Raw genomic sequence first — 72089 nt, 5'->3', positions numbered from 1 at the left:
GAGAGGAACAGGAAGGCACCTGTGAGCATAAGAATTAATATTTATCAACACGAACTCCAGGAAATGGAAACAAGAGGTTTGTTTTCTTTGTTGTGATTTCTGTTTCCTTTTCTTGTGGTCTGGCTTGTTGGTTTCTCTGTCTCTGAGAGGATGAACGGGGCACAGAAATGGGGGGACAGAGGGTGGACAAAGGCAGCTTTGGCCCTCACAATGAACTCTACAACCTGTGGGTGAGGATGGGAGTGAAAAACGTGGAGAGAGCAAGAGAAGAGGGCACATGGTAGAAATGTACTCATGACCAGCTGATGTCTATCACCCCTCTGTCCATCACTTTTAGCTTATGAACAAATAATTTATATAAAAGAAATAGCCATCCCTGTCTCTATTTAAATAGAAGGTCTGGCCAGAAAGTACAAGTTTGCCATCTGAAATAGAAACATATAAGTAACATATACAGAATTGGATACATATTGCACACAATGCACATTTGCATAGTCTATCTGAGCACATGCATGCAATATACATAATTGCATACAGATATATACAGTGTGCATATGCATCATGTGTATGTAGACAGTGTGTATTGACCTCCCATACATCTATCTGTCTGTCTGTCATCTATTTGTCTATAGCTATAGATAGATAAATATCTATGCCACTGGCGCCCAGTTTGACATCTCCTTATACAACTAACTGGCATCAATAAAATAAAAATTCCACATAATTACAGTTACAGAATGGATCTTGAGGTAAACTTTAATATTTCCTTTGTCTCCTTGATTATTCTAAGCTACATTCTAAGTCAGTGGTTCATGCCTGTTATCCCAGCTACTCAGGAGGCTGAGATCGGAGGATCGTGGATTGAGGCCAGCCTGGGCAGGAAAGTCCCTGAGACTCTTATCTCCAATGAACCACCAGCAAACTGGAAGTGGTGCTGTGGCTCAAGAGGTAGAGCACCAACCTTGAGTGAAAAAGCTCAGGGACAGTGCCCAGGCCCTGAGTTCAAGTCCCAGTCCCAGTACACACACACACACACACACACACACACACACACACACACACACACACACACACACTTAAACAAAAAAAAGGAAGCTCCTTGTACTTCTGTGGCCACTTCCTCTGTGCTTAGAGCTGTGAGCTTGTTCCATGCCCCAGCTGAATACTTCTCTCTAATGCCAACTCTGTCTCCACGTCGTTGAACCATGGACTACTCTGTGTAGTAGAGGTCTGTGTCCTAGAGGGTGGGCAAGGCGCAGGGTGGCCATCTGTCCCCCATGCAGTGGCCCAGGAAATATTCACACCACTGCCTGTGCAAGTGGATGTACAAAGGTAAGATTCACACTCAGCACTCACAGCACCAACTATGGGGTGAGAGACTTATTTATTTATTTTGGTGCCAGCCAGTGCTGGGGCTTGAACGCAGGGCCTGGGCACTATCCCTGAGCCTCTTTGGCTCCAGGCTAATGCTTTACCACTTGAGCCACCGCGCCACTTTTTGCTGGTTCATTGGAGCTCAGAGTCTCATGGATTTCCCTGCTCTGGCTCACTTTGAACCATGATCCTCACATCTCAGCCTCCTGAGGAGCTGGGATGACAGGCGGGAGCCATCAGTGCCTGCAGAAACTTTAATTGTATGTTTTCAACGAAAGTATTTAAGAAGTGGATATAGAGTCCACCGTTAAGCAATATCTGATTTTAACTTGAAATCATGTATTTATATCCGAGTTTCCCAACTAAATTTTATTGTTGCCTGTCTTCGATCTTTCTATAAGCCCTGTAGGGGGCCTATGAAACGGTGTTTATGAAAAATTGTTAAATTGAATGGATTTTAGCCTGCTTGGACACAAGAAAAATGTAATAATTTTTTTAATTACATTTTTTATTGTGAAAATATTGTACAGAGGGGTTACAATTACATGGGCAAGATAATGAGTATATTTCTTATCAAGCATTGTAGCCTCCTCCTTTGTTTCCCCTTCCCATCCCTTCCCATCCTCCCCCCCCACACGCCCTCCCTCCCCCCCCCTCCCCCCCCCCAAAGTTGTAAAGTTCGTTTTCAACGTAACGACTTGTACATTTCATTGTTGCAATGGGTCCACCTCTATCCCTAGTTAAAAGATTTGTTTTTCCTCTTTCCCTCCACAAATTATACCGACATCAAATACAATGAAAGCAGGGGTTATACTGAGGGGGAGGGACATAAAAAGCAACAAAGAAATAATCTTATAAATGTGTTAGAAACAATCGCAAGAAAGAAAAAAACATTTGAATACATATCTTAGGGTTCATTTCCCTAACATCAACTTATCTGACCTTTTCTGCTTGACTCAGACATATACTAGTTATTGCAAATAAAGGAAACCATGGGACCTATGTTTTTTTGGGCCTGGCTTACTTCATTTAATATAATTTTTTCCAAGTCTTTCCATTTCCTACCAAATGGGGTAATGTCATTCTTTCTGATGGAGGCATAGAATTCCATTGTATATATATACCACATTTTCTTGATCCATTCATCTACTGAGGGGCATCTGGGTTGGTTCCATATCTTAGCTATAGTAAATAATGCTGCAATAAACACAGTCATGCTGGTAGCTTTAGTGTGGTCTTGTTTGTAAACATTTGGATAAATGCCCAAAAGTGGGATTGCTGGGTCATAGGGGAGCTCTATGTGGAGTCTTTTGAGGAACCGCCATACTGCTTTCCAAAGTGGTTGAACAAGTTTACACTCCCACCAACAATGCAGTAAGGTTCCCTTCTGCCCACATCTCCTCCAGAATCTGTTGTTATTAGAGTTCTGATTATTGATTTTAGCCATTCTAACTGGGGTGAGGTGGTATCTCAATGCTGTTTTGATTTGCATTTCTTTTATGGCTAGGGAGGTTGAGCATTTCTTCATGTTTCTATTGGCCATCCTTCTTTCCTCTTCAGAAAAGTTTCTCTTTAAGTCTTTAGCCCATTTATTTATTGGGCAGTTGTTTCTTTGAAGATTTGTTGTTGGGGCATTTAATTTTGTGAGTTCCAGTATATTTTAGATATGACACCCTTGTCTGTTTTAAGGCTAGTGAAGATCTTCTCCTAATCTGTGGGTTTTCTTGTGGATTGAGACAGAAGGGAAAACATTGGAGGGAGCGAGGGAAGGGGAAACATGGTTCAAAAAGAATTATTCTCATTACCTGGTTATGTAACTGTAACCTCTCTGTATACCAACTCTATAACACCAATAATAAGAAGAGTTGAGGGAACTGTATCCCCAGCACCTAATTAGATTCTTATCATCATCACTCAGTAGTGTTGGGAATCTGAGAAAGTGTTTAAAAATCTCTAAATTTTAATTCTTGCCCTGCCCTTCCCTCAGGGCCAGGTTGAGATCACAAGACACACCAGATATTATCCATGATCTGCAAATTACTTTAACACATAAATGAAGCAAAGTTAAGGCTAAGCTGTATTTACCTATTCATAGTCGATTGTAATTACATAGGCAGAGGTAACATTTCCTCATCTCCAAACATGGAACTTCGTCACAGAATAATCTATATACTGTATATAATCCACATTCAATTTGAATCCAGACATGAGTCTGCAACGCTGTTATTCCTGTCACTATGCTCTCTGATTGTCTTTCTATCTGATCTTCTCTCACAGAAGGCATTTGCCCACATAATGACTCTGTGATGTTTAAGCACATGTCACACTGCAAAATCTTCAAAAGCACAATCTGTCTCAGGACAATTTGGCCACCCAAAAGAATACAAAGACCAAAATCTTGAACAGAGAATCCTTCAGATTACTCTTTTCTATTGGAAACACATTATTTGATTAAACAAAGTTCACTCAGTATACAACAAAACAATAGAAATTAATGCTAATTGCCTATTAACACTGAACACATGAATCAATCTCTCTCTAGTAAGAATATTCTGCTCTGAACTTTTGTGAGAAGTTCATTCTACTTTTCTTACCTTCCATTTTTGTGTGAGATATCTTAGTATCTTTCTGTACCTGAGTGTAATATCTTCCATGGCCCAACATGATTGCAAATGACAGCCTTTCTCAGCATAAAAAATACATGCTTCTGAGTGTTGGCTATGCAAGCACTTCACCATGAAAACATCACATTGTACTTCAAGGTAAGTGCAACATAATTTGTAATCCAATAAAAAGTTTGATTTGTAAAGAATCTATTACTAATTGTCACATGGTCTTCTGCCAGCAAGATGTAAAATGCTCTCTCTGCTGTAACATCTATTCTAGATTCTTGCAGTACCAATGTACAAAGAGAGCCTCAGAGGTCAAGATGATCTAGGTCTGGCCACAGGAAGAGCATCACTGAACTCCACATCTGTTCAGACAACACTGCCTACCCTGCAGATGAGGCAAAGAAAGTTACTGTGGAAAAACCATCATTCACTTTTTCAGGAATAATGGTAGTAGTTTGCCCAGATTTCTAAAGTTAAGGGAATTATGGGAGGGAGCACTCTGATATATTAATTTTGTATGTCAGAAAATCTATATTAATAGGTAGTGTTACATATAAAATCGATTCATTTAACTTAAACACGATTCACTTTTAAATGTGAAAAGTATCATGAACTAATATTTAGGCAGTTAACCAATTGCTGAACATTAGCTGTGTCAGTCTCTTTCTGAATAGTGTTATCAGCACTTCCAAAGAGAATTTAAAATAGGTGCATAGACACAGGAAATTCTTAGTTCCAGACGAGTTCGGTCAAAGAAGTTAGGGAGTGTCTATCGCAAAGAACAAGCCGGGTGTGATGGTGGCACCTGAGTGCCAGGGGTGGCTTGCAAGGTTCATCATTTGAGACATTCTGCTGTCAGTATCACTTTTTAAGTAATTATCAGCATATTTAACACAATATCTGTATATTTATATTGCTTATTTGGTACAATTTTAATCTGCTTTGACTGCTTCCTGGAGTTGTGATTCCATTCCTTTTCTGTTCCACTGCTTGCTTGCTTTCATGCGCTAATGACCATGTTTCAGCAGCCTCAGTCTATGTTTGTGAATCAAACTCCCCCATTCACTCAAGCACCATTTTTTCCTTTTTATTTTATTTATTTTTTTAAATTTAATTTTTTTGTGAAAGTGATGTACAGAAGGGTGACACTTACATATGTCAGATAATGAGTACATTTCTTGTCGAACATTGTTACTCCCCTCTTGTACGCTCTTACATTTCCACCCCCACAATCGCCCACCACAAAGTTGTAAAGTTCATTTCCAACATATTATCTTGTGAGTATCACTGCTGTATTGGTTTGTCCTTTGTCCTTTTTCTCACCATTTTGTGGTCCCCTTTCTTGCCCCAATTCAGATAAAACTATATACGTCAGTGGGTACCAAAATCAAATACAGTCACAACAGGGGATAAACTAAAGTAGGAAAAAAACTGAAACAAAAAAAAAAATAACTTCACACAGTACCTTAAAAACAACAACTAAGCAAAAGCTCTTTTTTCCATATGTTGGAGTTCATTTCTCTCAGCGTCATCTTATATGGTCATATGTACCTCTTTAGCACCATTTTCAAATGAAGAAAGTACCTTGGGTAAATGTGCAGCCACACAAATGTACTTACTGAAAGCGATACTATGTTCTCCTATGCACATATGAAGGTCTGGTAGTGGATCTGCCCGCAATCAAGTCAGAAGACAAGGCCAAACCTGTTGATAAGGTAAGGTCCCATTTATCATCTGAGGTGGAAATGGATTTTCTTGGTTTATCCTTCTTTTCTATGAAGTTCAAATATGAAAGGTGAAACATACATTATACAGGATTACATACTTCTTTATAAGGAATGTCAAGGGCAAATCTGTTATCAATTGAAACTTGATTGTGAAAGGCCTTCATAGAAAGAAATACTAGGGGCTGGGAAGGTGGCTCAGTGGTAGAGAGCTTGTCTTGCATGTATGAGGCCTGGGTTTAATTCCTCAGCACCACATAAGCAAAAAGAAAAAAGCTGGAAGTGGCGCTTTGTCTCAAGTGATAGAGCATTAGCCTTGAGCTAAAGAGCTGAGGGACAGCGCCCAGAGTTCAAGCCCCACGACTGGACTCCCCCCCAAAAAAAGAAATACTAAAAGAGGGAGTGACCATTATCAAATTGTATGAAACATTCAACATTCACTAGTTTCTTCAATTAATTAAAATACCCACTGAGTCAAGGTGATCCCATTATACTATATGCATATGTGGGAGTAAAACAATGAAAGGTTTTTATCTTATCCCATTAATGCTGATAAAAATTTTAAATGAGGACAATTGGACGATAGTCAAACATAACATCTATGTAGGACAGGATACAGAAGTATGGTAATGAGCATTTCATCCTGTTTGAAAGGAATGTTGTATGTACCAAACACCATGGACTTGAGAAAAATTCCAGGCACAGCTCTTAACTCTTCTACAATGCTGAATTTTGCAGTCATTCTCTGGAACACTGCATGCCACCTATGTTTTAATGTCACTATAGTGAACAAATTACACGTAGAAACGTCATGATTTGACTCTCATAGTATACTACTTTTCTTTATTTCTGGATGGATCAAGAGGAAAATGAAAACTGTATTTATGCTCAACTCACTAACTTGTTAAGGAACAATCTAAGATTTGAGAATGGTTGGATTTTTTTGCTTCCTGGTTTTCCAGAAAGGCAGCAGGCTGCCTTTCCTAACAGGAAAAAGCACCAAAGTTGTAATGGAAGACTAATAATGAAATGAAAATTAAGACCATCACTACCTCAGGAAACTGTGATGTCATTTCAGTGGTTTGGATTTGTGATTCTGAGGTTCAGAGATAGAGGTGTGTGAGTCCATCTGTACTGAATTTGAATGTGTAGTGTGGAGGGGTGTTTGTGGTGTATTTTTCTGAAATCATCCTTCGACATAAATAGCCCAGTACGTGTATTTTTAAATACAAGATAATGCTCTCTTTATTCACATTCATATTTGAGTCTTAAGCCCAATCTGAAGTTTAATTTCATCTCACTACTTCTTAACTGAGATGGTCAGTGATGAGTGATGATACAGGAACCTGACATGGACTAGTACAGGAAACAGCAATGAAGACTTGGGGCCTGATATTGACAACAAAGTTGTGTTTATAACTCAGCCATGAGACAACTGCTTACCATGACAGGGAATTACAACATATGTATGTATATCCTGAAGGACTCTAATCTGTAACATCTCAGAATACATCTGGTTGTTGGCATTGTGCACACCACCTTTATTGCAAATCTACAGTACAACAGAATGGAGATTTCTATCCTCAGCCACCTGAGCTCCTGAATGAGTTGTTGCACTGTGTATGTGTCTGTGTGAGGACAGGGAGCCGTGATTCTACAAGTATGCTCATATTGCTAATAAAATGAAATCAGGAGGGAAAACTATCACATGATTATTTCTGGTTATTTTTAAATGGTAAGATTTTAGTTTTTTCAGATATTTATAATTAAGCAGATAATTATGAATCCATTTTCCCCCTAGAACTCAATGCAATCTCCCAAGAAAAGTTTCTATTTCTTTTAAGTACTAACTTCTGTAGAAGACATAATACGTATAATAGCATCCATTGGATTCTGGAAGAAGACAGAAACTTAGATCAAGACACAAAGGAGATGATGACAGTTTAACTTGCCATGTGAATAGGCAGAAGGAAGCATGAGACTCCTTTATTGAAACAGCCTGTGTTGGAATGTTTGTCCCTTTTTAGATTGAACATTTCACGCAATTGTGTTGCATTTAACTGGGAAAGCATTTGTTGATTATCAACTCTATCCTGCTCCTCCCCTTTTCCTTTCCATCTGACTCTGTTGTTAATGCATTAACACTGGGTTGTTGTTAATGCATTAACACATTCACTGGGTTTCTATCACTATGTGGCTTATAGTTCCCTTTGCAGGTTTGCTGGCTGGCATTGCCTGATGAGGAATATGCAGTGAGTACCCAGGAAAGTTCACGATTTCTGAAACACAGCTGCTAGTATACCTGACTGTTGAAATTAAATAAAATATGTACATGTGAACCTGAATATGATCAATGTTAATACACCAATTGAGTTTTGTAATTTCATAAAGATTATGTTGCCCATTGTGATCTGATTCAAACATTAAAAACAATCTCTTTGTACCATTACAAATGATAAGGTAGGAATCTTTTACCTCATCTAATTTTTCCTCCTTAAAAAATATTTTGAAATTGACATCAGATAGCCTTGATACTTGTATCTGCCTTTAAAAGCTTTGGGCAGGAGTAGCTGCTCTTTTATTTTCTATTTTCTGCTGAGTTGACTTCTGCTTCCACCCAATTTGTTTGTTCTAACTCCTTATTTTTCATTACAGGTGGGGAATGAATAAATGAAAAATGGTAGGTACTATGAGCTGTCTTACTGTTTAACCATCAAAGATGGAATAATGTTCATGCCTAGTGTGCAAAGCCACCCTCATTCCAGCTTGAAGGCATGAATAATGGTTGTGAGTGTGGTGGTATAAATTGATTTTCCTTTAAAAAGTCCTGAACATTCTCTATAATATCTGGATATAGCTATGGATAATGTAGATAATGTAGCATGTTATACATAGAGTAGGGTTCCTGACTAAATTGTAAGTTTATATCTATATGAGGTTTTGTATATTTATGTGTTTGACAGGATGTATGTTTCTCCAATTGCAGTGCCAATGCTTTTAGTAAAATATCCAATCATCATTGAACCTTGATTAGAGAGACATGTAAGTTAATCCAATTATATTGGAGGAAGCATATTCTACAAGCAATGTTAGCCAAATGTATGTAAATTTTGTGTATGGCGTTCCAAAGTGACTTCAGATTGATATGACTTAAATGATAAATATGGTTTTCATGTTGAGAATTTTTCTCCTATCACATAACTTCGTTGTGGTTTTTGTATATTTTCCAAAAGTCATTGTACACACGCTGATAAGCAGAGCAGCAAATACTTGCTTGGGGGATTAAGACTACTGATAGGCAAGAAATTTCATCATAAAATAAAGTAGGCTATGCAGTGCCAGTTTTGCAGTGCCAAATGTACCCAAGTAAAGAACACAGTGCTAGGCTAGAATTGCCCTCAAGTGGCATGAGGTTCTATACTGAATTTGTTCATTTTTTGTGCTCTACACGGAGTCAGGCTGTTTCCCTGCCTATGGTTCAAGATCAGGAAGAGGCCAGTGGTTTCCTGACAACAGACTGCCATTTCTTCCATTTCATTCCCGCTGTGCTCATCACTTTGTACTAAATATGTTGGGCCCAGCAGAAACCCAAAACATATTCTCATCATTGTTTTCGCGTCTCCACAGCCTCATTCAGTGTCTTACTCATATTCATGTGATCAAGGATTGGTGAAAAGTGAGTGATCAGGTTAACCATGCAAACAGTCCTCAAAGTTTTACACCCATGAAAAAGAAGTCATATCTTCTTTCTATGTGTAATAGAGGTCTTTACTAATATGCAAGTCACTAGGGACATTTCACTCTATTTGAAAATTAACTTAAGTAAATAGAAGTTAACATTCAGAACCTATTTGTCTAACATATGCAGTGCCTAAACTTGCTTACAACATGATTCTCATCCTCTTATGGTAGCTGTTCTAAGTTTTGTTTAGACCCTGTCATTGTTATCAGATGCTTACATTTGCAACACAATTGCAATTTCAAATTTACACATAGGTCAGAGTCATGATGTACCAGTAGAAGTATGATGTGGAAAGCTGAATGCTCTTTCCTCTCTTAAAAATTCCAAGTGAGTAGAATTTTTGCTGAAAACCTTGGTGTCTACAGGCTTCAAGGAAGTGTTGAGAGTCTGGGGACAGAGTAGGAAAATGTTGCTTTAGCCAGAGTAAGCTCAACTGGCATAAGAAGGAAGGGCAGGTCATTGTATAATGGATTTTTCTATATTATCTGTCAAGATTTTGGGGGGGGGGAATTCTTGAAATTCTTCAAAGGAACACAACAGGTTTGACACTGGCAACCAGTTTTGGAAACTGGTGAATAAAACTTGCTGCTTTGGAGCTTATTGCATGTACAATGAAAAAAATAGAGTAGGAAAAAGTAAAGGGAAGGGAGGGAACAGATGAGAAAATTATTTATTTTCAGCTTAATGACACTATTGAGGGTCTCTATGTACATGGGCATTAAGTATAGTGATAACCCTTGCACTTTTCTTATTGAGAATTGTAAGCATGTACTTTTCCAGAAAAGAAAGTATTTCTGAAATTTTTCCCAGCCAACTTCTACTTCTTGGGTTTAGACTGCTAACGACTATTAAGTAATGACTCCGTTTTACACTGACTACTGTCCTTGAATATTTAGTTGTCCTTGCTTTAGTTGAATTCCTTTAGTATAATTCAAGTACCTTGAGAAATAGCTATGATAAAACTTGTTCTCTTTGCAGAGATGTTAATATTTGGGAGGGTCAGGATTTACTTCCAGCAAAATGCACTGTTAGAAATGATTACACTTGCTAAGTAATATGTGAGTTGTAGCACAACAATTTTTCCTAGTTAATAGATGAAACAATCACTAGCAGCAAATGTAGACCCAGGAAAAGCAAATGATTGTACACCATGCAAGAAAAATGAAGATCTAACTGTGCTTTTAAAAAGGCAGAAGGTGAAGCCGGGCTCATGCCTGTAATTCTAGCTACACAGGGGTTTAGAGCTGAGGATTGCAGTTCAAAGCCAGCCTGGGCAGGAATGTCCATGAGACTCTTACCTCCAATAAACCACCAGAAAACTAGAAGTGGGGCTGTGGTTCAAGTGATAGAGTGCCTGACTTGAGATGAAGAGGTCAAGGAAAGTGCCCAGGCCCAGAGTTCAAGCCCCATGACTGAAAATAATAATAATAAAGAGGCAGAAGGAGAGATAAAACATTAGCATTGGCTTGAATAGAGTGTGTGATCCTCACTTAAGCTGCTCAAGTTGCTTTTAATTAGAAAGACTCTGCTGTATTTTCATTCCTTTCCTGTTCTCCTCTTATCCTCCTTTCCTTGGCTGAACAGCAAAGTTCAGCAGCAACTCCATTTGATTGTTAATCAATTGCCTCTGTTAACTAGAACCCTATAGCCAAACCAAGAAGTGGACAAAAATTATCCTCTTTTTTCTTAGATCCCCCTAAGGTCCTGGTGAATGATCTTTCAGGAGGAGGCTCAACCTATTGGAGAGGTAGGTATAATTGCTTTCTTTTTCTGTAATAGAGTGCTCTCTATGTATTTTATCCTACTAAATCAAGTTCACATATGAAAATCTGATAACATGATATAGATTAAGAGGATTTATATAATATCCTTATGGAGGAATGTCAGCTGCAAGTCTGTTACCACTGATACCTGATTGACAATGGCATTCATAATAAGAAAAAATAATAGCATGCCAATAGAGTGGCTCATGTCTCTAATCCTAGGAACTTAGTGATTGAAACATGGGATCACGGTCCTACGAGTAACTTTTAGATAACACATCAGCCAATAGTTGGGGTGGGGTGGTGGTAAGGGCTATGACAGCAAGCATAAAACATGTTTATCATGATGTAAGCCTGCCTGGACAATGAGTGAGAGGCTCTCTAATAACTGGAGGCTTGGCTCAAATAGTAGGACCCCTGCTTACAAGCACAAAGTTCTGAGTTGAGTCCAGTACTGCCAAAAACAAAGAAAAGAAGAACAAAGAAATCGTAAATCGTAATAGAATGTTTTGGTTCAAAATCACACACACACACACACACACACACACACACACACACACACACAAACACACACACACACGTGTAGCACTATTACAATGAAACTGTACTTTTTTCAATTAAAATATGATGATGAAAACTATTTTGAAAAGGGTAACATTAAGTTCACTGGATTGATAGGGAAAACATGCCTCTCACCTATGACTGCATTAGATAATGAATATTATCTACTGAATATTTTCCTCCCTTGCATATTTTTACTGTTCAAGGGGATTTTTTAAATCTATGAACCACAGAGGAATTGACTAGCTTTCTTTGTAAAAGTCAAGAGCCATTTGCAAACCTGCATTTATAGTCCTTCCTTGGAGCAGTATTTATCATCTATTTTTCCAACAACACCTTGGTGAACACTAACTGCAAAGGAAAGACATGGCATGATGGAACCCTCATAGTGTCCTTCTTGGTTTCATTGCAGATGGACTCAGGAGCAATGGCAAATTTTATGTGTTCTCATCTCACTTGCTGCGGATCAAAGTAGGGAGAAAGGTTGGGTTTTCTTGCCAGGTTTTTCATTTGTTGTTGTTTAGAAAACCAGCCTGACTCCAGGTCCTGATAAAAAAGAGAATTGGGAGTATAGAACAAATATTGATAACCAAACGAAAATTGATGCCATCTAGTACAATCCCAGAGAGCAGAATATTATTTTGGGGAGGTGGATTTTTGTTTATAAAATGTGGAGCCGGAAAATTGGTTAGCTCTTTGTAGAAAACTAAAGATAGATCCATGTATAACACCCTGCACCAGAATCAACTCCAAATGGATCAAAGACCTCAGAGTCAAAGCAGACATTCTGAAAACATTACAGGATGGAATAGGAGAAACCCTAGATCTCCTTTGCACAGGCCGAAATTTTCTTAATAGGGACCCAGAAACACAACAAATCAAAGAAAGGTTGGAAAAATGGGATTACATGAAATTGCAGAGCTTCTGCATGGCAAAAGACATAGCTAGCAAGATCAATAGAAAACCCACGGATTGGGAGAAGATCTTCACTAGCCATACAACGGACAAGGGTCTCATATCTAAAATATACCTGGAACTCAAAAAATTAAATCCCCCAACAACAAATCTTCAAAGAAGCAACTGCCCAATAAATAAGTGGGCTAATGACTTAAAGAGAAACTTCTCTGAAAAGGAAAGGAGGATGGCCAATAGACACATGAAGAAATGCTCAATCTCCCTAGCCATAAAATAAATGCAAATCAAAACAACATTGAGATACCACCTCACCCCAGTTAGAATGGCTAAAATCAAGAAATCTAATAACAACAGATGCTGGAGGGGATGTGGACAGAAGGGAACCTTACTGCATTGTTGGTGGGTGTGTAACCTTGTTCATCCACTTTGGAAAGCAGTATGGGGGTTCCTCAATAGACTCCACATATCTTAGCAACGGTAAATAATGCTGCAATAAACATAGTTGTGCTGGTAGCTTTAGTGTGGTCTTGTTTGTAAGCATTTGGGTAAATGCCCAAAAGTGGGATTGCTGGGTCATAGGGGAGTTCTATGTGGAGTCTTTTGAGGAACCTCCATACTACTTTCCAAAGTGGTTGAACAAGTTTACACTCCCACCAACAATGAAGTAAGGTTCCCTTCGGTCCACATCCTCTCCAGGATCTGTTGTTATTAGAGTTCTTGATTTTTGCCGTTCTAACTGGGGTGAGGTGGTATCTCAATGTTGTTTTGATTTGCATTTCTTTTATGGCTAGGGAGGTTGAGCATTTCTTCATGTGTCTATTGGCCATCCTTCTTTCTTCTTCAGAGAAGAAGCCCCTCAGTAGATGAATGGATCAAGAAAATGTGGTATATATACACAATGGAATTCTATGCCTCCATCAGAAAGAATGACATTGCCCCATTTGTGAGGAAATGGAAAGTCTTGGAAAAAATTATATTAAGTGAAGTAAGCCAAGCCCAAAGAAACATAGGTCCCATGGTTTCCCTTATTTGCAATATCTAGTATATGAATCAAGCAGAAAAGATCAGATAAGGTGATGTTAGGAAAATGAACCCTAAGATATGTATTTAAATGTTTTTTTCTTTCATGCATTTGTTTCTAAAGCATTTATAAAATTATTTCTTTGTGCTTTGTATGTCCTTCCCCCACAGTATAACCCCTGCTTTCACTGTATTTGATGTCGGTATAATTTGTGGAGGGGAAGGGGAAAAACAAGTCGTTTAAATAAGGATACAGGTGGACCCATTGCAACAATGAGAAGTACAAGTTGTCACGTTGAAAATTTTACAACTTTGGTGGGGGGGTGGGGAGGATTGGGTGGGGGGCGGGGGAAGGCTGGGAAGGGATGGGAAGGGTAAACAAAGGAGGAGGCTACAATGCTTGATAAGAAATGTACTCACTATCTTGCCCATGTAATTGTAACCCCTGTGTACAGTATTTTCACAAAAAAAAGACTCCACATAGAGCTCCCCTATGACCCAGCAATCCCACTTTTGGGCATTTACCCAAATGTTTACAAACAAGACCACACTAAAGCTACCAGCACAACTATGTTTATTGCAGCATTATTTACTATAGCTAAGATATGGAACCAACCCAGATGCCCCTCAGCAGATGAATGGATCAAGAAAGTGTGGTATATATACACAATGGCATTCTATGCCTCCATCAGAAAGAATGACATTGCCCTATTTGTTAGGAAATGGACAGACTTGGAAAAAATTATATTAAGTGAAGTAAGCCAGGCCCAAAGAAACATAAGTACCATGGTTTCCCTTATTTGCAATATCTAGTATATGTCTGAGTCAAGCAGAAAAGGTCAGACAAGGTGATTTTAGGGAAATGAACTCTAAGATATGTGTTCAAATGTTTTTATTTTCTTTCATGCGATTGTTTCTAACACATGTATGAGATTATTTCTTTGTTGCTTTGTATGTCCCTCCTCCACAGTATAACCCCTGCTTTCACAGTATTTGATGTTGGTATAATTTGTGGGAAAGGAGAAAAACAAATCGTTTAAACAGGGATACAGGTGGACCCATTGCAACAATGAGATGTACAAGTCGTTATGTTAAAAACAAACTTTACAACTTTGGTGGGTGGGGATTTAGTGGGGGGGTTGGGGGGAGGATGGGAACGGATGGGAAGGGGAAACAAAGGAGGAGGCTACAATGCTTGATAAGAAATGTACTCATTATCTTGTCCATGTAATTGTAACCCCTCTGCACAGTATTTTCACAACAAAAAAATAAAAATCAGTTTGTGTCCTTGCAGCAGCCCAATTTGGAGATTAGTTTAATATAATTATTCCTTTAGTGGAGGTGATCAAAGATGAAAGACTCAGGATTTGACCTTGCACATGGAAATATGAAAATCAAATCTAGGTTTGGGCCCTAATGTTCATAATCTGAGGTGTGGATTCCTATTTATTAATGAGCAATGGGAAAACTGGTGATTATGCTGCACCTTCCAGCATGTAGGTGGACTCCTGAGATTTTTTGTTTTTGGGTCCGGTTGTGGGGCCTGAATTCTGGGCCTAGGTGCTGTCCCTCAGCTCTTCAGCTCAAGGCTAGCGCTCTACCACTTGAGCCACAGCACCACTTCTGGCTTTTTCCTTTTTGCTTATGTGGTGCTGAGGAATTGAACCCAGGGCCTCAGGCATGCAAGGCAAGCACTCTACCACTGAGCCACCTTCCCAGCCCTGACTCCTGAGATTTTTAAGGCCTACACAAATTCCAAAAATTCTCCAGTATTATAAGGCGATGACAGGGTCACACAATTTGAGGTGGCAATAAACACATTTGAATTCTGTGTTCAATACAGTCAAGAAAACAAATCACAAATAGCCTATATGGTACTAGGCAGATCATAGATTTACAAAGGTATGAGTCATATGGCTAGAAGAGCGTAGGGCAACATGTACAAGGGCTATAACTCTTCCTCCGCCCTTCAATCTCAGTCTTTCAGAATCCAGAAGTTATTTAATCATATTTAATGATGTGCTCCGGATCACCCTAACATTTCATGAATTTCTAAGCACTCATGTCCAAAATAGAGTGACAGTAGCACTGGAAGTGATTGTCTATTAACCTTTTTCCTACTATGGTGTTACACATCTACAGTACAGCTGGGTTAGAAAATATGTGCATGCACCCCTAGATCTCCCAGATGATGTGCCACTCTCATAGAGATAATGTGAGCATGAAACACCATGACTACACAGATACAAGCATATAATCTAGAAATATAACAGGATATAAGGCTGTCACAGGATGAGCAGACCATTTTTTAAGTCGTAGGATTTCTGTATATTCATATTTTCTGTCCAAAGAAATTACTAACTTGAAAAGGATGAGAAAATAAAGATAATAGAATATTTTGTCAAGAATGGAATCCAGACTCTCAACAAAGATTTTTTTTAATCAGTGTCCAAGTTCATGGACAGAGACAGTATGAATGGCTAGGGGATCTTGTGAGAAGATAGGTTCCTGGAGTGAGATTAGTGACAATTTGGGTGGATTGTGAATAAGAAGAAAGAATCATGGGATTCTGGTATTAAAACATAGCAAGCATTTCAGGATTTATCCTCCTCTTAGACTGGTCATTTCACACATCTTGGGGTGCCTTTATTTAAAAACCAGTGTACTTTACTTAAAACTCTCCATTTCCCATCTCATCTCTATCCTGCTCTTCTCATTTGCGTTAACCTCTTTCCATATGTCTCCATCAGATAATAATCCTGATTGAGTCATGAGCAGCCTTATGATCTTGCAGACTGTCATTCTGTGTCTTTGTAGTTCTCTTCATGGATTTACTAGAGATTCTGCCTCGAGATGAGGATGAAGAAGACCAGGTAAGCTCACTTAACTTCTGAAACACTACACTTGTTACATTTAAGTCAATTGACTTAAAGGACAAAAGTCTAAATGTGCATTGTGTGTATAATTTTATGGTTAGAGAAACTTTCTTCAAATGAGACATGCTCGAAGGCAACATAAATGAATTGGTGCATCCTTACTGATGATAGCAGGTATTTCTTTACCCGTGTCTCTCTGTCCTCAAGAAGGGCATGTAAAAGCTCATTATATCTTGGGGTTCATTTCACTTAGCATCCTTTGAGCTGTTCAGCTCATCTGATAAGAATATCCTATATGTATACTAATTATTGCAAATAAGGGAAACCATGGGACCTAAATTTCTTTGGGACTGGGTTACTTCACTTAATATGATTTTTTTCCAAGATATGGACACAAGAAGTCTGTCTTTATAGTTATTGCTTTAAATGTACCATGTGATTTTATTTGTTGCTCTTGTTTTTTCCTTTGTATGTTCTTCCCCCTATGGTTTATCCCTATTGTCACGGTACTTGATTTTGGTACCCTGCATCTTGTATATATATTTGTCTAATCTGGTGTGAGGAAGGAGAATAACAAAACGCTGAACAAGGACGCAGGATGACCCATTGCAACAAGGAAACCCACAGGATAGTATATTGGAATCAAACTTTACAACTTTGGGAGGGTTGGGGGGTTGGGGGAAGAGTGTGGGAGGCAGAGGAGGGAAGGGATAGTGGGACAACAAGGGAAGGGGTAAGAATGATCAACAAGTAATGTATTCATTGCCTTACTCATGTAACTTTAACCTCTCTGTATAGCATCTTTACAATACAATAAAAAGAATTACAAATGTCTAAAGAGAAAAATAAAAATAAAAAGAGCTCATTGTAAATTTTTTTATTATTGCCAATGTAATTTTAGGACATCCAGTCCCCTTTGACACCTTGTGTGTTTTATCAGGAGTAAGTTGCTCTCTTCTAATTTTTCTCTTCTATAGAGTTGACTGCAGTTTCCCATCTACTTCCCATTTTTACCAAGTGACAATAAGCCCTATGCTCCTGAACATGGCACAATCAGATTCTCAGATGGATTCCTTCTCTGTAATTAGAGGTAGAAAATGAAGATGAAGAATTTGGTATGTAATGTGGAATCTCTCAAATAATGAATCTTCTAGATGTTGGAAAAGGTGGGAGAGTCTTGATTTTTATAGTGTAGAACTCTATTTTCAGGTTTTTGCTTTCTATATGGGATAGGGGTATGGTTCTAGAAATTGATAATCCAGGTAATGAAAATTAGACATTCTCTGTAGCATCTGGAATCAGGAATTTCCATTTTGATGATGTGGTATTGTACATGTTGGGTGCCTGGCCTATGTGTGCATTCAAGTGGTTTGAATGTGATTGTGCTTTGTGCTTTTGTGTGTTAGTGTTTTATTAGCCATCTGTAAAACTAGTTGTCAAGGTCAATATTTTCAATAATCAATCATGCTTATTACTAAACTATTATAAATGTGGGTGAATTAATGAAATTATAATTGATACAGGAGGCAATAATGGGGGGGTAGGTCTTGGAACTTCAGATAATGTAACTAGAGAAAGGAAGCACCATGACCAGGTAGAAAATTTGTCTTCCTTCTTGAGCCTGGTCATGCTCTTTGTGTTCTGGGGAGAAACACAGTAATGTGAAGAGAAGCAATAGATCTCTCTAAGGGATAAAGTGATCATGTGACTTGTGTCTAGGACAAAGGTAAAATTTTACACTACAATTTCCAGAGAAGCAAATGGAGTCTTATGATAGCAGAAAATCCATAAGGTCACTATACCTGCATCTGCCACTTAAAATAGTTGTGATTATTTGGATATGTCTATGCATCAATGAATATTATGGTAGCTCAGTTCCATCAAGATAAAGAAAACATGAAGTGATGGCTTTAGTAACTTATCCAATAAGATATTTGTGTAAAGAGACTATTATTTTCTGAAATTCTATTTTGCTATAGCTATGATCAATTTTACTACAAAACATGACAAAGAGTTATATTTAAATGTCAGTTATTTCATAAATGCTACACTTGAAACATCAGTATCCTAGACATGTTGCATCTGTAGGTCTTAGTTTCCCAGTAGTTCTGATGGAGATATGCTGTGATAGCCACCCTCTATCTTCTAGGGAGATAGCAGGAGCACAAAGAGGAAAAGTATTTCTATTGATAGTAGAAAACATAGTCCCACCTATGCCATGGTAGGTCATGGTGGATATCATGGTTGTGGTCAGGAGAATCAGCTTCCCCACTTCACCTGAGTGACCCAATTCATGTAGCACCATACTGACTAGAAATGAGTAGGATATAGGGTCCTCATTGCTGCCAGAAGTTCTGTCTGGGTCTCTTTCTAAAATCTTAAAGGGAACAAGTACCTTTTATTTTATGATTTCATTTTCCTGTGTAATTACAACTGAAGTTATTGACAGAAAGCAGGAGTCTGCTACCAAGCCTCTGGTAGACTGGCAGGACATATATCTGTAAAGACAGAAGGTATCATTAGATCCATTGTAGAGGATATACAGGCCTGGGAAAGTAACCATTTTCCACTTTTCATTTGCTTCTGGAAAGTTCCTGATAGCCAGTGATAGGGACTGATATGGGTAGTCTTTGATTGCCCTTTGAATGACCCAGATGCCATCAGTTTCAATGAGTGTCTCCTGTATCTCACTCAGGCCAGTCCTAAACACTACATCATTCCAGTGACACAGGGTGGGATCCTGGCCCTGGCTGGGCACTGCAGTGGCAAGCCTGTGTTATCCCCATTGCTTGTCATCCATGCTAGAGCTCAAACCTATGTTACTTGAGATTACCAACTGATGCCTAAGCATTAGGCAAGAATCTCTCTCAGCTGTCAAGGCTTTCTGTACTCAATTTATTCTCCCTGTTTTGCCCAACACTTGTTAGGTCCTGATCTTATCTTGGAGAATAGTGTTTTTCATGCCTTTTGGTTCTACTGTTATTGCTCATTCTGCATGGAGTGAGTTGGACGAGGCAGGTCTCCATCTGGGCCTGAATAGACCTCCTTGTATTGATTTCTTGATGGCATCACAGATGACCTGGTCCCTGTGCATGAATTTCAGAACTGTTTCAATATGAATGATCAGATCATTGTAGTAAACACTCTGCCTAGGAACACCCACACACCAACAGGGTAAGACTCTCATCTTCAGACTGTAGGACTTTGCCTTCCAGAATGCAAGTCACTACAAAGAAATATTATTTTTCTTTTTTTTTTTTTACAGTGAAAGCAGGGGTTATACTGTGGGGAAGTACATACAAAGCAACAAAGAAATAATCTTATAAATGTGTTAGAAACAATCGCATGAAAGAAAAAAAAAACATTTGAGTACATGTCTTAGGGTTCATTTCCCTAACATCACCTTATCTGATCTTTTCTGCTTGACTCAGACATATACTAGATATTGCAAATAAGGAATGCTTATCTTTAAAGATTCAGAACTTTATCCCAACAGCCACACTCCTTTTAGCCAGCACATGTGTTTATAACACATACAGAACATCCCCATCTTCTTATGGGCAGTAGCTCTAAGCCTCTATGCCTCAGCTGCCTCTCTGTGTTCACATCAAACTTGCAAACTCAGATTACCAGTTGGAGATTGGAGCCACGATGCAGTAGTGGAAATGATGTGCTGAAAGATAATTTCTTCCTCAACTCTCTTTCATTTAAGGGTTTCAAGTGACTGCAATGTTTTTACTGAAAGCTTTGGATTATACTGAGCTTCCAGAGAGGGGTTGGAGAGTGAGAAAAGATCAGGAAAAAGCATGAGCCAGCTTGATCTCAACTCCCATAGTTAGAAAGAGAGTGCCACTTTGTGATATTTCACTATTTATGTTTTGTCAAGCCAATTTAATGAAGTAATTCAACTTCTCAGGTTCAGAGGATAACCTTTCAGGTGGTAGCAACACACCAGCGTCATCCAATTGAAGCCATTTGGGAAATGTTTGGATTATATGTGCTGCTTTGGAGTCATTGTTTAAACAACGGGCATGAATAAGTACTGGAAAGGGGAAAAGGAAAAGAAAGGGAAAGAGAGTAAATGGAGCAGAAGAAATGAAAACAGAGGAAAGGACAACAAAAGAAAAAGGGAAGTCAAAAGGTAGGTAGAGAATAAAACACGGACTTCTTCCTCTGATTTAATGACAGTAGCAAGAGGCTTTGTATTTTGGACTCTGTTGATGCTGTGGTGTAAGTCCTATTCTCAACGTGATATTTGCACAGGAACTCTAGAAGAGCACCTATTTTCTCCCTTTGTCACAGTCAGTATGAAAGAGTTAGCTTTTGCTATTTCAAAGCTTTTGTGAAAGAAGACCAAAGGATTCTTCTGTTCTGAACTAGCTACTGTCCTAGGACATTAATTTTGTTGACATGAAATATGAAAATGTGATCTACATACAAAGAAGGAATATTTCTTTCTCAGCCCTCTAAAGGCTAGGCAGGGGGAAGTTCAAGGTGGCAGCCTTGGGTTCAGTGAAGATGTTCTTGCTGAGACTTCTGGTGGGACAGAATTTTCTCTCAAAAACTGGACCTGGAAACAGAGCAGCTCTGGCAGGACAAAGAGGCAGGCAATGTGAGGGTGGGTAGAGAGAGAAGTCACTGTCATGAACAGAATATCATGGAGACATTGATGACCCCTTGTAAGAAGAGAATGTCACAATCATGGGTCCCTGATCAATCTTGAGAAAGAGATGATAAGGGTAGGCAAGTGTGGGTGCTGATGTGAGGTGACACAGTTCTAGGAGCATCAGGGTTCTGAATTCCCATTTCAGAACCAACTCTCTCTCTTTTCCTTTTTGAAATCTATCACTGCTGGTCGTTCTGGTCACTCAGCAGATGACTTCAGCAGCAGCGAAGAAGGAAACAACATTATGAGTTTAATTCATTTCCCCTTTCACTTCATTTTATTTCTTACTACTGGGGATTGAAGTCAGGATATCCTACTTGCTAGGAAAGTTCTCTCCTAATTGAGTCAGGAAACTAATCCTTGTGTTTCAGATCCTCTTGCTTTTGTCTAGTACAGACTTTCAATAAGATTTTTGACTCCAGAGTAGCTGTGACCATGGGTGGCATCCCCACTCTGGCTCAATTATGTGCTGGGCTCCCTGACTTTACATTCCAACTGTGATTATCCTCTCAGCCTCATTAGAAGCTAAGATTATTCCTGTGAACCATCCTGCCTTGGCATTTTCATTTCCTACTCATACCCTTTAATTCTGGTTAGTGCTTCCATTCCCTTTTCCCTTCCCCAGTTTTGATAACTCCCCTCTCAGAAGACCTGGTCTATGCAGGCAAGTTGTCACACCATCTCATCATAGAGAAGGATGGGACAAATCCTGACAAATGGGTCCTCAGATGATTTTTCTTTCTGTGCAAATCGCATGCAATGTCTTTTAGCAGATAGAGTTATTCAAGACTTCACTGGGACACACAGACTTATCTATTATGGTCCTTATCCAATATTGCACAAACATCGTTTGTGATACTTCAAGGTAATTATGTCTACAATAACCATAAAATTTTCCCTGCCCACCTATTATTTAGAATTGGTCTGTTTTCTGTTCCCAGGATGCACTAATGAATAGAACTGAGCAAACTCATTCTTGACAGGCAGGGGTGAGATGGGCAGTCTCATCTGCTAAGGGGGCCTCAAGGAGGTCAGGTTTTGTGGAGGGCAGCTCACTCAGAAATATTCAGGAATATCTAGACATGGAAAGTGTTTCTGTATTTTCCAGGTGTCAGCATGTTCTTACTTTTCTGGATTCCTTTGGAAGGTTGACATTTTCAGTGATGAGGAACAGGAATAAAATGGTGAATTTAGTGGACCATAGTATACAGAAAGTAAGGACATAAGATGGTTTGAATAATTTTCTTTGTGTATTTTCTTGGTACATCAAGAACTATAGCAGCTGCTGGGTGCTGGTGACTCATCTGTGTTCCCAGCTACTCAGGAGGCCGAGATACAAGGACTGTGCTCTGAAGCCAGCTGGGTCGAGAAAATTCAGGAGAATTAACTACCAAAAATAAAAAAAATCCAGTGACTCAACAGGTAGAGCACTAGTCTTGAGGAAAAAGGTTCAGTGTCAATACCCAGGTGCTGAGTTTAAGCTTCAGGACAGGCACATAATCTCCCACTCCTACCATTTCACACACAGAAGGAATACAACAAAACTAAGTAACACTCAGACTGGCAGCTGGTGTGTGTGAGCACACATAGAAATAGAAGTAACAATCTCCAGGCAGTCAAGAATGCCCAGGTGAGAAGATCATTCTCTGCCTGCTACTTTCCTGCCCTGCTGAGTGCCTGCCTATTCAGCCAGTGGAAATATAAGGAGACCTTGTGGGAGTTGCCAAGAGTGTGGTTCAGCTCTCACTCAGGAAGAACTTCCCTGCCTTCCCACTCACCAAAGTCAACAGTGGCATGACCAGAGATTCCCTAGATGTGTAAGACATTAGAAAGTAGTGCTGCCATTTTCATTTAGGGCCCCCAGGGAACCACATCATTGAGAGAAGCAGCCCAGGCACCTTTATGTGCAGACAAGAATGGGCTCCTTCTCCCAGCCCATCCAGTCAACCTCTGCCTCCCTTTGAACATTCAGCAGGTTCTGGCATTCAGTGAGGATATTACAGGATCCAAGACTAGCTTATAATTGCCCAACGTCTTGTTTCAGCAGCTTTGTAGCCTTCTGGGAATGTGAAGTCACCGGAGGACCCAATTTCCCTACCTGAGATTTGCAAGTATCATGTCTCTACCTGAGTGTGTGTGTGTGTGTGTGTGTGTGTGTGTGTGTGTGTGTGTGTGTGTGTTGTCAGTCGTGGGGCTTAACTCTGGGCCTGGGCTCTGTCCCTCAGCTTTTCAGCTCAAGGCTAGTGTTTTATCACTTGAGCCACGGTGCCACTCCTGGTTTTCTGAGTGGACCCAATCCTGCCCAAGGTCACCCTTCAGGATTTAAGGAGCCTTTTTGCTCTGCCCCCAATGAGTTCTCTTCCCTAATGTCTTCATCTCCCCAGTGACCCTGAATCTGTCTGTGTTGCAGATTCCTGCTCTCTTCATATCTGCAACAGCAAACTGAATTATGGGGCTTCAGTGTAAATGAAGATTCCAGAGCAACTGGAAGCACATATAGAGACCTCTAATTTGACCTTGTACATCTCTGCACATCCTGAAATTTTGTTAATTTTGTGCTTGCTTTAGCTAATTCGCTTATGTATTGCACCAATATTGTAGATTATATGAAGCAATACGATGTATTTTGTTTAGTATGGTATTGAACATAGCCCCCTGTGCCCTATTCACACATAGATTAGTGTTGTATTATAAAAGATAAGCATTCGTTTAAATCATTTCCATTAAATGTTATTAATTAGGTCCTTTGCAATTAGTTGCTTGATTTTTTTTCCATTTTAATGGAAAATCCCGTTAGGAAAACACCCTAAACTGAAGAGGAACCACATGAAGTATAAAATTCACTCTAGTGATTGTCCCCATCTTAACTCTTTTCCTATTTCCTCATTTAATCTCAAGATAACCAGAATCCTCTTTGTTCCTCCCATTGGTGACCATGAGAACAGTATTACCTGAGGTCTTCCAGAATGGCTTAGATGTCAGGGCTTTTACCTAACATCTCCATCCTCTGCTACTAGCAAATGCATGTTTCCCATGCCTCTTTCTCAAAATCTTCAAAATGCAACTCTATTTCCCTCAAGCAAAGAACATCTCATCCTTAAAAGTTGGAGATTTTCTACTTTTGTGATTCCAGAAAGACTTGTTATTTATCTTCAAGATTTTTTTCTACATTCAAATCCATTTTTTAGTCCAGAACATTCTGGTATGTGCGTTCTCTGTCTCTGTCTCTCTGTCTATCTCTGTCTGTCTGTCTGTCTCTCTCCATCTCTCTGTCTCTCATTTTCTTCCTCTCTGTCTCTCCCTATTCATTTGATTGTTAGTGATCAAATCTATGAACTCTATAGGCTTAGGAAGGTATGCTTCTAATCTCTGATTTCAGGCCATTTGTATGTTCTTACTTCTGTTGGTATATGTCCCCTCTCCCATCTTCCTACTTGTCTTCCTGTCTCTGCATTTTTATGTGTCTTGTCTGTCTCTCGCTCACACATTGTCCATTTGATTGTCAGGGACCAAATCTAGGCGCTTTGACATGCTTAGCCTCTAATCTGAATCGAGCAAATTTGTACTTTCCTATTTCTAAAAATAAATTAGAAACATAAGATTTTGATGGAAACATTATTTGAATTTTTGTGGGGAGTATAACAGAGGGTGTTTCATTGAAGTGTAGGCCTTGGCTAGGGATCTTCCTCCCTCAATCTTCTAAGTGCTGGAGTTTTTAACAGTTCTTTTGTGCCTTTGCTTAGCTATTTGTTTTTCAAGCTCATTTGTTTTTTAATCTAGAGTTGTATAGTTACTATCATTGCTGTACCTTCCTCTCAGATCTTTATAACCTTTTTTTAATTTTCAAGGCTGTATACAGAAGGGTTACAGTTACATAAGTAAGGTAATAAGCACATTTCTTGTCAAAGTTGTTGCCCCTTCCCTTTTCCTTGCCCCACACCTCACTTTACCACCTCTTACTAAATGTCTTTTCCTTCTGCCTTTTAATTGTTGTTCTGGTAGTGAGATTGAGTCTCTTCATCAGGTCCTACAACATATTCACTTGACATTTTCTCTCCCAGTTTGACTGCTTGAACTACACTTCCAGTACACTTTTGCTTGCCAGTTATTTGGAGAATTGGTTTCTCAAGCTTTTGTGTTTGGCCTAATAACAAAGTGTGATCCACATAGCTTAGCCCCTAAAATGACTAAGATAATGAGCCATGGGCCCTTGGCTCTCAGTTCCAAATGCCTTTAAAATTTTTTTTTTCCCTTTTCTCTTCTTTTCATTGTCAGAGTTTTTCACTGTATTTCATTTCTTTTCGTTTCCTGGCTGAAATGATTTGTCAGTGATGTTTATCATCTCCTGATTAGAGTCTCCTCATTCTCTATTTCTTTCCTTCACATTTTTGGGATTATACATGCTTGGTAACTTTTTTTTAATTTTAATTTTTTTTATTGTGAAAATACTGTACAGAGGGGTTACAATTACATGGGCAAAATAATGAATACATTTCTTATCAAGCATTGTAGCCTCCTCCTTTGATTCCCCTTCCCACCCATTCCCATCCTTCCCCCGTACCCCCACTCAATCTTCCCCGCCCCCCACCCCCGCACCAAAGTTGTAAAGTTCGTTTTCAACATAATGACTTGTATATCTCATTGTTGCAATGGGTCCAGCTGTATCCCTATTTAAACGATTTGCTTTTCCCCCTCCCCTCCACAAATTATACCGACATGAAATATAGTGAAAGCAGAGGTTATACTGTAGGGGAGGGACATACAAAGCTACAAAGACATAATCTTATAAATGTGTTAGAAACAATCACATGAGAGAAAAAAACATTTGAATACATATCTTAGGGTTCATTTCCCTAACATCACCTTATCTGATCTTTTCTGCTTGACTCATACATATACTAGATATTGCAAATAAGGGAAACCATGGGACCTATGTTTCTTTGGGCTTAGCTTACTTCACTTAATTTAATTTTTTCCAAGCCTTTCCATTTCCTAACAAATGGGGCAATGTCATTCTTTCTGAGGGAGGCATAGAATTCCATTGTGTATGTATACCACATTTTCTTGATCCATTCATCTACTGAGGGGCATCTGGGTTGCTTCCATATCTTAGCTATAGTAAATAATGCTGCAATAAACATAGTAGTGCTGGTAGCTTTAGTGTGGTTTTGTTTGTAAACATTTGTGTAAATGCCCAAAAGTGGGATTGCTGGGTCATAGGGGAGCTCTATGTGAAGTCTTTTCAGGAACCTCCATACTGCTTTCCAAAGTGGTTGAACAAGTTTAACCTCCCACCAACAATGCAGTAAGGTTCCCTTCTGTCCACATCCCTCCAGCGTCTGTTGTTTTTAGAGTTCTTGATTTTAGTCATTCTAACTGGGGTGAGGTGGTATCTCAATGTTGTTTTGATTTGCATTTCTTTTATGGCTAGGGAGGTTGAGCATTTCTTCATGTGTCTCTTGGCCATCTTTCTTTCCTCTTCAGAGAAGTTTCTCTTTAAGTGTTTAGCCCACTTAGTTATTGGGCAGTTGTTTCTTTGAGGATTTGTTGTTGGGGGATTTAATTTTTTGAGTTCCAAGTATATTTTAGATATGAGACCCTTCTCCATTGTATGGCTAGTCAAGATCTTCTCCCAATCCGTGGGCTTTCTATTGATCTTGCTAGCTATGTCCTTTGCCATGCAGAAGCTCTGCAACTTCATGCAATCCCATTTGTCCAACCTTTCTTTGATTTGTTGTATTTCTGGGTCTCTATTAAGAAAATTTCAGCCTGTGACAAGGAGACCTAGGGTTTCTCTATTCCATCCTGTAATGTTTTCAGATTGTCTGCTTTGACTCCAAGGTCTTTGATCCATTTGGAGTTGATTCTGGCAGTGTGATATATAAGGATCTAGCTTTAGTTTTCTACAAGTAGTTAACCAATTTTGCCAGCTCCATTTACTGAAGAGGCTGTCTTTGTTCCATTCTATTGTTTTAGCTCCCTTATTGAAGATTAGATGGCTATAGGTCTGTAGGTTCATTTCTGGGTTTTCAATTCTATTCCATTGGTCCTCCGGTCTGTTCTTGTGCCAGTAACAAGCTGTTTTGATTACTATGGCCTTATAGTAGAGTTTGAAATTTGGTATTGATATTCCTCCAGCAGTGTTCTTTCTGTTGACGATCGTTTTTGCTATTCGGATTCTTTTATTGATCCATATGAATTTTTGGATTTCCTCTTCTATTTCCTTGAAGAATGAGGTTGGAATATTGATAGGTATCACATTGAATTTGTAGATAGCCTTGGGAAGTATTGCTATTTTCACAATGTTGATCTTTCCAATCCAGGAGCATGAGAGTTTTTGCCATTTTCTAAGTTCTGTTTTGATTTCCTTTTTCCTGTTTTTAAAGTTTTCATCATAGAGATCCTTCACGTCTTTGGTTAAGTTAATTCCTAGTTATTTTATTTTTTGTGGTGCTATTACCAATGGAGTAGCTTTCCTAATTGCAGGCACACTTTTCTCATTGTTGGCATACAAGAAAGCCATTGATTTTTGAGAGTTAATTTTATACCCTGCTACTTTGCCAAAGTTTTGAATCACATTCTTGGTAACTTTTTATTTATTTTTTCTCATTTTCAAGAATGTACTTTGTCCTGGCCAGGTGCCGCTGGCTCACAACTGTAATCTTAGCTACTCAGGAGGCTGAGATCTGAGGATGAAGGTTCAGGAGTCCAGTAGGACAGGAAAGTCTGGGAGACACTTATCTCCGATAAACCACTCAGAAAACTGATGTGGTGCTGTGGCATAAGAGGTAGAGCCTTAGCCTTCAGCTGAAGAGCTGAGGGACAGTGCCCAGGCACAGAGTTCAAGCCCCATGACCGACAAAAAAAAAAGAATGTATCTTGTCCTGTAGATAATTATCAAGACTGACAACTTTCATGTCATCAGAGATATCATTTTGTCCTTATTCTGTTTTCTATCACAGTACCTTTGTATAGAAATGGTAGCAATGTTCCCTTGTGGTCTGAGAGACTGCAAGGTATAATTTCAATATTTCTGAATGTGGACAAGTTTGTTTTGTGACCTAAAATGTGGTCTATTTTGGAAAATGTTCCATGTGCTGCTGAGGAAAACGTGTATTCTGATGCTGCTGGGTGAAATATTTGGTAGATGTCTGTTAAATCTAGTTGATCTATGCAGTTGTTTAGATCTGCGGTTTTTCTGTTGAGTTTTTGCCGAGTTGATCTGTCTAGTGGGAATAGTGGTGTGTTAAAGATCCCAAGTATTAATGTCTTTGATCTATGTGAGATTTGAGGAAAAGTAGTATTTCTTGGATAAATTTGGATGCTCCATTGTTTGGAGAATAGATATTTAAAATTGTAATATCCTCCTGAGAGATTCCTTAATTGTTATGTAGCAAACGTCTTTATCTCTTCTCACTAATTTTAATTTGAAGTGTATTTTAACTGATATTAAGATTGCAACTCCTGCCAGTTTATGGGGGCCGTTTGCTTGGTAGATTTTATTTCAACTTTTCACTTTCAAAATGTTTTTGTTTTTATGGGCCAGGTGTGACTCTTGAAGGCAGCAGATAGAAGGATATTTTTAATCCAACAAGACAGTCTATGTGGCTTAATTGGAGAGTTAAGTCCATTAATATTGAGAGTTGGGACTGAGAGGTGTTTGGTAGTTCCTGCCATGTTATCCTCCTTGGAGGTTGGGATAACTAGGTTCTTCCTATGGTTCTTGTATTCTCAGTTTGGGTGTGGTTTCTTGGACTTTATTGTGGTCTTGTTGGTTTTCTATGTGTAGGACATCTTTAAGTGTCTTTTATGGGGCTGGTTTGGTGGAGATATATTGTTTGTTTTTCTTTGCTATGGAAGGTTTTCATTTGACCTTTGGTTATGAAGGAGAGTTTAGCTGGGTACAGTATTCTTGGTTGATAATTGTTCATCTTCAGGACATGGCATACATCATTCCTGGTTCTTCTTGCTTTAATTGTCTCTGCTGAGAAATCTGAGGTGATTCTAATTGGTTTTGCTTTATAGGTGATTGATCTTTTCTCCTTGACAACTTCAAGGATCCTTTCCTTGCTCTGAATTTATCCTGTGTGGATTATAATGTAACAGTGGGATGTCCTGTTTTGGTCTGGTCTATTTGGGGTTCTAAAAGCTTCTTATATCTGAATAGGCCTATCTTTTTGCGTGTTTGGGAAGTTCTCTGCTAGGATCCTGTTAAATAAATTTCCTAGAATAATAACTTCTCTCTCTAGGTGCTCCTCTACACCCATTATCCTCAGATTAGGCCTTCTGATGGTGTCTTCTAAATGTGGATTAGATCTGTCATATTTCTTGGATTTGTCTTGGATAGTTGTATGTTCTTTCTCAATATTATCTAGCCTGTCTTCAATCCCTGAGATTCGATCTTCTATATGGTCTAACCTACTGTCAAGACTTTCAACTTTGTTTTTTATTTCCCTTCCTTCTAATTGGTGAGCTTTGATGGCTTCATATCTTTTCTTGGAATTTTGTTTTAGCTCTTGTATGAATTTCTTTACTTCCTTAATTTGGGCCTTTGCCAGTATCAAAGATGGAAATCTCCAGTGGTGGGGGAGGGGCGGCCTTCCCATCGCTGCTCCATGAGGAGTGAGGATGTCAGGGTTCTAATCACACCAGACTCTTGGTTCTTGGGCCATCTGTAGTATATAATCCACAGGATAAAGATTTCTGCTCCTTGTCAGTTCTTCCTAGTGGTGAGTAGAATCTGCTTGCACACCTTTGTTCTGGACTCTTTCTGTTGGTATGGTGTCCATGGCCACCCCTGCCACCACTGCAGCTGCAGCTACCTGCAAGTGATCAGATCTGTCTCCTTGCCTAGATTTTCCCTCTCTGGCCAAACTCTCTGTACTGTGATGGCACACTTGCCTAGAACTGTTCACTGGAACACTAAAACTACTTTCTATGGGAGAGCTTGTTCAGCCTCCAGTGATGGAACACTTGCCTAGGACTATTCACTGGAACATTAAAACTACTTTCTATGCAAGAGCTTGTTTAGCCTCCAGTTTCTCCTCCGTCATCTTCCTCAGGTCTCAATCTAGAGATTTTTATTGAATTTAACTGGCTTTCATAAGATACTATTTCTTTTAAATTGTGAAGATTTACCACCTAAACTAGGCTGTTGAAAATCCATTATCCATATTGCAGGCTTAAAGCCAGAGCCTGCTGGCATTGAAAGGGAATCCTGAATTAGGGGGTGAGGATGTGGAAAAATATAAACATAAGACAAAGGATGGGGTCGGGAGGTCTGCAGCTCAAGACTGCAGCACCATTTGTTTTTAACTTTCCCTAATATATACTATTAGAAGTCCAGAGGTAACATAAGGTTACAATAGTCCAGAAAAACAAGGAAAATTTCAGTAAAAACAGGTGCAGTAAAAACAAGACAAAGTCAACTGGTAGAAAGTAAAACAAACTCTGCAGACATAGCAAAGCAATCCCGGGCACCTGGTGTTTTTTAAGTAAGCCAGTTCCTTGTACGTCCCCCACGTTGAGCACCAGGGTCAAGATGACGTTTAAACTTTACTGTTGGCTCCCAACATCTCCCCTATCTTTGTTTAAAGAAGTGAACCCGCCAGTCTTAGGTTGGGTGGAAGTCTTGTCTGTCTTACCTATCATCGGGAACTTCTTCAGAGCAAATCTGAAGGCCCTGTCTTAGGTTGGTCAGACTGGCACCCCCTCTTACCCATCTCTGGCTGCAGTTCCTCTCGGGGGCAATTCATTTATATGGAGCTTGATCTTATGTAGCTGGCTGGCTAAACTCATAAGAGAGTTTTGCAGTGCACGTATAATACAAGGAAGGCATAGAAAAACCATCAGAAAAAGCATTCCCAAGCCAATTAATGACATTAGCAATCCTGTAACATAAGTCAGGGAAGGGATATAGCATTGAAATTGTTTAAACAGTTTTTTTTAGCAGTTTTTGCCACTTTAGAGTCTAGAAGTAGGACTTGTGTAGTATTATGAGCAAGCTGATTAAGATAATGGGCAGTTTGTACATTTTGTGCTAGTGCCACAGCAGCTGCCGCTGCAGAGGCAGCTAACGAAATAAAGGCCAAAACATCAACTACAAGTAGCCCAACAAATTGACGAGGGTGCATTAGTTCTTTCAATTGTCTTAACACCTGAATCCCAGAATCTTCATACCAAGTTTCAGAAATATTTACAGGAAGCATAACAAAAGATAGTTGTCTAACAATAAGTATGGATTCAGTTATGCCACTATACAAGCAATTAGTAAAAGAACAATTAGAACAGGTGACATTAAAATAATTAGCTCCTACAGAGATATTAAATGGTCCATACATAATGACATGGGTTGGTGATACACAGCTCATAATATTTTTTAAAAGGGATGAATTGGAACAGGTTATGTTGTTGAGTGCAGCCACCAGCATCTAAACATGATGTTGAAAATGCTCATTCATCCACCACAGTCCAAGATTGTACTTATTCATAAGATTAGCTCCAGACCAGTCCATTAACTGAGAGTTAGTTCCAGAAATATTGGTAACAAATGGCTGTATATGCCTGCACTTTATTGGATGAGGCTCTCCTGTAGATACTACTATTTGTGAAGAATTAATGCAACAGGGTATCATATAGGGTGGAGTATAATTTGCATGAACTGGGTGCCCAGTTGGTAAATTTGTCATCTGTATATTGTACATTTGATTTTTGTCGGGGATCCAAATTTTATGAGTCATGGATAGCATTATAATACAGCCTGGAATGGAGGCTTTAGAGCTGGTGGTAAAGCAAAAAGGAGTTCCAATGTCTGAAGCTGAGATATCTCCCATCTTGGTGTGCTGGATGAAGGGATCGGGGGCTGTACTGTTTTGATCTATTGACGTGAATGAGTACTTCAACTTCCTCCCAAGTTATAAGGTTTACAATCGGTGGATCCAGCACGTAAGCCCAATGTGTCAGCGTTTGTGTCATCTGAATGAGACTCCATAATCCTAATGCAATGCTCAGGCAACCAGTGGGATTTATTTTCTTCCTGCGAAAAAAACACAACCATTTCCTCAACCCCAAGTTAAAACAGGATTGGCCCGTGCCAATCACCTGTTAAAGGATTCTTCCACTTAACTTGGGCAAAAGCTCTTTGCTCTCTTTTTTTCCCTCCAAAACTGCTGTGCTGAGGAAAGGCCATTATAATCTAAACTTAAAAAATTTAGTACAAATAAAGCATGAGAAGAATATTAACAGGAGAGAAGAGGTATAATTCCCCCCTTTTAATTTAAAAATTTGGTGTTTTAACAGCCTGTTGGTTTGTTTAACAATTTCTTTTCCTTGAGGAATATAGGGAATACCTGTAGAGTGAAAAATCTGGTAAGATTTACAAAAAATTTGAAAAGCTTGTCCAACATATCCTGGACCATTATCAGTTTTACTATGTTTAGGAAGTCCCATAGTGGCAAAGCAGTGTAGGGAATGAGCAACACAATGTTTGCTAGTCTCCCCGGCAAGAGGAGTAGCCAAAATAAAATTACAGTAGGTATTTGGTAACATGGACAAAGCGAAGCCATCCAAAAGATGGAATCAGGCAGGACTTTAGTCTACTTTTTCCACGGTGGAGGTGGTCAGGGTAACGATGTAGATTTCCTCCAGGTGACTGTCAGGCTGAAGCAGCAGTAGCAGCAAGGTCTCTCAGTGGCTCCAAGGTACTGTCACACCTCGTGCTGGGCTGTAAATTTCTACACAGACTGGTTAAGGATACAAGTAATACATAGGCTTGGTAGGCTGTGGCCCTACTAAGTTTTAAGACTATTTAGACAATAGCCCAGGACAAATTACCAAGATGACAACCTTTTTAACTAGATAGTTCTTTTAATAAGGCTGATTTTCTAGATAGATATAGAGGGCTCAGGCCTGTACCACTATTTTCCATGCCTTTTTCTTCTGTCTATTTTGCCACTTTTTTTTATGACTCTGGTCCCTTGTTCTAAAAAGGGGGATGATGGGCGAAGATTCATCTTCTGTAACTTCTTCAGGCTGACTCAGGGGTGTTGATCCTACATAGCCAGGAACCTATAACCTTAGTCTATTTTACAAAGAGGTTACCAGGGTTAGATGTCATTAAGAACAATATTTTAAGTTTTGACAAATGCCCAGACTTTTTCTCCGGCTACAGCAATATAGCTTGTTTAGCACTCTGGTTTGTAAAAGCATCTTTAGGAATGTGACCTCTAGTGACCCTAACAATGCCTAAGTCACCTGTGCAGGCCTTTAGACAGATGTTAATAGAAATACACTCCCAGGTTTACAAACTTTTTTCTTCAACAGATAAATTTCATGTAGCTGGTGTAAGCTCAAAAGTTACTGTCAAATAGGGCTTTTGGCACATACAGGGGTTGGGATAAATCAACCTCCACATTTTATAACTTTAGCTTTTTAGTACTACCACAGATTACTAACAGGTTTCTGTCCCTACAAGGTAGATAGTCATGGACATTAGGCTTGCTTACAAACTATCTTCCCATGACCTCCTGGCTCTGACCAATTTTTGAAGGGCCACACACAAATGACTCTAGGATCTGACATTTTTGTCATCCAAGCAATGGCTTACTGCCTCTGGATGCTCCTCCATTGCTCTTGTCCCAGGAATGTCTTCTCTACACTGGGTTAAATGCTTCATTGGCATTTCCCTTAGCTGGTCACTGGACTTGAACTTGGGGCCTGAGTGCTGTCCCTCAGCTTTACAGCTCAAGGCTAGCACTCTGTCACTTTGAATCTCAAAACAACTCTGCTGAGTAGTGGTAACAGTCTCGCAGGGACTTTTTTTCTGCCCAGGCTGGCTTTGAACCAGTTTGTAGATCAATGAGTCTTATAAAAGGCCACTTCACTCCAATTGAAAGCAACAAGGTGGTCAACATAGAAATAGCTGTTAAGCATGCTCTTACCTGAAACTTATTACGAGCCAAAGTTACATCTGACAAACTTATAAGAATCCTCTGTGCTTTGCTCTTGGCTTGCTGGAAACTTAAAAAACTTATAAGAGCAAACTGGAATAGCAATTAAGCAATTATTTTGGTAATCCTAATTTTTCCACTTTGAGGCAAATGTTAAAAACAGTTTTACTTTTAAACTTTAGATCCAGAAATCCATTCCTAACTTTTAAAGCCTCCTATTAATCTCTTTTATTATTTTATATTTTAGTTTTTAGTTACATTTAAAAAAATCCCTTAAAATCTTGAGGCCAAGTGTCACTCATTGTCTCTTGGCTGCTTGTTTTAAAACAGATACACATTAAAACTTTTGAACTCAAATGACAATTTTTCCCTAATGCAAAAATTACAATCACCATCACTGTACCAAGAAGCTAAACTTAACACCTTTATGACTTTTAAAAACACATTCTAATTGTAGAACATCATTGAAAGCAAGTCACATTATACAAATACATTGTAACCCTCTTTTTAAGTCCAAGGGGCAGTTTTAGCAATACTAATCATATCATCACATCACTAATTTTTACCATCATGTTTCTAGTATTTATCTGTAGAGAAAAAGGACAGAACAAAGATGGGCCACTTGGCCCCTCCTGTAGAATGGGCACGCACCTAATCTCACTCTTTAGGGTAAGATGAACTACATTTGTGCCAGCTTGTCCTCTTTCACCATGCGTGGACTCCTCCCATGGCCCATCCCTCCATGTATGACCAGCTGAACTGCACTTTTGCCCGTTTAACCCTTGTCCCTAAAGATAAGTCTTTTGTTGGCTTTTAAATTTTTTCCTTTTCTTATCTCTTGGTTTTTTAATGAAAATACATAGTTTTAGACAGACAGAACAGGTAATGTCTTTGACAGTGTTAAAGAAACTTTTATCCTCAGGACCAATGGAATAGAATTGAAAACCCAGAAATGAACCTACAGACCTATAGCCATCTAATCTTCGATAAGGGAGCTAAAACAATAGAATGGAAGACAGACAGCCTCTTCAGTAAATGGTGCTGGCAAAACTGGTTAACTACATGTAGAAAACTAAAGCTAGATCCTTATATATCACCCTGCACCAGAATCAACTCCAAATGGATCAAAGACCTTGAACTCAAAGCAGACACTCTGAAAACATTACAGGACGGAATAGGAGAAACCCTGGGTCTCCTCGGCTCAGGCCGAAATTTTCTGAATAGAGACCCGGAAACACAACAAATCAAAGAAAGGTTGGACAAATGGGATTGTATAAGGTTGCAGAGCTTCTGCAGGGCAAATGACATAGCTAGCAAGATCAATAGAAAGCCCACGGATTGGGAGAAGATCTTTACTAGCCATACAACGGACAAGGGTCTCATATCTAAAATATACTTGGAACTCAAAAAATTAAACCACCCAACAACAAATCCTCAAAGAAACAACTGCCCAATAAATAAGTGGGCGAAAGACCTAAAGAGAAGCTTCTCTGAAGAAGAAAGAAGGATGGCCAATAGACACATGAAGAAATGTTCAACATCCCTAGCCATAAAAGAAATGCAAATCAAAACAACATTGAGATATCACCTCACTCCAGTTAGAACAGCAAAAATCAAGAACTCTAACAACAACAGATGCTGGAGGGGATGTGGACAGAAAGGAACCTTACTTCATTGTTGGTGGGAATGTAAACTTGTTCAACCACTTTTGAAAGCAGTATGGAGGTTCCTCAAAAGACTCCATATAGAGCTCCCCAATGACCCAGCAATCCCACTTTTGGGCATTTACCCAAATGACCACAAACAAGGCCACAGTAAAGCTACCAGCACAACTATGTTTATTGCAGCATTATTTACCATAGCTAAGATATGGAACCAACCCAGATGCCCCTCAGTAGATGAATGGATCAAGAAGATGTGGTATATATACACAATGGAATTCTATGCCTCCATCAGAAAGAATGACATTGCCCCATTTGTTAGGAAATGGAAAGGCTTGGAAAAAATTATATTAAGTGAAGTAAGCCAGGCCCAAAGAAACATAGGTCCCATGGTTTCCCTTATTTGCAATATCTAGTATAGGTATGAGTCAAGCGGAAAAAGTCAGAGAATGTGATGTTAGGAAAACGAACCCTCAAATATGTATTTTAATGTTTTTGTTTCTTTCATGCATGTGTTTCTAATGCATTTATAATATTATTTCTTTGTTGCTTTGTATGTCCCTCCCCCACAGTGTAACCCCCGCTTTCACTATATTTGAAGTCAGTATAACATGTGGAGGAGACGGGGACAAACAAGTCGTTTAAGGATTCAGGTGGACCTGTTGCAACAATGAGAAGTACAAAATGTCATGTCAAAACCAGCTTTACAATGTCGGTGGGGGGGGGGAGGGGGGGTATGATTGGGTGGGGGGGAGGGGGGAGGCTGGGAAGGGAGGTGAAGGGTAAACAAAGGAGGAGGCTGCAATGCTTGGTAAGAAATGTATGCATTTTCCTGCCCATGTAATTGTAACCCCTCTGTACAGTATGTTCTCAATTAAAATAAAATAAAATAAAATAAAAAAAAAAGAAACTTTTTTATTTAAACTTTCAATATTTATCCCCAAATTTTAGCCAAGAGGACTAAATTCCAAACAGCCAATTCATTTTTGTTAAGCCAGATAACTTGATTACAGTGTAAACAGCCTTATGCATTTTAAAATACCAGATTTTTTTTTTTTTTAGTTTTTTAAGTTAAAGAATCCTTAAAAAGTCATTTTAAAAATGTGAAAATTCTTTAAAATTTTTGGTAATGTCCAAACCTCATAACCTTTTAAATTTTAAACTTAAACTCACCCAATTGTTACAGCATGCTGATAATTCTTATCTTAAACATGTTCACAAACACATACAAAACGCACACAGATCTTAAAGCGCACAAAAATCAAAATCAGCTGCACGTACATTTAAAATTGGTACCAATTCTAAAACAGAACTAGACAAGACAACAACCAAAGGCTGAGTTGGGGGCTAATGGGCCCCCAGTTTATCCTTACCTCAGAAAACATAACAGAAAACACACTGAAGTAAACAAGACAGACAAGTGGCCACAAAGACAAAATCAGGTCTCAGTGAATGGGGCAACATCTCACCACCATTCACAAGTGGGATTCAAATCCTCTTACCAGGGGACTCGAACCCCCTCTATTCACCTCTGGAGGATTTTTCTTTGAAATTCCTGCAAACGTTGACCAAGGGGCCTTCCAAGGTGGAAGGGGCAAGGGAAAGAAGTCCCTAGCGACCGTCCCCTTAGACTGACAGGTTCTCCACCCATACTCAGACCCCCTGGGCCAAGGCCCAAGGCTAAGATCTTGTTGGTGTCACTTGCAGGTGGTCAGTGGCAGTTTCATCTGGCTGCGAGTTCTCCCTGCCGGCCCTTTTATGTTGTTGTTAGAACCTCCAGGTTTTTCACACCCACCACTCCCCTACTTCTGGATCCAGAGAGGGTGGAGGAGGTGGCAGTGAAGGATAGAAAGGGGGGGTCAGTTTAAAGTTAAGTAACAAAGAAGGAGCTAGAGAGAAACAAATATGAAGGGGGTGTTAGCCAGTCTCCTCCGGGTTCTCGCATCAGGATGAATCTGAGAGAAGAAACATTCCAAGAATTACAGAATACATACACACAAACATTGAGACAAAACACATTTACGCATGCACGTTGTAGACTGTCAGACAGAAAGTGCCGGACTACAGACGGGCCCAAATGTCTGCACTAGTGGATAGTTAACCCTGATGGGGATCCAGGGGACATCTCCCACCGGCCCAGTTGGCTGTCTTATAGAGTGTCCTTCAAGACTCTTGCCAACCCCAATACAGAACCTGCAGGCTACACAGATACCAGACAATTACAAAGCAGCAATGTTTTAACTTATAGGCCATTTGCATCATAGTGTCCCTGAATCCTTTTTTCCATTTTTTGCTAAGTTTCTAAACTAATGGTTCCTTCCTCTGGGAACCAGGAGCATACTTCCTCGACAAAGCGAAAGAAACTCTCTAACTGACTCTGTCCAACTTTCACTTCTTGAGCTTGAAGCATGCCCTTAAGAGCCTGCACATATAACGTGCGGCTCTTACCTTGCCCCATAATTTCTTACTCCCGACTATACTCTCTCCTGCTCTCTATTTCTGGATGTCCTCTTACCTTAGTGGGGTCCTCTGCCGTGATACCAGGTTTTCAGGTCCCTGTTTGGGTGCCACTTGCCAGATTCTGTTGGCAGCGAAAGAGAATCCTGAATTAGGGGGTGAAGACAGAAAAATAAAGACATAAGACAAAGGATGGGGTTGGGAGGTCTGCAGCTCAAGACTGCAGCACCGTTTATTTTTAACTTTCCCCAATATATACTATTACAAGTCAAGAGGTAACATAAGGTAACAATAGTCCAGAAAAACAAGGAAAATTTCAGTAAAAACAGAGTGTAATAAAAACAGGACAAGGTCAACTGGTAGAAAGTAAAACAAACTCTGCAGACATAGCCAAGCAATCCCGGGCACCTGGTGTTTTTTAAGTAAGCCAGTTCCTTGTACGTGCCTTCAAGTGAGCACCATGGATAGACTCAATTCTAGAATGAAATCAACCAAATGCAACCTACTCAATTAAAATAACCTCTACAAGAACTGTGACATTTAAAAAATAATCACAAACATAAAATAAGCATATTCAGCAAAGATGTCTATAAACCACCAATCATCAGACTGAGGAAGAAGGGAGGGAATTCTTCAAATTCCTAATAGTATCTTAAACAAAATATTTTAAATACTCAGGGAAGAATTTAAAAAAAGGAAGTAAAAGAGATCTACCAAGTAATCCATTAATTATCGAAGAAAATAGAACACACACACACACACACACACACACATTCCATTGATTAAAAGATGGTAATGTGAATATTGTGAAAATATTTGTATCACCAAAAATGATATACAGAGTCAAAGCAATCCTTATAGGAATCACAAAGTCACTCTTCACATAAACAGAAAATTCAATATCAAAATTCATACAGAAGCTCAGAAGACCTCTAAAAGCAAAAGCACTCAAGCAAAAAAGGTTATGGAGTTATTTCCAAAACAGATTTCAATCTATTCTACAGAGCCTTAGTACCTAGACATGAAGACCAACTAAAAAGCTCATAGGACCTGAAATTAAATTTGACAAAGGAGCCTGCTGCTAAATGCAAACTATGACATCACAAGTAGATGCTAGAGCTAAAGAAATGAGAAAAGACATTGAGAGAGAGAGACAGAGACAGAGAGAGAGCTAAGCCAAAGCAGACCAACTGTTCAAAGCTGTCTCTTCAATCCAGAGTTCCAGTAAGCAAGCCTATTCATTCAGTTCAGTACAGGGAAGCTTACTATAGGTATGTATAGAAAACAAGTTATCAGATCTCTCTTGTGGTTATAATCATAACCATAACATAGCTTGTATACCTAGTATAAACTAACTCCCTATAGTTACGAAGCAGTGAGAAGTGGTGAACATTTTCTAACTTAACCATAACATAAGCACTCAACGGATTCCCATTGCCTCAAGCTTCATAGGATCCAGTCAACTGTAACTTGCACATTATAGGGTCCAGTTATTTGTAAGTTATGCATTTATCTTGCCTTGCCTGATTTGACCTTTCCAGGGTCCAGTTCTCAGTCTTCAGCGAATCAATGTGGCAACAATTCCAACCTCTTAACCCTTTCTTTCTCTCACAGCTTGGCTCCAGAGTTCCTTACATTTCACTCTTTTTGATTATTTGAGAAAGCAGGATTTCAATTTCTGCTTTACCTGACATACACTGCTAGAGAATAAACACTGCAAAGAGGCAGGGAGCCAGTAGGGCAACACCTAAAATAGAAGCTATGGGACCAAAAAGGTCCATATCCAAGATAGTCATCTTGGGGGTTCCTATTTATCACTAAATTTCAACTTGTTCAGTTCCTTTTTGAGTTGTTCCAAGTAGTTCTGAACTTTTTGAGAATTGTGTCATATTAAAACAATGCAATCTTTCTAAATGTTCACATCCTGAATGAATTTTTATCAGAAAATAATCTATGGCATCTCAATTTTGTAAAATCCCTCCTCTTAACTCCTTCATCTCCTGTTTTATTTGTTTGAAAATTATAGATGCAATATTTGTGACTTTGTAGAAAAGACAAAACTAGTTGATGAAGTTCTTTGTTCACCTACTATAAATGCAGGGATGGGTAGAATAAAAGCAGAGCTACCGCTGCATGTGCAATATTTAACAGTATATGGTTGTTGTTACATTTGTGGAGAGATCATATTTTATTTGTGAATTGTTCTGATGAGAAAAATTGCTAAGCAGCCGAGGCATAATTGTTCCAAATGTAACAGACTTCTGAATGATTTTTTCCTCTATCATTCTTTTTTTTTTCTTTCTTTTTTTTTGCTTATGTGGTGCTGAGGAATCGAACCCAGGGCCTCATGCATGCAAGGCAAGCGCTCTACCACTGAGCCACCTTCCCAGCCCCTGAATGATTTTTCTTTAGAGTATGATATGCCTTTTTTCCACAAAAGAAATTCCAGCTAATACCAAGTTTTTTTTCCTTTGGTCAATGCGAGTCTTCTTACAGAAGAACAGTTACTGAGATCATCTACACAACTGAAACATAAGGTTTCATGATGCACTATATAGTCAAGGTTCATAGGTAATTCATTCTCTAAGATTTCATCTTCTTTTTGACAAATATCATCATGAGTTACATTTTGATAATCTTTTTTACTGACAGCACGTCTGAGTACAGGAAAATTTTGTGATAGGGTATTTGTACACCGGGGCTTCCGTCGATAAAAAAAAAGTAAGTGGTATTCATGGTATTTATGGAGAATTGAGGCCATATGTTTGGATTACTGGTAAATTAGGTCTTAGGGGACAAACATAAAAGGACATTTTTTCCCTGTGAAACACTGTATTGCAGGTAGTCTTTCTGTATTTGAAGCAATTATATTTTCCTTTATCCCTGGGTCCCACCAAATCCACTATACCAAAGTCTGTATTATCGCACACTGATTACATAGAATAACCTCAAGCTTTTTCTGACTAAATATTTAAACTCCATCTTCATACCAATGGATATGTCCTTCTGAATTTTTACATATCATAGTACAATTTAAGTGCAGTGGTCTAACCATATAGGAAACCTCCATGCACAAGGCACCACTAATAAAAATAAGTGCCATCATCATTACAAACAAATGTATTGCTTTAATTTCAATGTCCCAGAAACATCTTTTGGCTTCATAAAAATGCTCCTTCAATTATCTCTATGTAGAAATGGTCTCTGTCCTGGTTCACACTATTCCTAAAGTGCCTTCAGTAATCCTTATCCTGTTAAAAGATTCCTCCAGAGGTCCTTGATGCCAGATAAACTTTTCTTCATTTCTGGGTTTTATTTTCCAGGCTGGTAGCCAAATGTCTGTAGAACATGTAGAGACATAACATAACCACGGCCCCACACTTTGACAGCTCCAGTTTCCAGTCATTATCAGTATCATCCTTCCACCTTATAAGTTGACATCAAGATTGTAATTCTTTCAGATCCTTCCAAAGTTTATCTGCTGCTGAAGAGTTCAATGGACAAGTGTAATTTTCTAAATTATGGGTGTATAATGCCCATGCTATCTGCTCTTTGGAGGTTCAGTGGCCTAAACCTAGTCCCACTTTTTGATTATGTAACTAAGACTTAAGGGTATAGTTTCTGAGTTCCATGGTGCTTTGTTCTTGATAATTATATAGGATTCCTGTAATGTGTTTAATGTGCTATTTACTTAGAAATATTTGTGATTTAGTAGAGAATAAGGGATGGGTGAGTGGAGAACAAGTAGGAAAGCCTAATAATAGATTGAGCCTGAGTGTGAGTTAAATAAAATTTTGCCTGCAAAGCACAACCATTAAATTATCACAGTCTATAATTTGAATGAGCAGAGGAGAAACTAAGTGATTAAAAAAAATCATTGCTCTAGGAAAACATAAAAAAGATTGGATTAGCTGTATTGTGAGTTACAAAGAAAAGCGAGTTCTTCTTTGAAGCTCCTTTTATTCTTTAGTAAAGAGAGGATTAATGTGAGTTTTCTCTCAGGACAGTTTTACTGTCTACTAAAGTTAACACCTGATAACGGGTTGGCAATCTGTAATGAGATTAAAAGCAGCACATTGCCAGGCACCAATGGCTCACACCTGTAATCCTAGCTACTCAGGAGGCTGAAAATCTGAGAATCACAATTCAAAGCCAGCAAATACAAGAACATCTGTGAGACTCTTATCTCCAATTAACTACCAGAAAACTGGAAGTGGTGCTGTGGCTCAAAGGCAGAGCACTTACCTTGAGCTGAAGAGCTCATAGACAGTGCCCAGGCCCAGAGTCCACAACCCATCACCACCACCACCACCACCAACAAAAAAAGAGGCAGGTCCATCTTTGAGTATTTGTATGACTATGCGGGGTTCTTTTTTTTCTGTGCACTGTTGAAGGGAGTTAAATATTTTCATTTTTGGACCAGAATAACTCATTTCCCCTCTTTTTCCATCCATAAAATAAAGAGTCACTTTTGGAATAGGATAGCTTTGAACAACTTTTGGCAAAATCCATTGTGCATTTTGTTTTTGAAATGAGAAGAGCTTATCTTTTAGATAATGACATAGAAATAGTATTGAGGTCTAGATCTTTACCTAATGTAAGATTAATTTGCCTACATCCATGTAAAATTACATGACATATTTAACTAAATAAGTTTCTAATTCTTACCAATGTTATTAGAAAGAAAAATCCAGTATATCCAAACTTTGCGTTGAATTAATAATCCTGATGGTGAATGTAGGGTAGGAAAAAAATAATATTGTACTGAAGATGCATTAGCCAATGTTCCTAACGGGATATTTTGAATATGTTGCTGTAGACATTGCAGTTCTTCTTGAGTCTGTGGGGTTAATGTCCAAGGTTTATTTAGATCACTATCTCCCTGCAAAATGTTAAAGAGGTACTACAATTTAGAAGTTCACATTCCTACGGGAGGAATAACCAGTTAACATAACCAGGTAACATCACCCAATTATTTTTGAAAGTCATTAAGAGTCTTTAACATAACTGCTCTTATTTGAATGTTCTGTTATGTAATGAAATTACTGGTTATTTTGGTTCACAGATAAGAGGATGGGAAGGCTTTTTGGACTTTTCCTACTACTCTCAACAGACCCAAAGTTGACAACTTTTCTTGTAACAGTGAGAAGAGTTTGTCTAGTGATCTTATCAGGAAAAGACAACAATATGTCATTTGTATAATGCTACTGGTCTGGCACAGCCTCAGTGCCAAGTGAGTGATCGAGCTTGGTCTGGTGGCTCTCATCAGCAGAGCACCAGGCCTTTTCCCAACCTCCCACTGCTCCTACTACAGGAGAGTACTCCTCAACATTACATATATATCATGCTAGGTTACCTCATGGGACTGAAATTCGTGCTACAATTCTCTGATGTAGGTGGTGGGACTGAAAAAGAAAGACACCAGGCATGTCTCAATCTAGGATAGATCAAGGAATGAAAAAGGTATATAGATATGTACTATGCCCTCCACCCCCCCTCACACCACCTTGCATAAAGGGAGTCAGTGCTGAAACCTCAACCAAAGCAAACCCCTAAGCCTGGATCTGGGTAAGGGTGGCACCCAACATTTCCATAAGATGCTTCAAAACAACCTCCAGGTCACCGATGACTCTATTGTTTTGTTCCAGATTTATTATGGCTGGTTCAGATGCATCTTCAGCCTGTAAAAGAGCTAGGAGGGCCTGAAGTGGAGAGCAGTTGCTGGTGGAGGAGGGTCCTGACCTTAGAGAAGATGAGAAAGTGTGACTAGCAGGCTGAAAGGGGCCACCTAAGCTGAAGAAGGAGGATGAAGCACCTATTCCATCAGAGGAAGGTCTACCCCTACCAGAGTGGGAGCAGGAGAAAGGGCCAGCCCAGCTGGCAGTTGATTGTGGCTTGGAGGGGCTGGGTGATTAAACATGAGGACTGAAGTGATGGCTTAGAATGGAGAAAGGAGAAAGCCTAGTTATCCAAGCCCCGGACTTTCTCAGTATGCTTGGTGTCCATGGGGCCTGTGTACACATCATCAGGAAGCTGGAGTGGACTCTGCCTGGAAAGAACTGGAACATGATCTTGTTTTCTATCTGGTTGTAAGCAAACTTAAAAGACCTGTGCAATCCCACACCATCTATCATTTACTCTACCATTCACTTAAATAAATAAAAATAAAAAAAGGAAAACCATGAGTGGATTGATGTCATTTCTCAGCACCAAAAATGGAGGCATTTTTCTTGTGGAGAATTCTACGTAGTCGACTGCTCAGAGAACTGAGCATCACAGTTCAAAGCTGGCCTGGGGAAGAAAGTCCCTAAGACTCTCTTCTCTAGGGAACCACCAAAAACGGCCAAACCTGGACCTATAGTTCAAGTAGTAGAGAGCTGACCCTGAGCACAAAAGCTCAGGGAAAACTCCCAGGCCCTCAGTTCAAGTCCAGAATTGGCACAAGCAAACCAATAATTGCATGACCGAGGCCAAACTGATAACAATCCAATTTGGGAGGGAAAGGAGGGGAATAGGGAAATTCAACACCAAATATCAAATGACATCCCATGAACTCAAGAGAACTCCTGGCAGAGATCCTTCATATTTAGGGATGAGAATGATTCATACTGCTGTACTGCTTCAAATTTGATCAAATCTGCCTTGAAAATACAAAGCACACTTCATTTGCACTTTGGGGAGTGATATTGACTTCAAGCCCAAACACACACACACACACACACACACAAACACACACACACACACACACACACACACACACACACACACTCAAAAAGAAGAAGTATTCAGACAAGTCTCTGGTGTAAATTCCCTTTTTGAAAAACCCCAGATTCACTGGGATACTTTCTCAATTGGAGGGCACCCCAGAAACCAAGACTCCAAACCAGCAGATGCAACAAGCAAGAGGAGTTTACTTGACTTTTGCGTAAACGGACTCTCTGCCCCAGTCAGTCAGAGAGCCCCAAGCAGAGGTTACAGACATTTTAAAATGCAAAACCCACAAAATTAGCATAGAACACTCTTTGTGAAACAATTGGCTCATGGTTGGTCTAAGGGGGGATTTACATGGTTACAGGCCTATGATTGGTTGACATTTGGCTTAGCTTGTGGTCTTGCCAGGTGGTCGTTGTCAATTTCCGTCCCGGGGATTGTTGAACTGAACTGGAACTGAAAAATATAAACTAAAACGGAAAAACATGTACTATCTATAACCATTGTCCTTGTCCTGGGGCGGGCTGACATCCGGACATCTGGGCCGGCCGATATCCGGATATATGGGCCTTGAGACTCTGCCCAGTTTTATTTCCCAGTGAAGTGGGGGATCTGAATGCAAGCACATTTACCGAAGCAAAATCAGCGGTTAGCAAGTTAGTAATGGTAATGGTAAAGTGAGGTTTTTAATTTTTAATCTTTCATTCCCCACTTCTTCTCTGGACTAATTTTAATCTTAAAATTGAGGTTGTCTCTATCCTTGTGGGGTGTCAGTTGTCTTTAATACTTGGTATTGTTGGGTTAACACCATGGTCTGTATACTGGATAGCCTTTGGCGAATGAACTGTAACAGCCTGTTGAGGATGCAGGGGCCAAAGGTAAGGAGCAAAAGTAAAATGATGATGGGCCCTGCTACCACAGACAATAGGGTAGTGAGCCAAGGGATCTGGTCCACCAATTTTTAAACCAACTGGCTTCTGCAGTTTTATCCCATTTACGTTATTCTAGTCGCTCACGAAGTTTGGCCATTGAATCCCGTGCCACCCCGGTGTGGTCAGCATAGAAACAACGTTCCTCCTTGAGGGCTGCACATAGTCCCCCATCTTTAATAAAAGCCAAGTCCAGGCCTCTCCGATTTTGAAGCACAACCTCTGACAGGGAGGTGAGGGACGTTGTTAGTGCAGAGATGGATTTTTCTATTCCCTTTAAATCTTCTGTTATGGCAGCCTTTAGCTGTTGCATGTGCTGATATCCTTCCACGTAAGTAGCACTCCCTACTCCCGTCCCGGCTATGCCTGCCGCTGTTCCTATTCCCATGAGGACAGCCAGAGTTATGGTGATGGGTTCTCTCTTGTACCAGCGGGTTAGGCCCTCCACTCGTTCCTCAAAGGATGGGGAGTTATGATATATAACTCGAGGATACAAATGTACTAGAACACAGAAACTAGTCTGCTTTATCAGCATTGGTGAAACACAAGGGGTTAAACCGGTGTTACAGGCCCACCACCCTCCATCTGCGGGCACTAAGTATTTGCCTGTAATAGCCGTAACCTTTTCAGTGTGAGTGCAAAGCCGGCTCTTTTTAGGGGGTGGTGTCCCAAGACATAGTCCCTGACCTGACACTTCAGATAAAGTTAGCTTGCTAGTACTTTGCTGTCCCCAGGGGCATGAAGAAGTTATGTTGTAGGTGCCATTGTAGGCTGTTCCTTCATAATAAGGGGGTGCCTCGGAAAGGCAAAGCCAACAGGACTGAGTGAGGTCGCTCTTGGTGGAGTTGAGGGCAGCATAGGCTCCCTTAATCAGGTTATATAAGGGGAGCATCAGGGGCAGCTCTGGGTCGGCAGTAGCTCTAGGGAGGGTATGGTTGGGTGGCTGGCTTGGGAAGAGGGGTCTCCTTTTTAGAGTGGGGTTGGGTCCCAATGGGAGGGGGTTCATGCTCTGTACCCGAAGGCGGATAGTTATTCGCCCGCCGTCATCAGCACCCCACGTGCGCAGCCTAACCCCCCAGGTGAGTCCAGTCCCCCAGTCCAGGTTAGGCACTTTTCCCTTATCAGTGAATTTTACAGTAAGCTTTATGCACCACCTTTGGCAGCTTTCGTCGACACAGTTTCCTTTTCCCCCTTGCCCACTGAACCTCTTAACCGTGATATAGTCCCAGGAGGATGAGGGGTTCCAGTAGGTATCGCCTGTGGTCTCACAGCCCCAGGCCTTACAAAAATAATCTTCTTTCTTCCCACATTTAGATTTGAGTCTAGGGTCCTGATGACTTGGGCAGACATAGATTGGGAAACCTCCCTGGGCCCCATCTCCCCAACGTGCTGCAGCCTGGCTGCCATGAACCCCAGTAGCGAGCGGTATGCAAAAGATCGGTTCTAGGTCAGGCCACCATGTCCAGAGAGGGGCTACGTTGGAGGTGGACCAGATTATACTTCCATGTTCATTTACTACCTGCCATGTCTGGTTTTGGGGAAAGTGTGGGTTTGAATTTATGCCTGCCAGGGGGTGCACCCTTTGTCCCTCAGCTACTGTTAAGGTTACAACAGCAAGGAATATTAAACAGTTTTTAAGAGTCTTATCTTGAGAGGATTTTGAGTGCGCTGCAGCTTTCATTTGGGTGGCTCTGCGGGGTCTTTCTCGTCCTCAGGCAGCGCACGCTTGACATGGGAGGCGTGGATCCAGGCAGCAATCCTGTCTATCTTTAGCGCAGTAGGTGTGGTCAGCAGCACAGTGTACGGGCCTTTCCACCGCGGCTCAAGAGTTTTGGATTGGTGTCTCCTCACGTACACCTCATCGCTGATCTGGAAGGGGTGTGGGATAGTGGAACTTCCCGTCGTGTAGACAGCGGCCAAAGGTTTCCACACCTGTCTCTGGATGAGTTGCAGAGCTCGCAGTCGCGCCTGTAAACTGTGGGTATTTGCAAAAGAATCAATGGCAGGGTCAAGGAAGTCTGCTATGGGAGGGGTCCCCCATATAAGATTTCATAGGTGGTTAGTCCATGGCTTGTCGGGGTGTTACGAGCTCTAAACAAGGACATGGGAAGGAGTTGGACCCAGTCTTTAGTGCCAGTTTCTAGGGCTAATTTGGTTAGGGTCTCTTTAATTGTCCTATTCATTCATTCTACCTGTCCTGAACTTTGGGGGTGATAAGTACAATGTAATTTCCAATCTATCCCCAAAAGCTTGGCCACCATCTGACTTACCTGGGAGACGAAAGCAGGGCCGTTATCTGACCCTATGACCTTAGGGAGCCCGAATCGAGGAAAAATTTCTTCCAAAATCTTCTTGACTACCACTTGCTCAGTCTCTTGTTTAGTGGGGAAGGCTTCTGTCCAGCCGGAGAAGGTATCTACAAAAACTAGGAGATATTTTGCCCCATACCTGCCAGGCTTAATTTCGGTGAAATCGACCTCCCAGTTGGTGCCGGGGTGTTCTCCTCTCATTCTGACTCCAGCAGGCGCTTGGAATCGGCCTGCATTAACCTTGGCACAGGGAACACAAGAGTCTATGACCTGTTTAATTATGCCCGGTAGATCTGGAATGTAATGAAACTGCTCCTCCCTCTGTAAAAGAGTCTCCAACTTTTTGTAACCCAAGTGGGTCCACCTGTGTAAGTAGGTAACCAGCCTCCTCGCATCCTTTTGGGGCAATATAGTCCTGTTTTTATATTCCCACGTCCCAGTCGAGTCATTAAAGATTGCCTTTAGCTTTTTGGCCATTTCCACATCCTGATCTGACTACTGGAAGAGAGGCTGTTTGTTTGGCTGTCGTTCTCGTGATGTGACCAAAACAAAGGTTTGGTTCTGTAAGGCCACCGCCTTCGCAGTTTCATCTGCCATCCTGTTCCCTACTGCTACAGGGTCCCTCCCTACCTGGTGGCCTGGACAATGGATGATGCTCACCTTTTTAGGTAGGATGAGGGCCTGCAGGAGGTCTAGGATTTCCTTTTTGTTTTTAATGTCTTTTCCCCCCGAGGTTAACAGGACTCACCTTCAATAAATTTCTCCATGAACATGTGCAGTAGCAAAAGCATGCCGGCTGTCTGTATAAATGTTGACTTTCTTTTCCTGGGCCTTTGTCAACGCCTGTGTCAGGACAATGAGTTCGGCCCTCTGTGCTGATGTCCCAGGCTCTAGGGCCGATGCCCAGATAACTGTGGTCCCATCTACCACTGTTGCCCCCGCCTTCCGCTCACCGTTATGCAGGAAACTGCTCCCATCCGTATACCAGGTGTGTTCAGCATCTGATAGGGGCTGGTTGGTCAAGTCCTCACGGGTCCCGTGCACCTCCGCCAGGATTTGATGACAATCATGTTCGATGGAGAGGTGAGAGTCTGAGTCCGGAAGTAGAGTTGCTGGGTTGAGAGAGACCGCGGCCCCGAACCGAATCCGGTCGGGATTTAACAGCATTGTTTGGTAATGGGTGATCCGAGCGTTTGAAAGCCAATGGTCAGAGGGCTGGCGAATAACTGTCTCTATGGCATGGGGGGCCGTCACTGTCAAGGGCTGTCCCAAGGTTAGCTTATCAGAGTCTTTTACCACCACAGCCACAGCTGCAATGATACGGAGACATGGGGGCCACCCGGCCGCCACACTGTCCAGTTCCTTTGAAAAGTAGGCCACCGGTCTTTTCCAGGGCCCCAGTTTTTGAGTCAAGACTCCTTTTGCGATTCCCTGTCGTTCATCCACATACAGGGTGAACGGCTTGGTCACATCCAGGAGACCCAAGGCCAGAGCCGATAATAAGGCCTTTTTAATACGATCGAAAGCCTGTTGTTGTTCTTTCTCCCACCGAAATGGGACAGTGGCCTTAGTGAGAGGATATAGAGGGGCTGCTAACTCTGCGAATCCTGGTATCCACAGGCGACAGAATCCAGTGCTTCCCAAGAACTCCCTCCGGGCCCGTGCACTTGTGGGCGGTGGGATCTGGGTGATGGCTTGTTTACGACTCTCTGTTAGCCACCTCTGCCCTCCTTTCAGCTTATAGCCTAGATAGGTCACTTGTTGGACACAGATTTGTACCTTTTTGGCTGAAGCTCTATACCCCAACTCCTCCAGTCTCTTTAAAAGGGCCCCAGTACCTTTTAGGCAGTCATTTTGATTTTCAGCCGCTAGGAGCAGGTCATCTACATATTGTAGAAGGGTGAATTGGGGGGGGGGGGGTTGACTCTGAAATCAGCCAGGTCCTGGTGTAGAGCCTCGTCAAATAGGGTCGGGGAGTTTTTAAATCCTTGTGGCAATCTGGTCCATGTGAGCTGTCCTGAAAAACCTGATTCTGGATCTCTCCATTCAAAAGCAAAGATCAGTTGACTCTGAGGGCTTAGCCTCATGCAAAAGAAGGCATCCTTTAAATCTAACACTGTGTGGCTCGGGGGCAGCGTACTTAGTAAATTGTAGGGATTAGGCACAGTAGGATGTATGTCCTCTCTTCTCCAGTTCACTTCCCTCAAGTCCTGCACTGGATGGTAGTCTCCCATCCCAGGCCTTTTGATGGGCAATAAGGGGGTTTCCATGGAGATTGGCATGGTTTTAGGATACCCAATTGGATTAGTCTTTGTATATGTGGCCTAATTCCATTTTTGGCTTCCCTGCTTAGTGGATACTGATGTATCATCACTGGGGTAGCCGAAGCTTTAAGTCCAATGACCACGGGAGGCTGGTTCGTAGCCAGTCCCATTCCTGCAGTCTCCGCCCAAGCCTGGGGAAAATCTGATAACCATTGGGGGTCGATCCAGGCTGACTGAGGGCTTTCATGTAACCGATGTTCATCCTCCAGGTGTAAAGTTAGGACTTGGAGGGGCTGTCCTTGGGGTCCCCTAACGGAAGCCCCTTTCCCTTGGAAATAAATCTGGGCCCCTACCTTTGAGAGGATGTCCCTCCCCAACAACGGATAGGGGCAGTCTGGAATTAGGAGGAACGAGTGAGTGACTAACCCCGTTCCGAGGTGTACTTTTCGTTCAGTTGTCCATCGGTACAGTTTCCCTCCTGTGGTCCCCTGCACCAAAGATGTCTTAGAACTCAGGGGACCTCCTGATCGGGTTAGGACCGAATGTTGGGCACCAGTGTCAACCAGGAAGGTTACTGGCTGGCCCCCCACTTGAAGGGTTACCCGGGGCTGGGGGGGGGGGTTTCTGGCCCTGACTGTCCTAATCTTTATCATCCTGTAGGGACAACACTTGTGCCAGCTTTCGGGGTCCTCTCATCTGCCCCCTTTTTTTCGGGCAGTTCCTGACCCAGTGTCCTATTTCCTTGCAGTATGCACACTGGTCACGGCTCACCAGAGGTCTCTTTTCGTCCCCCAGGTTCCTATCTAACCTAGCCTCTCTCTCTTCTGGCTGTCGCACTACGGTGGCCAAGAGCTTACTTAACTCTTTAGTACATTTCTTGTCTAGCTTGTCCTCTCTATCCTCCTGCAACTTCCATAATCTTTCTTCCTTTTCTTCCTGAGTTTCTCTCTTATTAAAAATTTTCTCTGCTTCCTTGACCAAATCCTGCAAAGTATACCCCTGAAGCCCCTCCAACTGCTGTAGCTTAGTCCGAATGTCTGGGGCCAATTGCCCGATAAATGACATAATGACATCGGATTGTCTGTCTGCAGCAGAGGGGTCAAAGGGCGTATACATACGGTACCCTTACATTAGTCTCTCTAAAAATCCTGCAGGCGTTTCCTCAGAACCCTGCACTATCGCACGTACCTTAGCCAAATTGGTGGGGCGCCTCCCGGCCCCTTTGAGACCCGCCAACAGAACCTGGCGATAAAGACAGAGTCACTCCCTACCAGCTGCGGTTTTGAAGTCTCAATTTGGGCGGGTTAACGAGAACGCATCGATCTCATTGGGCAACTGCGTTGGCCTGCCGTCTGCTCCTGGAACATTTTTGTGAGCCTCCAGGAACACTCGCTGCCGTTCCTCCATGGTGAGGAAAGTCTGCAAGAGTTGCTGACAGTAGTCCCAAGTGGGCTGGTGGGTTAGCAGACTGGATTCAATCAGGCCTGTCAGGGCCTGAGGATCCTGAGAAAAGGGCGGGTTATGGGTTTTCCAGTTATATAAGTCTGAAGCAGAAAAGGGCCAATACTGAAATTGGCCGGCCACTGTCCGGAGGGGAAAGGCGGAGGCGCAGACGACTGCTAGGTGGTGGCGAGGGCGCCTGAGGCGGTGGTGGCATCTGGGGCCCTGCCTCCAGCTCAGTGGAGTCCGGAGAAGGAGCGAGTGGGGAAAGGGAGACCTCTAGTGGGCCCCTTTGCTCTTCTATCGGAGCAGGTTGGGCGTAAGGCGGCGACGGGGGATCCAAGACTGGCGGGGAGTCTAATAGTAGTAGATCCGCCTGGTCATCAGGTAAAACAGAGGGAGATTGGGAGGAGGAGTCCTTAGTTTTAAACTGAGACAACTCTTTTATGGGATAGAGGGAAGATGAGAGAGAGGGAAGAGAAACAAGGGGAGTGGAAGAAGGTAAGGGTACGGGTGGAGGAGAGGGGGCAGAGGGAAGAGGAAAAGGGGAGTAGAAGAAGGCGGAGAAGCGGATAGAGGAACTGGTGTCTGGGAGAGGAAAGGCTTGATCCACTTCGGGGGGTCTCGGGCCAGATCTTCCCAAGTGACTATGTAGGGGACCTGATCAGGGTGTCCATGAGGGCCTGGCTGAAAAACTCGAGCCTTCACCTGTAAAAGAATATCAAGATTGAAAGAGCCCTCCTTAGGCCATCCCACATTGAGAATGGGCCATTCGGAGGAACAGAAACGAATCCACTTTTTCTTCTGGACCTCCAGCAACAGGTTGTGGGCCTGGGTCATGATTTCTTTCCAGTGATCTAGAGTAAGGCTTAAGGGGGTTGTTAGTTGTTGCCCCATTTCTTTAAAGGCCACAAGACAGACAACAAAGACAATCGACGCTAAACAGAAACAGACGAGACTAGACAAACGCTGGGCGGTGCCCGAGTAAGTACAGATGAGGAAGGAAACTACAGATGGGAGTGGCCAGCCGCAACTTAACTCCCCAGAACAGAGAGACACTCGGATCTCCTCCTTCCTCGAGACGACCCTGGAGCAGGACTCCAGGGCGGGACCAGGGTACTGGGCACGTCTGCTTTTCTCTCTGGCCCAAATACAGATTCAGACTCAGGTCCTGTACAGGCACTTTTGGATCCCAGAACATAAAACGAAAATGACAAACATGAAAGTCACGAAACCTTAGAGCTCTGCCTTACCTCCAACTGGCCTTGGAATTTGGGTCGGGGGCGCCGTTATCCCAGACGAGCCCCCAACGGAAAGAACACAGCCTCACTGGGATACTTTCCCAACGGGAGGGCACCCCAGAAACCAAGACTCCAAACCAGCAGATGCAACAAGCAAGAGGAGTTTATTTGACATTTGCGCAAACAGACTCTCTGCCCCAGTCAGTCAGAGAGTCCCGAGCAGAGGTTACAGACACTTTTAAAAGCAAAAACCAAAAATTAGCATAGAACACTCTTTGTGAAACAATTGGCTCATGGTTGGTCTAAGGGGGGGGGTACAGGTTACAGGCCTATGATTGGTTGTCATTTGGCTTAGCTTGTGGTCTTGCCAGGTGGTCGTTGTCAAAGTCCGTCCCGGGGATTGTTGAACTGAACTGGAACTGAACACACACACACACACACACACACACACACACACACTCAAAAAGAAGAAATATTCAGACCAGGCTCTGGTGTAAATTCCCTTTTAAACTCCATTATTCCATTATTTCAGAAGCTGACATCTGAGGATCAGATGACAGGTCAGGTCAAAGCTAGCCAGCCAAGAAGGTGTGTGAGAAGAGTATCTCTAGTCAACTCCTGAGAAAATATTCTAGCATTCTTAGAACCGTAGCTTGTAGGAACTCTGAGATCTGAGGGTCACAGTTCAAACACACTGGGCAAAACTATCCTTCAGAATTTCTAGTGTTGTGTAACAAGTGTTGTTGATGATGTGGTTGAGCAATAGCTGTGACAAAAGCAGCTCCGTTATGGCACCTAGGTCCTGAGTTCAAAACCCAGACCTGCAAAAAAGTGAACAGGACAGGAAGGAAGGGAGAGAGAGGGGAAGAAAACAAGGAAGGATGGATGGAAGGCAAGAAGGAAGGACGGGAGAAAGGAAGGCAAGAAGGCAAGAAGGAAGGAAAGAAGCAAGGGAGGGAGGAAGCGAAGGAGGGAGGGAAGAAATGACAGGCAGAGATATTCCAGATACTTTGTTAGATATGAATAAGGTGGGCTGACTGCTCCTCTTGGATGCTTTGCCTGCTCAAGGGAGTGGTCCATTTGTGGGAATATCTGGAGCGCTTAAGGTAGAAGTTTTGGCAAGCTGTGGTGTCCCAAGCGTTAACCACTGAAGGAGGAACAGGGCAGTGGGAGTCGGGCTGATAATCCTGTCACTTTTGTGTTGGAACCTGCCTGTGAATACGTCCAGTAGGAGGCTGGCTGGCTGTCCGGGTGTGCTGGGTGTGGCTCAGTAATCCCATCAGAAGCTGCTATCTGATTGGAAGGTGAGTGTTGGTGAGGGTGTGGTCAGATTATAAAGATGGCAAGGGGCTAGAGATGAGCAGCACAGTCTTGGAGCCTGCAGTCAGTCCCCGGCCCTGCTGGGATTCCGAGAGCCCTGCACACCTGCTCCACATCTGGTCCACATTCGGTCCATCAAGATGAGCATCAGGACGCCACCCACACTGCAGCATCTAGCCCTGCAAAGCCTACTGAGTAAAGAGTCCCAGGCCATCTCGGTGCTGGAAGATCTGCCGGTGCTGCTGTTCCCCCCACTCTTCATGGAGGTCTACGCACAGGGCCGCACAGAGGTGCTGAAGGCCATGGTGCAGGCCTGGCCCTTCCCCTGCCTTCCCCTGGGGGACCTGGCAGAGTCACCAGACCTGGAGACCTTCAAAGCTGTCCTGGATGGGCTTGATCTGCTGCTACTTGCCAAGAAGGAGCGCCCCAGGCGGTGGAAACTGCAAGTAGTCGATCTGCGGAAAGCACACCCTGAGATCTGGATACGGGGATACCCCTCCATGGCGCAAATCTCCACTCCAGATGTCCTGACTGAAAGGCCAACAGACAGTCGCCTTTCAGCTGGGACTGAAGAGCAGCCCTTGATCCTCGCCATTGACCTGACCATCAGAGATGGCACCCAGGATGCTTTCCAAGCCTACCTCCTCCAGTGGGCCAGGAAGAGGAAAGGACGAGTCCAGCTGTGCTCAACCAAGCTGCAGATTCTGTCTGGCTCCATCTACAAAATCCAGAAGGCTCTGCATGCGGTGCGCCTGGACTCCATCCAGGAACTGGTGGTGAACAATTTCTGGCATCGAGAAACCATGAGAAAATTCGCTCCTTCCCTGGACCAGATGAGGAACCTTTGCCTGCTCACCTTCTCCAAGATGAGTGTCGACTTGTATACTTCCAGCCGCCGGAATCTCTGGTATTCCGGCAAATATGCGGTGCATCTGGGGCAGCTGCAGCATCTCCAGGAGCTTCGTGTGCACGATGTCTTCTTCCTGTATGGACGGCTGCCCGCCATCCTCAGCAGCCTGACGCCTTTGAACACCTTGTCTTTGAGCTCATGTCCGCTGAAGGAAGCCGACCTGAGATTTTTGTGCCAGTGTCCCTGCACCAGGCAGCTCAAGCACCTGCGTCTGAGGAGTTTGTGCATGGGCCGCTTCAGTCCTGAGCCCCTGCGAGCCCTGCTGGAGCAAGTGGCCGGCACCCTGGAGACCCTGGCCTTGGAGCACTGTGACATCACTGACGCACAGCTCTCGGCCATGCTGCCTGCCCTGAGCCAGTGCTCCCAGCTGCGCTTCCTCAGCTTCTATGGAAACCACATCTCCGTGGCCGCCCTGCACAACCTGCTGCGCCACACTGCCAGGCTGGGCCATTTAAGCCGAGGTCTCTACCCGGCCCCTCTGGAGAGCTACCGCCCTCCACACTGGGGCCTAGGGAGCCTCGACCCCGAAAGATTTGCCCAGGTTCGGGCTCGCTTGGAGCAGGCCTTGAGAGACGCGGGGCCAAACCAGAAGGTCCAGATCTGTACTGATTTCTGTCATCGCCGGCAAAAGGGCCAATTCTACAGCCTGGGGCCCGATGGCTCCTGGATGCTCACCCACGAGGGGCTTCCTAGCCTTTCTGATCTGCCTGTGTAGTCACCAGCCTCTCTCCTGGAATCTCGTCTCAGCATCACAAAGGAACCCCTGGACACAAGGACATTCTCCCTGGGGCATACGCCCATCTTTCAAGGTGGGTGGGATGGACTGGGAAACTTCTCCCGAACTTCCTAGTTATCCAAGCCCCGGACTTTCTTAGCACGGTTGGTGTCCATGGGGCCTGTGTACACATCATCAGGAAGCTGGAGTGGACTCTGCCTGAAAGAATTGGAACATGATCTCGTTTTCGCTCTTGTTGTAAGCAAACCTTAAAGTCCTGTGTAATCCCACACTATCTGTCATTTACTCTACCATTCACTTCATTAAATAAAAATCAAATAAAGGAAAACCATGAGTAGATTGATGTCATTTCTCAGCACCAAGCAATGGGAGTATTTTTGTTGCCGAGAATTCTAGGTAGTCGACTGGTCAGAGACCGGAGCATCACAGTTCAAAGCTGGCCTGGAGAAGAAAGTCCCTAAGACTCTCTTCTCTAGGGAACCACCAAAAAAGGCCAAACCTGGACCTATATTTCAAGTAGTAGAGTGCTGACACTGAGCACAAAAGCTCAGGGAAAACTCCCAGGCACTCACTTCAAGTCTCAGAATTTGCACAAACCATCCAGTAATTTCATGACATAGGCCAAACTGATAACAATCCAATTTGGGAGGGAAAGGAAGGGCGCAGGGAAATTCAACATCAAATATCAAATGACATCCCATGAACGCAAGAGAACTCCTGGCAGAGACCCTTCATACTTAGTGATGAGAATGATCAATACTGCTGTACTGCTTCAAATTTGATCAAGTCTGCCTTGAAAAGACAAAGCACACTTCATTTGTACTTTGGGTACTGATATTGACTTCAAGCCCAAACACACACACACACACACACACACACACACACACAACACACACACACACACACACACACACACACACACACACACACAGAGGCCCTCAAAAAGAAGGAATATTCAGACAAGTCTCTGGTGTAAATTCTCTTTTGAAAAGCCTACTAAGCAAAGAGTCCGGGGCCATCTCTTTCCTGGAGGATCTGCAGGTGCTGCTTTTCCCTCCACTCTTCATGGAGGTCTACGCACTGGGCCACACAGAGTTGCTGAAAGCCATCTTGCAGGCCTGGCCTTTCCCCTGCCTTTCCCTGAGGGACTTGGCAATGTCCCCAGACCTGGAGACCTTCTAAGCTCTCCTGGATGGTTTCGATCTCCTGCTTCTTGCCAAGGAGTAGATCAAAAAAGACTATAAGTAGAGCTTTGGTTCAAGTAGTAGAATGGTGACATTGAGCAAGAATTTCAGGCATAAATTCTAAACAGTTATCTCAATGTCCCGAATGGCCACCTATGAATGTACACAGAACCAATATCAAACGGATCCAGTTCTAAATTGGATAATATTATGGGGTGTGGAAATTCAACCTCAAATACTATCAACTCATTTTGACAAGACCAAAATACCATGATACCATAACATTAGGACAGACCATTGTTATTGTGAAGTCGTAGACTCATTTTTAATGTTTATTCTGTTATTTCGTTCTATTTCCAATGTGGCATATGGCCTGATAGCATAAACTCGATATGACTTCATATACATTGTAACATCAAAATTCCCTTTTGATATCCCTGTCTCCTCATGTTTTCAAAAACCTAATATGGCCTCATAACATTTTCAAAATTTGTGGCCTTTGGGACTTCAAGTCATTTTGTGAACTCATATTCTCATTGTGAACTGGTAGCAATTTAAATTGGACATATTAAGATACTACAAACTTGTTTGGACATCACAAACCCATTGTGACTTGATCACTACTGTGACATTATGACCATTTTGAGATCATTGCCATTGTTACAACATGATCACATTGTGATATCTCAAACCTGTTATGACCTCTTAGAACCGTTGAAGAAACACATGGGATTTGTGACATCAGTCTATTTTGTACAAATCTCTTTAGTGTGAACTAATAACAATTGAGATCAGATATGTCATTGGAACATCACAATCCCTTTGTGACATCATCCCTATTGTGATATCACGCTGTTGTTATGACAGCATCAGCTCATTGTGACATCCCCAAGCTAAAATTATATCAAAGTATTATGACATCACATAGTCATTGTGATGTAATAGACCCATTGTGATTTCATTCTATTTCAAATATGGCATTGAGGGTAGATAATAGAAACCCATTGTGACCTCATTACCATTTTGACATCACAATCCCTTTGTGACATCACAATGCCATTGTGAAATCACTAACCTGCTGTCTCATCACAAACCTGTAGTGTCCTATTAACTTTTGTAACATGCTGCCATTGTGATATCTTAGACCTTTGGTGAGCTCATGATTTGTTTTTAACTTAATACTATTTCAAGTATGACATGTGATAGCAGAATTCCACTGTGGAATTGCACTACCAGACATATGAACATTTTGTCACATTGTGACATCACAAACCTGTTAGGATTTCATCACATTTGTGACATGTCATTGAGACAGCACAGTTCTTTTGTGAACTAATATACTCATTGTGAATTAATGAAAATTGAGATACATCATACCATTTTAACATCACAAGAAGATTGTGACATCAGAAACCCACTGTGACATCACAAAACTATTTTGACCACATCACCAGTATGGCATCACCAAGTAATTGTGACATTAATCCATTAACTTGACATGATATTGAGACATTGCATTGCCATCATGATATTATCCAATTGTGTTTTCGCAAACTTCTATGACCTCATAATATTTTAGAAAATTCATGGCCTATGGGACTTCCAGCTCCTTCTGTCTTCTCATAACCTCATTGTGAACTAGTAGCAATTGAAATTGGACATGTCTTTGTGACATTACAAACTCATTAAATAACCCTTTTGACCTCATAACCATTATGATAGCATAAACACATTGTGACATCACTGCTGTTGTGACATCATGATCACACTGTGACATCCCAAACCTATTGTGACCTCTGAGTACCTTTGAAACCATGGCCTTTGTGACATCACAGTCTTTTTGTATACCCATCTCCCCTTTGTGAACTAATGATAATTGAGATTAGACATGCCATTGTAACCTCATCAATCCTTTGTGACATTTTTCTCTACTATGACATCAAAAACCCATTGTGACATCACATTGCCATTGTGACATAATGATCACCTTGTGACATGCCAAAACTATTCTGATCTCTGATCACCTTTGAAAACACACATGGCCTTTGTGACATCCAAATCCCTTTGTGTATCCATCTCTGCTTTGTGAACTAATGTCAATTGAGATCAGATTTGCCATTGTAACACAAAAGCTTCGTGACCTTATCACCACTGTGACATCACATTGTCAATATGACACTGGCAGCTTATTGTGACTTCACAAATTTACAATGACATCCTAGCATTATGACATCATATTGTCATTGTCACTTCACAGACACATGGTGAATATGTATTCTGTAATTTCATTCTATTTAAAATGTGGTATGTGGGTAGATATCAGAAACACATTTTTGACTCATAACCATTGTGATATCACAATCCCTTTGTGACATCACATTGCCATTGTGATATCACTAACTCACTGTGACATCAGAAACCTGTCCTGTCCTCATAACTTTTGTGACATGCTGCCATTGTGATATCTAAGCCCTTTGTGCACTCATAAACTGTTTTCAATCCCATAATATTACAGGTATTATAAGAGATATCAGAAATCTGCTGTGACATCATGACCACTGTGACATCACACTAGCAGAAATCATAAGCATTGTGTCAAATTGTGACATCACAAACCTGTTAGGTCTTCATCACTTTTGTAACAACATAATCCTTTGGAGACATCACAGTCCCTTTATGAACTCATATACTAATTGTGAATTAATGACAATTGAGATCCTGCATGCCATTGTGACATCACAAACCTATTAATTTTGACATCAAACCATTACCTTGAAATGATATTGTGACATTGCATTGCCATTGTGATAGCACTGTTCCACTGTGTTTTCACAAACTTAGTATGACCTTATAACATTTTAGAAAATTCATGGCCTTTGGGACTTCGAGTTCCTTCTGTGAACTCAGATCCTCATTATGAGTTAGTACCAATTGAAATTTGACAAGTCATTCTGATATTGCAAACTCATTGTGATGTCAGAAACCTGTTGTTACCTAATTATGACCTCTAAAGTTTGAGACAATCAATCTATTGATGCATGGTTAAAATAACACGAATTTTATTTACAGAAGAAAAGGGACCTGTGACTACCTTGTCCTGGGATGGATACCCAGAACCAAGAACAACATTGACCACCAAACCTCCAGGCCTCCAATGGGCAGTCATGCCCTCTAATAGTTCGTTTGCAAACAACCAACCCTAACCCTCCAAAGCGCCAATGCTCCAGAGAGCAAGACTTTTCCTTTCTTTCATTCTACCACTTCCTTCATTACAGGCCTCTCAATTTCACAGGCCTGTCCTTCCAGGTCTTCCTGGTAACCTTTTGCCTTCTTTCTCCTCCAGCTCTCTCTCTATTAATTAGTTTCCTTCCACTAACCATCTTCCAGGTTTCCACGTCTTCTTGGTAGCCTGTTGCCATAGTTCTGCTGTCTCTCAATTAGCTTCCATGACTTCCTGGTAGGCTATTTGCCTTCTTTCCCCTGCTCTCTCTCTCTCTCTCTCTCATTCTCTCTCTCTCTCTCTTTGCTTTCACTCTCCACTTTCCAGGTGTTCCTGTTATCATGTTGCCTTCTTTGCCTTGCTCTCTCTTTCAACTTTCAAACTTGCTCCCATTGCTCCAAACACACAGCCTATGTACAGGCTGCGCCCCTTGCCCAGTCCAATGGGTCTCCTCCCTAACAGTTTCCAACTACCACTCATGCCCCTTTCCCAAGTTGATCACTGTTCAATCACTTACTTTCTTTTGTTTGCTTTTTTTCCCCAAAATTTATTGTAAATGCTGTAGAGAGGGGTTACAACATGAGTAAGCAATGAGTACATTACTTGTCGATCATTGTTTCCTTATTGCTCTCTCTCTATCCCTTCCCTCCCCCACCTCTCAGACTCCGCCCCATGCACAGCCCAAAGTTGTAAAGTTCGTTTTCAATATACTGTCCTGTGGGTCTCATTGTTGCAATGGGGCATCCTGTGTCCTTGTTTTACCGTTTTGTTATACCCCTTCTAGTCTCCAGATTAGATAAATGTATATATAAGATGCAAAGTACAAAATTCAAGTACAGTAAAACAGGGGGTATACCATAGAGGGAAAAACACACAAAGGAAACAAAACTAATTACCTAGTACATGTAAAATAACAACAACAAAGACCATTTGTGTCCAAATTTGGGGGTTAATTTCAATTAACATTAACTTATATGATCATATGTACATAGCATTTGAGCCTCTTAGCTCATGATAAGAATGTCCTATATGTAAAATAATTATTGCAAATAGGAGAAACCATGTGGCCTAAATTTCTTAGAGACTGGCTTGCTTCACTTAAGACGATGTTTTCCAAGTCTTTCCATTTCCTACACCTTGGGAGGTGTAATTCTTTCTGATGGAATCATTTTCTTGAGCCACATGACTACTGACAGGCATCTGGGTTCATTCCATACCTTAGCTAGGGTGAATAATACTGTGATAAACATGGTTGTGCAGGTAGCCTTAGTATGGCCCTATTTCACTTCATTTGGGTATAGGCCTAAAAGTGGAACTGATGGATCATAGGGGAGGTCTATGTGTAGCCTTTTGAGGAACCTACATACTGCTTTCCAATGTGGTTGGACAAGTTTACACACCCACCAACAATGCAGTAGGGTTTCCTTTTGGCCACATGCCCTCCAGAATCTGTTATTAGATTTATTGAGTTAGCCATTCTAACTGGGGTGAGGTTGAATCTCAATGTGGTTCTGATTTGCATTTCTTTTATGGCTAGAGAAGTTGAGCATTTCTCCAGGTGTTTATTAGCCATTCTTATTTCCTCTTCAGAGAAGTCTCTGTTTAAGTCTTTGGCCCACTTGTTGATGGGGCAGTTGTGTCTTTGAGGACTTGTTTTGGGGGAATTTATTGAGTTCAAGTATATTTTAGATATGCAGCCCTTGTCTGTTGAATAGCTAGTAAAGATCTTTCCCAGTCCTTGGGTTTTCTATGAATCTTACTAGCTACATCCTTTGCCATGCAGAAGCTCTGAAGTTTTGTTTGTCCAACATTTCTTTGATTGGTTGTGTTTCTGAGTCTTTATTAAGAAAGTTTTGGCCTGTGCTAAGGAGCCCTAGAGTTTCTCCTATTGCTTCTTGTAATATTTTCAGGGTGTCTGCTTTAACTTGGAGGTCTTTGATCCATTTGGAGTACAATCACTCCTTGACATGTGGGGTTTGATTCCTCACCCTCCCACTGCAGACCCTGCTCCCTTTGGAGGCATGCCTCAGCCCAATGGCGGCATGCCCCCTGGGGCAGTTTCATCAGCCTCTAGACATTCTGTTCCCTACATACAGTTGGCCTGGCCTCAGGGCCATGGTGATTATTGGGCTCTGCTGATTATTCAGACCCAATGGGTAATTTCAACCTCATCTCCACTGGGACAGCACAAACCCATTGTGATATCACATTGCTGTGGTTTTATCACAATCACATTGTGCCATGCCAAACCTATTATGACCTCTTAGCACCATTGAAAAACATGGCCTTTGTGGCATCACAATCCTTTGTATACCCATACCCTCATTGTGAACTAGGGACAATTGAGATCAGACATGACATTATAACAAACCCTTTGTGACACCATCACCAGTGTAACATCACAGTGTCATTATGACACCATTAGCTCATTGTGACATCAGAAAACTACAATGACATCATAGCATTATGGCATCACATTGTTACTGTGAAGTGATAGACACATTGGAAATGCCTATTTTCTGTAATTTCATTCTATTCCATATGTGGCATATATGTTATCAGAAACATATGGTCATCTCATAACCATGGTAACATCACAAAACTTTTGACATCATTACCAGTGTGACATCACATCGTTGTTATTACACCATCAGCACATTGTGACCTCACAAAAAGATAATGACATAATACCATTATGACAACACATTGACATTGTGAGGTCATAGTCACATTGTGAATGTCTATTCTGTTATTTCCTTCTATTTCAAATGTGTCACATGGATTAATATAAGAATCCCATTGTGCTATGCCTCCATCAGAAAGAATGACATTTCCCCATTTGTTAGGAAATGGAAAGGCTTGGAAAAAATTATATTAAGTGAAGTAAGCCAGGCCCAAAGAAACATAGGTCCCATGGTTTCCCTTATTTGCAATATCTAGTATAGGTATGAGTCAAGCGGAAAAAGTCAGATAATGTGATGTTAGGAAAACGAAACCTCAAATATGTATTTTAATGTTTTTGTTTCTTTCATGCATGTATTTCTAACGCATTTATAAGATTATTTCTTTGTTGCTTTGTATGTCCCTCCCCCACAGTGTAACCCCCGCTTTCACTATATTTGATGTCAGTATAACATGTGGAGGAGATGGGGACAAACAAGTCGTTTAAGGATTCAGGTGGACCTGTTGCAACAATGAGAAGTACAAAATGTCATGTCAAAACCAGCTTTACAATGTCGGTGGGGGGGGGGGTATTATTGGGTGGGAGGGAGGGGGGAGGCTGGGAAGGGAGGTGAAGGGTAAACAAAGGAGGAGGCTGCAATGCTTGGTAAGAAATGTATGCATTATCCTGCCCATGTAATTGTAACCCCTCTGTACAGTATGTGCTCAAATAAAATAAAATAAAATTTAAAAAAAAAAAAAAAAAAAAAAGAATCCCATTGTGACCTCATTACCATTGTGATATGACAAACCCACTGGGACATCACAAACATCTCCTATCCTCATAAATTTTGTGACCAGCTGCCATTCTGAAATCTTAGGCCCTTTTTGAACTCAAAATCTGTTTATGGCCTCATATTTCAGGTATGACATGTGATATCAGAAATCCACTGTGGCATCATGACCACTGTGACATCACACTGCCAGATGTCATGACAATTTTGTCACATTGTGACATCACAAACCCATTGTGACATTACTTTGCCATTGTTACATCATTGTAACTTTGTGACATCCTACATTTATTATGACCTCTTTGGACCTTTGTAAAAACACATGGCCTTTAAGACATCCCTGTGGCTTTCTGTACCCATATCCTCATTGTGAGCTAATGACACGAGATCAGATAGGCCATTTTAACTTCAAAAACCCATTGAGACATCATCACCATAGTGACATCACAGAACTACAATGACATCATATGTTGGGTCTTAGTCCGTCCCACAAAAGACGGACGGGGTCCGAGGAAAGGTAAGTGCGGCGCTCGCCCGTTCCCTAGCCTCCCTCAGCCCAGGAGACAATCAGACACAGCGGGGAGCCAAATCCAGCAGGTAGAAAAACTCATTTATTAACAGAGAGCAGCCCTTTTTAAAGACAACAAGGGTGGGTGGTATGGTAAGGGAGGAAGAGGAACCAATCACTGTCAAGGTCACACCCTATCATTCACCTGAGCCTTCACGGGCTGGTTAGGCACTGATCAGAAGATCAATTGGGGTCTGCCCACTCAACCCCCTCCCAGAGCCATCTTGGCTGGCCATGTGCTCTACCGTAAATTAGGCTCTGCCCACTCAACCCCCTCCCAGCGCCATTTTTGCTGCCCATGTGCTCCACAGATTCCCCCCTTTTTTTTTGTTTTAATGGCAGACCCACCTAGCACAGTAATAAACATCAGTCCCACCAGTTAGAAATGTCCGAAGCAGTTCAATTAATTCCTGGGCACCTGGTATCTTTTAAGTAAGCCAGTTCCTTGTACGTGCCTTTAAGCTAGCACAGGAGTCAAGATGACCTTTGAGCTTTACTGTCAGCTCCCAATTGCTCCCAACATCATCTCCCTCTGTCTTTGCTTAAAGAAGCGAACCCGCCTGTCTTAGGTTGGGTGGATTGCCTTGTCTGCCTTACCCGTCATTGGTAACTTCTTCAGAGCGAAGCTGAAGGCCCTGTCTTAGGTTGGTCAGACTGACACCCCCTCTTACCTGTCTCTGGCTGCGATTCCTCTCGGGGGGAAATTCATTCATTTGGAGCTTGATAACTGGCTGGCTAAGCTAATAATGCAAGGAAGGTATAGAAAAAACCATCAGCAAAAGCATTACCAGGCCAGGAAATGTCACTACTAGTCCTTTAACCTTAGTGAAGGATGGGATAGCAGTCTTTGCCACTTCAGAGTCCAGAGGTGGGGATTGTTCTAATCCAGCTATTTGCCTGTGGGGTTGGACAAAATCTAAACTGGAAGCATAACAAAAGGTGGTTGTTTAACAATAAGTATGGATTCAATGCTGCTATACAAGCAATTAGTAAAAGAACAATTAAAGCAGGTAACATTAAAATAATTAACTCCTACAAATATATTAAACAGTCCATAGGGTGGTGATCAAAATGAAGGTTAGGCCACAAGGTCGAAAGGACAGCTTCTCTTGTGGTGCTCCTGACGATTTCTGCATTGCCAGCGTTGATCACTGCCCAGATCACCCGTTGAGGTTAATGCAGGTTCCATAGGGCCGTTCACAGGATTGGGAGTCAGGACAGCCAACAGCTGGAGTATCGCCATCTGCAATTGTTAGAGAACACAAGAGCTTCTCAAGGGCTGGTTGCCCTTGGGGATGGTTAATAATTGTCTTTCTGGCTTTTGTCTTTAAAACACAAGCCTCGGCCATGGCCTTTTATTTTCTTGTTGGTTAGCTTATTCTTGGGCATCCTCCTGTATAGAGGAAATGGGTAAAAACTTAAGGTTCCTGGCAGGGATCCAAATGGGAGCGGGCTCCCCTATGGGGAAAACGCATCCAAATCCCCTGCCCATAGTAACTAGGGGGTCAGGTCCTCTCCATTGTTGTGTCAGGGGGTCCTTCCACCTGACTTTCACTTGGGGCTTAGGGTTCAGTTGCCCCTTTTGAAAAATTTAAAAACAAAGCTATCTGTAACTATATATGGGGGCTAACTCCCCCTTTTTTGTTTTATAGGCTATCAGAATACAAATTAAAGGGTTTTTGAATGTCCTGAAAGGCCATAATTATGGCCAGCATTTCCTTATATTGTAATTGTAATAACTTCTTGTGGCGTCCTGTCTTTTAGCAGGGCAAATAAGGGCACAAGACTATCTTTAGGGACAGAAACCCATGGCAACAGCCAATTGATTTCCCCTAAAAGACTCTGAAGTTGGGTTAAGGTTAAAGAGGCTGGAATATCCAGCAAAGGCTTAAGGGAGCTGGCCTGAGTCGAGGTAAGGTGGGTCCTGAGCACCTTAAAAGGAGCTACCTTTTGAATTTTATTAAGGGCTATGGTAAACCCCCCTTTTTTAATATGTCCAGAACCTGGGCCAGAAGGCCCTCCAGGCAGCTTGGGTCTCGGTGCCCCAGAATTATATCATCCATGTAGGCATAGGCAAGGGAGGTATCTGAACCCAGCACAGGCCCTAAAAGTGTGGCCAAGTGTTGTTGGCAGAAGGCTGGACTATTGGCCATACCCTGTGGCAGCACCGTCCATTCAAACCTCCGGATCAGGCTGGGAAAAATTAAGAGAAGGTATAGAGAAAGCAAACTTCTCGCAGTCATCTGGATGCAGAGGGATAGAAAAAAAAGCAATCTTTAATATCAATCACAACCAAAGTATATTCTGAAGGTATAGCAGGAGTCCAGGGCATGCCTCTTAGGGGCGTTCCTACTAGCTCCATCCTTTCATTTACCTTCCGTAGATCTTGGAGCATCCGCCAAGCCCGGGAGGCATTTTGAATAACAAATACGGGTGTGTTCCAAGGACTTATAGAAGGGCGGATATGCCAGAGGCTTATCTGTTCCTCCACCAGAAGGTGGAGGGCTTCAAGTTTAGGTTTGGTCAATGGCCACTGCTCCACCCAGATTGGGCTTCCTGGCTTCCACCTAATGGGAGGTACTTGGGGGGCAGTGGCCTTTAGGATTGGGGGTGCACCCGAGCGGGTCCCCTATGTTCTTCCCTGTAATTATGAAAGTTAAAAAAATCCCCTTCCTTAACTCCCTCTAGATCCTGTTTAAGCCTTTGTGCTTCTTCCCCATCCAAGATATCATCATAGGATGCTCGATGGTCTGTAGTGACCACGGCATCCATTTGTCTTAGCATATCTTGCCCTAGTAAATTGGCAGTGAGGTTCTTTGCCACTAAAGGGCGTATCTTTCCCTGTTCTCCATCTGGGCTAGTCCATGTCATAAGGGCAACCGTTTCTTTGGTATGGGAGTTGCCCCCTACCCCCAATATTAGGGGCCCAGGTGCAAGCTTCCAGTCCAAGGGCACTTCCTCCTCCCTGAGTGCGGTTTGATCTGCCCCAGTGTCAATTAAGCAGTGAAACCTCTTTCCGCCTATGAGAATACTCATTTTAGGGTGGAGTCCGCCCACCAGGGGGACGGTCCAATGGGCCTGGGTCACCCTGCCACGAGGCTGCCTGGGCTTCACAGCAGAGGGGGTTCCTCCTTGAGTTAAAGGGGCTAGAGGATGCCCCTCCCCAAGTTTAAAGACTTCCCATCTAAATCAAACTTGTATCCCTCCCTGGTGGTTTGCCCGTGGGCCAGTTGGCAGGGGATTGTTGTAAACAATCCCTCTTAAAGTGCCCCTCCTGCCCCCATTTAAAACAAGTCCCTCTCCCCGATGGCCTTGGGGTTCCTTGGCCCTGGGCTGCCAGCGCCTGAGTAATGGCCTCAGTCATTGTAGATGCCTGAGCCTGTAAAGCTAAAGCTAGTGATTGGGACTGATGCTGTTGTGTTCCCACATCCTGTGAGGCCACCACCCATCTGCTCAGGGAACTCTCTCTCAATCCCATGCAGGCCATGCGGTGGTCTGCATTCATCCCTTCCCAGACCAGCAGCTTTACAAACTGATCTCGGAGGTTCCCTGTCAGCTGCTTGCGGTGAACGCTCTGTTGGACTCGGTCTATGAAATCAGGTAGAGGCTTACCCAGTTTTTGTCTCACTTCTGCCATGGGGGACTCAGTTGGCCCATCATCTAGTTTGTACCACGCGGCAAGTCCTGCCTGCCTCACCTGGTCACGGTACGGGCCAGGTATTGCGGCCTGTTGGATGCCGGTGGAGTACCCTTCCCCCTTCCCTGCTAGCATGGCATAAGTAATAGGTATTGCTGGTTGAGCCTGCCGGTTACTCTCCGCTCACACTCTGCATTCCTCCTTAAAGAAAGCACACCATTTAATAAACTGAGAACTAGTGGTCTGGGCCCAGGGAGAGTTTGGGCCATCCTCCGCCACTGCCTTGCGGAGCTCTTTAAGATCCTTAGCTTCCCATGGATACCATTCCAAGGGCCTGTTAGCCCCTGATGCCACATTGACTGGATACGTTTGGGGAAGCAGATCCTGTGGCCGAGAGTCTGGGCTCTTGGGTGGCTCTTCCTTTCCAGGGCTCTTGGGTGGCCCTTCCTTTCCAGAGGAGGTCTCCGAGTAGGTTACTTCCTCAGCCCTTGGTCCCTCCATGTGGTAGGGGTCTGGGTTTTGCAAGTCCCTCTCGCAGGTCTCGTAGGGCGCCGTACCTCCCTTCCAATCAGGGGAATAGGGAGGGGGCCTAGGACCATCAGTATCAGCTGGGTCAGAGGGGGTAATTTTTACCCTCGTTTTGACTTCTACTGTGCACGTCTCAGTGCGTTCTTGATCGGATTTAACCCTTTCCTTTTCCTTCTCATTTCCCAAGTCCTCCTGTACTCCTTCTAGGCCTAATGTTGCCTCCTCCTCCTTCTTCTGTGATATAGCATTACCCATATTTAGGGTTTCACTTACCCCGAGAGACCGCTTAGCCTCGGCAGGTATCTTTTCCTTTCGTGCCCCACGTTGGGCGCCAGATGTTGGGTCTTTGTCCGTCCCACAAAAGACGGACGGGGTCTGAGGAAAGGTAAGTGCGGCGCTCGCCCGTTCCCTAGCCTCCCTCAGCCCAGGAGACAATCAGACACAGCGGGGAGCCAAATCCAGCAGGTAGAAAAACTCATTTATTAACAGAGAGCAGCCCTTTTTAAAGACAACAAGGGTGGGTGGTATGGTAAGGGAGGAAGAGGAACCAATCACTGTCAAGGTCACACCCTATCATTCACCTGAGCCTTCACGGGCTGGTTAGGCACTGTTCAGAAGATCAATTAGGGTCTGCCCATTCAACCCCCTCCCAGAGCCATCTTGGCTGGCCATGTGCTCTACCGTAAATTAGGCTCTTCCCACTTAACCCCTTCCCAGCGCCATTTTTGCTGCCCATGTGCTCCACAATCATAGGATTTTGACATCACATTGTCATTGTGAGACATATACCCATTGTGAATGCTTATTCTGTAATTTCATTGCATTTCAAATGTGATGAGGGTTGACACATCAGAAACTCATTGTGATGTTATAACTAATGTGACATCACAGACCTTTTGTGTTCCCATATCCTCATTATGAACTAATGGCAATTGAGAACAGACATGCCATTGTAATTTCACAAACTTTTAGTGACATCATCACCAGTGTGACATCACATTGTCCTTATGAACCCATCAGCTCATTGTGATATCACAATCCCTATGTGTCCTCACATTGCCATTGTAATAGCTCTAAACCCCAAACTGGTATTGTTATCATAACTTTTTTGACACAGTGCCACTGTGATATCTTAGGCCCTTTGTGAGTTCATAATCTTTCACCTCATAATATTTCAGGTATTTTTTTATTGCAACAATGAGATGTACGTCGTTATGTCGCAAAACGAACTTAACAACTTTGGTGGGGTGGGGGGAGGATTAAGTGGGGGAAAGAAGGAGTATGGGAAGGGATGGAAAGGGGAAACAATGAGGAGGCAACAATGCTTGATAAGAAATTCACTCGTTATCTTGCCCATGTAATTGTAACTCTTCTGTACAGTATTCTCACAATAAAAAAATTTAAAAAAATATTTCAGGTATGATATGAGATATCAGGAATTCATTGTATTTCAAATGTAGCATGTGCTTTGATATCAGAAACCCATTGTAACAATCCAAAAAGAGGATATCACCATTATCACCTTATACTCCCCAAACCTTGGTGCACCCAAATATGTTAAGCAAATAGTCTCGGACTTATAGAATAAAATAGATCCAAATACAATAATACTTGGAGATTTTAATGTTCCACTCTCACCAAAGGACAGGTCAACTAACCAGAGGATTGGCAAAGAAGCCTCAGAATTCCATGATGGCATATCCCAAGTGGAAATCATTGATTTCTACTGAGTTTTCCACTATACAACAACCCAGTACACATTATTCTCAGCAGCCCATGGAACTTTCTCCAAAATAGACCATATCATAGTTCATACAAGGAATTTAAACAAATACAGGTGGATTGACATAATCCCCTGTATTCTATCCAACCACAGTGGAATCAAGCTAGTTCTCAATAACAAAGCATACTGTAGACATTACTCAAATACATAAAAATTAAACAGTACACTTCTGAGCCCCAACTGGGTCACAAAAGAAATTAAGGAATGAAAAAGTTCCTAGGTTGATTCTGAGGTTTGACCTCAGGTTCTAGGATCTGTATTTGAGCAGTTTGTGCTCAAGGATATTACTCTACCACTTGAACCACAGCTCCACTTGAGATTTTTGGTGGTTACCTGAGATAAATGTCACAGAAATTTCTGTGCAGCCTAGCTTTAATCTGATATGTATTCTTAGGTCTTAAATTGTTACCCCTCTGAGTAGAAAGGATTCTAGGTATGAGTCACCTTTGTTTCACTCTATAACAAAATTCCTTTTCTATCCAATAGTAAGTAAATACAATTCTGTAAGTTGGATGTATTAAATTTCAAATATTGAGTTCTTTGTGAGTGTGCACAGTCTATAAATTTTTCTTAAACTGTGTTCCAGAACCAAGGCTTGAAATCAAGTACAGGGCTCTTGTCTGATACTCAAGGCAAGCACTTCATCCACCCTTCCATTTCCAGGTTTTTGGTGGTCAAAGGAAGATAAGGGTTTCACTGACTTTCCTGGCTGGGATGATTTCAACACATACTATTCAGATCTGAGCCATGCAAGTGGATAGTATTACCAAAGGAAGATGCTGACAAACAATCAGGTAGAAATTTAACATGATTTTGCTTATGTATATGTCCATAAAATCATTTCAATTAGATCAAAGCCACATCTTTAGTTCCTAAGGCCCATTCTACCATATCTGCAGATGAAGACTATTGATGTCTATATAGAGTATATGGAGAAAATGTCTTTATTTCACCTAAAGTTCAAGACCTTTTGGGAAATTCCAAATATTCACAATGTCATACTCTGCCTCTAACTTCCTTTTCTCATGCAAATCACTTGATCCAAGCAAGATTATGAAATTTTATATTCTTCAGAGAAAGATGAATCTAAAAGAAAGTTTTCATTCCTATAGTTAAGTGCATCCCAGTGTTAAGGCAGAAAACCTTAGATAGCCATCTGATTCCTTTTAATTTCTGATGCAGAATTTAAGACTAGTAAAAACATATAATGGAGTTTCCCCAGAAAAGAATCTATGGAGGAATAAAAATAAGCTTTCTGAATCCTTATCACTTAACAAAAGAGTATAAGGCCTCTTTTCAAGAGAAAGCAATTTCACATAAATAGTAATGAATGAGACAATTCTCACTTGCCTAGCTAGAGTTTTCCATAACACTAATTTTATAAATGTCTATATTTTGTTTGAGTGATACAAGGCACCTATGAAGCAGGTTGTCCTTTTCTATTAGGTGAATTTATAGTTTTCAAAACCTTAGCTAAGAGCATTTTAAGGTTTTAGTAGCTAAAATGATTTAGAGACACTTGGTATATGTTTCTCC

The 72089-nt window shown here is 41.7% G+C and overlaps 1 protein-coding gene and 1 pseudogene across 1 annotated transcript; one reads left to right on the top strand and one right to left on the bottom strand.

Moving 5' to 3' along the window:
• Window positions 1–47635: 47635 nt before the first annotated feature.
• On the bottom strand, window positions 47636–52868 carry LOC122122908 (annotated as a pseudogene).
• Window positions 52869–54672: 1804 nt separating this feature from the next.
• LOC122122907 (PRAME family member 20-like) lies at window positions 54673–56157 on the top strand. Its single transcript, XM_042697343.1, has 2 exons — window positions 54673–55495; window positions 55715–56157. Exons 1-2 carry the CDS (start codon window positions 54673–54675, stop codon window positions 56155–56157), a joined length of 1266 nt encoding a protein of 421 aa, XP_042553277.1.
• The last annotated feature ends 15932 nt before the right edge of the window (window positions 56158–72089 follow it).

The sequence above is a fragment of the Dipodomys spectabilis genome, unplaced genomic scaffold (assembly GCF_019054845.1).
Source record: "Dipodomys spectabilis isolate Male_0828 unplaced genomic scaffold, ASM1905484v1 ptg000216l, whole genome shotgun sequence".
NCBI classification, from domain to species: Eukaryota; Metazoa; Chordata; class Mammalia; order Rodentia; family Heteromyidae; genus Dipodomys; species Dipodomys spectabilis.
Note: the sequence above shows the minus strand (reverse complement) of the source record. Positions and strands in the feature narration are given on the sequence as shown.

What these genes read in the sequence shown, in the direction of transcription:
- LOC122122907 (XM_042697343.1), top strand. Translation starts at nt 54,673, where the DNA reads ATGAGCATCAGGACGCCACCCACACTGCAGCATCTAGCCCTGCAAAGC. An exon ending in GCAGCATCTCCAGGAGCTTC is followed by an intron (nt 55,496 to 55,714) that starts GTGTGCACGATG and finishes TGCTGGAGCAAG; the next exon opens with TGGCCGGCACCCTGGAGACC.